Source organism: Aegilops tauschii, chromosome 3 (assembly GCF_002575655.3).
Source record: "Aegilops tauschii subsp. strangulata cultivar AL8/78 chromosome 3, Aet v6.0, whole genome shotgun sequence".
Taxonomy (NCBI): Eukaryota; Viridiplantae; Streptophyta; class Magnoliopsida; order Poales; family Poaceae; genus Aegilops; species Aegilops tauschii.
The window spans coordinates 490626653-490698741 of NC_053037.3; the positions used below are offsets into that span (position 1 = coordinate 490626653).

At 45.3% G+C, this 72089-nt stretch overlaps 2 protein-coding genes across 2 annotated transcripts; both read right to left on the bottom strand.

Moving 5' to 3' along the window:
* Positions 1 to 18645: 18645 nt before the first annotated feature.
* Positions 18646 to 20683, bottom strand: LOC109743891 (berberine bridge enzyme-like D-2). The gene has a single exon (XM_020302975.4). It carries the CDS (start codon positions 20645 to 20647, stop codon positions 19040 to 19042), a length of 1608 nt encoding a protein of 535 aa, XP_020158564.1. The 5' UTR covers positions 20648 to 20683; the 3' UTR covers positions 18646 to 19039.
* A 1075-nt stretch (positions 20684 to 21758) lies between these two features.
* Positions 21759 to 24910, bottom strand: LOC109743893 (uncharacterized). Its single transcript, XM_040404464.3, has 3 exons — positions 23728 to 24910; positions 23481 to 23659; positions 21759 to 22884 (listed from the first exon to the last, which is right to left on the bottom strand). The coding sequence occupies exons 1-3, from the start codon at positions 24451 to 24453 to the stop codon at positions 22404 to 22406; spliced, it is 1386 nt and encodes a 461-aa protein (XP_040260398.1). The 5' UTR covers positions 24454 to 24910; the 3' UTR covers positions 21759 to 22403.
* Between the last annotated feature and the right edge of the window lie 47179 nt (positions 24911 to 72089).

A 72089-nucleotide genomic window follows, 5' to 3' on the forward strand; every position in this document is an offset into this window, starting at 1 on the left:
GTAATCTATGCATAGGGGTTGATGCACGTTTTTCTCCGACGGAAACTTTCGGGTATCTTTATAGTTCTTTGTGTGGATTGAGTATTATGAATATGAACTTGCTTTGGTGTTATTCTAGTACGAACTCTAGGATAGATCGAACGGAAACAATAGCTTTGTATTATTTTAGTACGAACTCTTGAATAGATCGATCGGAAAGAATAGCTTTGAGGTGGCTTCATACCCTAAAAACAATTCCTATCTTTTGTTCTCTGCTAATAGGAACTCGGGAGTGATTCTTTTAGTACTTTGAGGGATAATCATATGATCCAACTATGTTAGCACTGTTGAGAGATTGCACTAGTGAAAGTACGGATCCTAGGCCTTGTTTTTAAGCATTGCAATACCCTTTTTGTGCCCGTTTACTATTTGCTACCTTGCTGTTTTTATTTATTCAGATTATAAAAATATATTTGTGCCATCAATATTATACTTTTATCACCATCTCTCCGCCGAACTAGTGCACCTATACAATTCGCCATTGTATTGGGTGTGTTGGGGACACAAGAGATTTCTTTTATTAGGTTGTAGGGTCGTTTGAGAGAGACCATCTTCATCCGACACCTCTCACGGATTGATAAACATTAGGTCATCCACTTGAGGGAAAATTGCTACTGTCCTACAAAACTCTGCGCTTGGAGGCCCAACACGTGTCTACAAGAATAAAGTCATGTAGTAGACATCAAGCTCTTTTCTGGCGCCGTTGCCTGGGAGGTGAGTGCTTGAAGGTATATCTTTAGATCTTGCAATTGAATCTTTTAGTTTCTTGTTTTATCACTAGTTTGGTTCATAAAAGAAAACTACATAAAAATGGAATTTAGGTTGCGTCATATTATTGATCATCTTTATAATATCTTTCTTGAAAATGATGGTTCGGAAAATTGTGCTCAATTGTTAGAAGAAGAAGTCAATAAAATGCTTGGCACAAAATATTTGAATGATGAGCATGATTGCAATGTTGTTAGTATGAATTCTTTGAATATCCGTGATGCTAGTGATATGCAAAGCCATGAGCTTGGGGATGCTATGTTTGATGAAGATGATATTTTTAGTCCCCCAAGTTTCGATGTGCAAATTTATTATGATGAAAGCATGCCTCCTATTTATGATGACTATATTGATGAAAGTGGATTTGGAGAGGTCATGACTTTATTTAATGATGATTCCACTATGTTGGAAGAAGTCACAATTGATTATCACAACAAAGTTCCTATCTATGATCATTATGGTCATGACCTGTATGCTATAAAGAATAATGATAACCATGAAACTTGTCATCATGATTTTAATTTTCAATCCCATGATAGTTATTTTGTTGAGTTTGCTCCCACTACTATTGATGAGAAGAAATTTGCTTATGTGGAGAGTAATAAAATTTCTATGCTTGTGAATCATGAAAAGAATGCATTATGTGATAGCTATATTGTTTAATTCATTCATGATGCTACTGAAAACTATTATGAGAGAGGAACATATGCTTGTAGGTATTGCAATAATATCAAGTTTCCTCTCTATGTGTTGCAAATCTTGAAGTTGTGCTTGTTTTGCCTTACTATGCTAGTTGATTCTTGTTCCCATAAGTTGTTTTCTCAAAAAATACCTATGCATAGGAAGTGGGTTAGACTTAAATGTGCTAGTCATATGCTTCATGATGCTCTCTTTATGTTTCAATTCTTATCTTTTATGCGAGCATCATTGAAGCTAAAAGGCATTAAAGAAAAGCGCTTGTTGGGAGACAACCCAACATTTACCCCTACTGTTTTTGTATCTTCACATGATTATGCTACTGTATTGATCATGTTTTATTGCTTTTGTTTCAATAAAGTGCCAAGTAAAGCCTTTGGGATCATGTTGAGTGATAGTTGCTTTGATTTTGCTGAAAAAACAAAAACTTTTGAGCTCATGAAAATAATTCTTATTTTTAACTGAAGAGTACTTTTGAGTTGATTCTTTTTGCAGAAGTTTAATATACAAATTTATCACGTGGTCCTAATTGTTTCATAATTTTTGGATTAGCAGAAGTATGGTTTGAGTACAGATTACTACATATTGTTCTGTTTTTGACAGATTCTGTTTTCAATGCATTGTTTGCTTGTTTTCTAGTTTCGATGGCTTATATTGCTCAATATAAATTGTAATAATGTTATGCTACAGTAGGAATTGTGTGAGTACAATTATGAATCTTGGTCTTTGACAGTACGAAAGTGAAATGGTTTGCTCTTTATCATACTAACCTATCTCACGAAGTTCCGTTAAGTTTTGTGTGATTGAAGTTTTCAAGTTTTGGGTGAGATGTCGATATGAGGAGAATAAGGAGCGACAAGACCCCAAGCTTGGGGATGCCCAAGGCACCCCAAGGTAATATCCAAGGAAGATCCAAGCAACTAAGCTTGGGGATGCCCCAGAAGGCATCCCCTCTTTCGTCTCCAACAATATCGGTAACCTTACTTAGAGCTATGTTTTCATTCGTCATATGATATGTGTTTTGCTTGGAGCATCAATTTATTTTGTTAGGATTTACTTGCTGTTATTTAGAATATTGTTTTTCATGTTTTATTTCAATAAAAGTGTCAAGCATAGCCTTTGCCATGCTTATTTTGCAAGTATACATGTTGCTGTTTGAAAACAGAAAGTTTACCACTGTTGCAAAAATTCCCTAGAAAAGTCAGAATGTGATAAAATGTTGAAACTTTTTTCATAATAAGCTCTGATAAATTTTCTACAGTGTGGTAAATTTTCATAATTTTTGGAGTTGAATAAGTATTGATACTCTTGCATTCTTTACAGACTGTACTGTTTTGGCAGATTGCTGTTATGTTTGCATTGTTTGCATATGTTTGCTTGTTTAATGATTCTATTTGAGGATAGGAGTATTAAATATGCAGAGGCATTTAGTATGCAATGTTGAATAATAATTTTAGTGATTTGCTACAGTAGAGAATGATAAGGTTTTTGCATTGGTTTATACTAACATATCTCATGAGTGCTTGTTGAGTTTTGTGTGGATGAAGCTTTTGACATTTAGGAAAACCGTGATATGAGAGGAATTAAGGAGACACAAAAGCTCAAGCTTGGGGATGCCCAAGGCACCCCAAGATAAAATTTCAAGAAGTCTCAAGCATCTAAGCTTGGGGATGGCCCGGTAGGCATCCCACCTTTCTTCTTCAACAATTATCTGTTAGTATCGGTTGAGCCTAAGTTTTTGCTTATTCACATGAGTTGTGATATCCTTGGAATGTCATTTTATTTTGTTTTCCTTGCTGTTTGAATAAAATACTTAGATTTAAAAGTTTTTTAAATAAAAGAGTCTCTTCACATAGCCACATGTTTACTTAACTACTCGCTTGATCTTCACTTATATCTATTTGGAGTAGCTTGTCATTTACTCTTGTGCTTCACTTATATCCTATGAGTAAATTGATGAATAAATTGAATGTCATGAAGTTGAAATCATTTCATGCTAGTGGTAGCTTCACATTGGGTTTAGAAAGTGAATCTTTTTGAGGCTTGACAATCACAATATTGGTCATACAAGCAATGCACAAATAATTAGTATAAGGAAGAAAACTTTCACATGCACATACACTATCTTGGAAATCTTTTGTGATTGTGAACCCCCATCAAAATATTATATGCCAAAATTGTTGACGTTGGACAAGGAAGACAACGTAATGTTTTATGTTTGTTCATATTCACATAGAAGTTATATTGTCATAGATCCTTCAACATGTGGTGCTTGCCCCCACCTTTGCTAGCCAAAAATTTCGCACCAAGTAGAGATACTACTTGTGCATCCAAAAACCCTTAAACCCAAAGCTTATTTTCAAGAGTCCACCATACCTACCTATATCCGGTATTACCCTGCCGTCCTAAGTAAATTTGCATGTGCCACCTCTAAAAACTTCTAAATAAATATCCTTTTTGTGTGCCTGGATCATTCGTGGAACGACAGGAGGTGGTCGGTATCTTCCATGATAAGCGGGTTATTCTCAGGGCGAGTGTTTATTCACTCGCCATCGCATGAGAAGGGCGGTAATAGGGATTCCTAGTCCCGAACTAAAAAATGCAAAAATAATTAAACAAAACCCCCGGGACTGTTGTTGGTTTGGACGGCACTCGTTGTTTCGGACAAGCCATGGAATGTGATTGTTAGTGGAGGGGGAGTAAACCTTTACTTTTATCGCTTGGGAACCGCCACTAACGTGCTTAGCATGGAAGATATTAATAACTGATGGTCGTGAAGTAAACGAGAAGGGTGCATGTCTCGAAATATCATTTACCTCTGTTTTAAAATTTTGAGCTCTGGCACCTCTACAAATCCCTACTTCCCTCTGCGAAGGGCCTATCTTTTACTTTTCAGTATTTACTTTTATGCAAAGAGTCAAAGTTTTTCTCTCTATTCCTTTTTATTTTTTCTCCTTTGGCAAGCATCATGTGGTGAGGAAAGATCTAGGCACATATGTCCAGTTGAATATGGGTAGCATGAGTTATTATTGTTGACATCACCCTTGAGGTGAATACATTGGGAGGCAAAACAATAAGCCCCTATCTTTCTATGTGTCCGGTTGAAATGTTTTGCTCGTGTGTATGCGGTGAGTGTTAGCAATCATAGAAGACTATAAGATGGTTGAGTATGTGGAGCTCTTACTTAAACTCCATTGAATAGGTTGAATTGGAATTGCTTGGTGACTAAGAACATAGGTTGTTGAGTTTCAGGAGAATTCATTGGTTGAACCTTAACATGTGAATTGGTTGCCACTATAACATGAGAAGTTTATAAGAAAGAATTGCTGTTATGATGCTAGAAAAAGTGACTGAAATTATCATTGATCAAACTTATGCACTTTGCTAGCATTCACACTTCATAAATTATTTCTTTTATCATTTACCTACACGAGAACGAGTAGGAATTAAGCTTGGGGATGCTGATACGTCTCCAACGTATCTATAATTTATGAAGTATTCATGCTATTATTTTATCATTCTTGGGTGTTTTACAATCATTTTATAGCAACTTTATATCATTTACCTACATGAGAATTTATGAAGTATTCATGCTATTATTTTATCATTCTTAGTCTGCCTAGTGCCAGTTGTTGTTTTTTTGCTTTTTTTACATCGCAGGAAATCAATATCAAATGGAATCCAAACGCAACGAAACTTTACCGAGATTTTTTTGGACCAGAAGGAACCCAATGGGCCAGAGCTGCACCTGGGGGGTGCCCCGAGGGGGGTGAGGGAGTCCTGGACTAAGGGGTCCTCGGGCGACCGGCCTGATAGCCATGGGCCGGACTGATGGGCCGTGAAGGTACGAAGACCGAAGACTGCACCCGTGTCCGAATGGGACTCTCCTTGGTGTGAAAGGCAAGCTTGGCGACCGAATATGTAGATTCCTTTCCTTTGTAACCAACCTTGTGTAACCCTAGATCTCCCCGGTGTCTATGTAAACCAGAGGACTTAGTCCGGAAAGGGGAGACTCATTACCATAGTCATACAGGCTAGACTTCTAGGGTTTAGCCATTACGATCTCGTGGTAGATCAACTCTTGTAATACTCATATTCATCAAGATCAATCAAGCAGGAAGTAGGGTATTACCTCCATAGAGAGGGCCCGAACCTGGGTAAACATCGTGTCCCCTGTCTCCTGCTACTATCGACCTTAGACGCACAGTTCGGGACCCCCGACCCGAGATCCGCCGGTTTTGACACCAACAAGGGGCACAACCCACCAGGGCGCACCAGGGCCCCCTGGCGCGCCTAGGTGGGTTGTGCCCACCTCGGTGGCCTCCCGCACCCCCTCTTTACACTATAAATTCCCAAATATTCCGAAACCCATCGAGGTTAACCTAGATCATAAGTTCCGCCACCGCAAGGCTCTGTAGCCACCGAAAACCAATCTAGACCCCGTTCCGGCACCCTGCCAGAGCGGGGAATCATCTCCGGTGGCCATCTTCATCATCCCGGCGGCCACCACGATGAGGAGGGAGTAGTCCACCCTCGGGGCTGAGGGTTTGTACCAGTAGCTATGTGTTTAATCTCTCTCTCTCTCTCTCGTGATCTATATCATGGGCTTTGTTAATATAGTCGGATCATATGATGTTTCTCCGCTCTATACTCTTGTTGTGATGAATTGAATCTTTACCCTTTGAAGTTTTGTCATGTCGGATTGAATATTCAGAGATGAGAACACATGATATATGTCTTGCGGTATGAATACTTGAGGTGACAATTGGGGTATCTTATTGATTCACTTGATATATGTTATGGCATTCAACTCGCGGATTCCTGCGGTGATATTGGGGTAATCTACGCATAGGGGTTGATGCACGTTTTTCTCCGACGGAAACTTTGGGGTCTCTTTATAGTTCTTTGTGTGGTGAGTATTATGAATATGAACTTGCTTTGGTGTTATTCTAGTACCAACTCTAGGATAGATCGAACGGAAACAATAGCTTTGTGTTATTTTAGTACGAACTCTTGAATAGATCGATTGGAAAGAACAGCTTTGATGTGGCTTCGTACCCTACAAATAATTCCTATCTTTTGTTCTCCGCTAATAGGAACTCGGGAGTGATTTTTTATTGTACTTTGAGGGATAATCATATGATCCAACTATGTTAGCACTGTTGAGAGATTGCACTAGTGAAAGTACGGACCCTAGGCCTTGTTTTTAAGCATTGCAATACCGTTTTTGTGCCTGTTTACTATTTGCTACCTTGCTGTTTTTATTTATTCAGATTATAAAAATATATTTCTACCATCAATATTATACTTTTATCACCATCTCTTCGCCGAACTAGTGCACCTATACAATTTGCCATTGTATTGGGTGTGTTGGGGACACAAGAGATTTCTTGTATTAGGTTTTAGGGTCGTTTGAGAGAGACCATCTTCATCCTACACCTCTCACGGATTGATAAACCTTAGGTCATGCACTTGAGGGAATATTGCTACTGTCCTACAAAACTCTGCGCTTGGAGGCCCAACACGTGTCTACAAGAATAAAGTTGCGTAGCAGACATCAGTGTCAAGCCGCAAAGTGATTAAGTGGAAGCCATTCGCCACATGTCAGCCATTTCCTACAGAAGAAACCCACAGACGACACCCGTCCTGCGACGTGTCAAGCGAGCAGGCGCGGAGCTGGCAAGATAGCCCGGCAAGCCTTGCCGGGCAACCAACAATGTGACATTGAGCAGTGCATTTAATGCGCCCTGTCAGCCCGCAGAGTTAGGTATGATAGCACTGTTTGCTATCTTATCAGTGCATAATGACTACTTTGCCACTATGGTAACCCCTTGATCTATAAAAGGAGGCCCATGGCAACCGTAGAAAGGGTTAGAAGGTTGGATAACTCACACCCTCGTACGTGCGTAGCCGCTGCTGCCTGAGGCAACCCCTGCCGGGCAAGTGTACTACGCTCCGACACCACCTTTCCACTATCAATCCACCAAAGCATGAGTAGGGTTTTACGCCTCACGGCGACCCAAACCTAGGTAAAGTCCTTGTGTGATCCGTGCCGTGCTGCCCCCACGCCGGTCTGCTCTTTGTGCAACGCGACGCCCCCTGCCGAATCAGCAAGGGACCTCCCTGGTCCCATAGGTGGCCGTGAATTCCCGTGACAGACAGCCCCGTGCCGCTCCCGCGAGCAGCCCGGGCGCAACCATAGCTCCCCACCGCTGCCACCCCCACCTCGTCTCTCCCCACTCTCACCGCCTCCAGGGGACGCCGCGGGGCAAAGCATGTGCGTGCAACATTGGCGATGGGACTCTTCCCTCCCCACGAGACGTCCGGGTGGTGCGGAACGACCGGCCCTGTGGAGACGCGCGGCTCGGCGGGGCGCACCGGGCGGGCGGCGACTTGGGGTGGCACCGGTGCTCTGCTGCACCGGGGGAGCGAGGTAGCGCGTGGCGCGGCTATGTGCGGGTCGGCATGCGGAGCTGGCACGGATCTAGCGTGGCTGCAGACTGGCGCGAGATGGCCGCGTCGGGCGATAGAGGGTGGGGCGCCGGGGCGGCGGCCCCGGTCCGGGCTCCAGGCATGGCCTGGGCGTGGACGACGTGTGTGTGCGCGGCAGCGCTCGGCTCCAGATGTGCGCGTGTGGCGCGGACTGACGGCTGGGCGCAGCGGCGACTGGCGTGCGTCGGGCGCGGGAACCAGCTGGGCATACCGGGTTTGCTGCTCTGGAGCACGAGGTGTGCTGCGGGCGATGGACCTGCTCGTCTGCTCTGCTGCTTTGCTCGCAACTCAGATCTGGATCTGGTGCGAGCTGTTTCCTCGATCTGGTTCTGCTCTTGGCGATGTGGTGTTGGTTGCTCCGGTGGTGGTGGCCGCGGTGGTGCTGCGGTGGTGGATGGCGACTTTCTGCTAGGGGGTGGTGCGTTTCTGGTCGCGGTGGATCATGGGATCCCGTGGCCAGAATGAGATCGGTCTTGGGAGGGGTGGTGCTTAGTTTGCGGCGGTCGGTGGTGACAGGTGGTCGGCACATCTTCGGGATAAATCCTTGCTCCGGCTTCACCGGAGCCGGCGACGGCGATGCGCGCGGGTGCCACGATCTTTCTTGGAAGCATCGTCGTGAAAGTGCTCCTCCTCCCCACGGCTTTGGCTCCGGAGGGAAACCTCAAATCCACTAGATGGGGCGATGGAGGCGTCTTCGCGTCTTTCTCCTCCTTGGGGGCTGTTGGGGAACGTAGTAATTTCAAAAAAAATCGTACGCACACGCAAGATCATGGTGATGCATAGCAACGAGAGGGGAGAGTGTTGTCCACGTACCCTCCTAGACCGAAAGCAGAAGCGTTAACACAACGCAGTTGATGTAGTCGTACGTCTTCACGATCCGACCGATCAAGTACCGAACGTACGGCACCTCCGAGTTCAGCACACGTTCAGCTCGATGACGGTTCTCGAACTCCGATCCAGCCGAGTGTTGAGGGAGAGTTTCGTCAGCACGATGGCGTGGTGACGATGATGATGTTCTACCGACGCAGGGCTTCGCCTAAGAACCGCTACAATATTATCGAGGTGTAATATGGTGGAGGGGGGCACCGCACACGGCTAAGAGATCAATAGATCAATTGTTGTGTCCATGGGGTGCCCCCTGCCCCCGTATATAAAGGAGCAAGGGGGAGGCGGCCGGCCTAGGAGGAGGGCGCGCCAAGGGGGGAGTCCTACTCCCACCGGGAGTAGGACCCCTCCTTTCCTTGTTGGAGTAGGAAAAGGGAAGGGAGAAGGAGAAAGAAGGAAGGGGGCGCCCCCCCTCCCTAGTCCAATTCGGACTAGTCCATGGGGAGGGGTGCGGCCACCCTTTGGGGCCTTTCTCTCCTTTCCCGTATGGCCCATTAAGGCCCAATAAGAATTCCCGTAACTCTCCGGTACTCCGAAAAATACCCGAATCACTCAGAACCTTTCCGATGTCCGAATATAGTCGTCCAATATATCGATCTTTACGTCTCGACCATTTCGAGACTCCTCGTCAAGTCCCTGATCTCCTCCGGGACTCCGAACTCCTTCGGTACATCAAAACACATAAACTCATAATATAACCGTCATCTAACTTTAAGCGTGCGGACCCTACGGGTTCGAGAACTATGTAGACATGACCGAGACACGTCTCCGGTCAATAACCAATAGCGGAACCTGGATGCTCATATTGGCTCCCACATATTCTACGAAGATCTTTATCGGTCAGACCGCATAACAACATACGTTGTTCCCTTTGTCATCGGTATGTTACTTGCCCGAGATTCAATCATCGGTATCTCAATACCTAGTTCAATCTCGTTACCGGCAAGTCTCTTTACTCGTTCCGTAATACATCATCCCGCAACTAGCTCATTAGTTGCAATGCTTGCAAGTCTTATAGTGATGTGCATTACCGAGTGGGCCCAGAGATACCTCTCCGACAATCGGAGTGACAAATCCTAATCTCGAAATACGCCAACCCAACAAGTACCTTTGGAAGCACCTGTAGAGCACCTTTATAATCACCCAGTTACGTTGTGACGTTTGGTAGCACACAAAGTGTTCCTCCGGTAAACGGGAGTTGCATAATCTCATAGTCATAGGAACATGTATAAGTCATGAAGAAAGCAATAGCAACATACTAAACGATCGAGTGCTAAGCTAACGGAATGGGTCAAGTCAATCACATCATTCTCCTAATGATGTGATCCCGTTAATCAAATGACAACTCATGTCTATGGCTAGGAAACATAACCATCTTTGATCGGCGAGCTAGTCAAGTAGAGGCATACTAGTGACACTCTGTTTGTCTATGCATTCACACATGTATCAAGTTTCCAGTTAATACAGTTCTAGCATGAATAATAAACATTTATCATGATATAAGGAAATAAATAATAACTTTATTATTGCCTCTAGGGCATATTTCCTTCAGTCTCCCACTTGCACTAGAGTCAATAATCTAGTTCACATCGCCATGTGATTTAACATCAATAGTTCACATCACCATATGATTAACACCCATAGTTCACATCGTCATGTGACCAACACCCAAAGGGTTTACTAGAGTCAGTAATCTAGTTCACATCGCTTATGTGATTAACACCCAAAGAGTACTAAGGTGTGATCATGTTTTGCTTGTGAGATAATTTTAGTCAACGGGTCTGTCACATTCAAATCCGTAAGTATTTTGCAAATTTCTATGTCTACAATGCTCTGCACGGAGCTACTCTAGCTAATTGCTCCCTCTTTCAATATGTATCTGGACCGAGACTTAGAGTCATCTAGATTAGTGTCAAAACTTGCATCAACGTAACCCTTTACGACGAACTTTTTGTCACTTCCATAATCGAGAAACATATCCTTATTCCATTAAGGATAATTTTGACCGCTGTCCAGTGATCTACTCCTAGATCACTATTGTACTCCCTTGCCAAAATCAGTGTAGGTATACAATAGATCTGGTACACAGCATGGCATACTTTATAGAACCTATGGCCGAGACATAGGGAATGACTTTCATTCTTTTTCTATCTTCTGCCGTGGTCGGGCTTTGAGTCTTACTCAATTTCACACCTTGTAACACAGGCAAGAAACTCTTTCTTTGACTGTTCCATTTTGAACTACTTCAAAATCTTGTTAAGGTATGTACTCATTGAAAAAACTTATCAAGCGTCTTGATCTATCTCTATAGATCTTGATGCTCAATATGTAAGCAGCTTCACCGAGGTCTTTCTTTGAAAAACTCCTTTCAAACACTCCTTTATGCTTTGCAGAATAATTCTACATTATTTCCGATCAACAATATGTCATTCACATATACTTATCAGAAATGTTGTAGTGCTCCCACTCACATTCTTGTAAATACAGGCTTCACCGCAAGTCTGTATAAAACTATATGCTTTGATCAACTTATCGAAGCGTATATTCCAACTCCGAGATGCTTTCACCAGTCCATAGATGGATCGCTGGAGTTTGCATATTTTGTTAGCACCTTTAGGATTGACAATACCTTCTGGTTGCATCATATACAACTCTTCTTTAATGAATCCATTAAGGAATGCAGTTTTGTTTATCCATTTGCCAGATTTCATAAAATGCGGAAATTGCTAACATGATTCGGACAGACTTAAGCATCGCTGCGAGTGAGAAAATCTCATCGTATTCAACACTTTGAACTTTGTCAAAAACCTTTTTCCGACAAGTCTAGCTTTGTAGATAGTAACACTACTATCAGCGTCCGTCTTCCTCTTGAAGATCCATTTATTTTTTTATGGCTCGCCGATCATTGGGCAAGTCAATCAAAGTCCATACTTTGTTCTCATACATGGATCCGATCTCATATTTCATGGCCTCAAGCCATTTTGCGGAATCTGGGCTCACCATCGCTTCTTCATAGTTCGTAGGTTCGTCATGGTCTAGTAACATAACCTCCAGAACAGGATTACCGTACCACTCTGGTGCGGATCTTACTCTGGTTGACCTACGAGGTTCAGTAACAACTTGATCTGAAGTTTCATGATCATCATCATTAACTTCCTCACTAATTGGTGTAGGTGTCACAGGAACCGGTTTCTGTGATGAACTACTTTCCAATAAGCGATGAGGTACAGTTACCTCATCAAGTTCTACTTTCCTCCCACTCACTTCTTTCGAGAGAAACTCCTTCTCTAGAAAGGATCCATTCTTAGCAACGAATGTCTTGCCTTCGGATCTGTGATAGAAGGTGTACCCAACTGTCTCCTTTGGGTATCCTATGAAGACACATTTCTCCGATTTGGGTTTGAGCTTATCAGGATGAAACCTTTTCACATAAGCATCGCAACCCCAAACTTTAAGAAACGACAACTTTGGTTTCTTGCCAAACCACAGTTCATAAGATGTCGTCTCAACGGATTTAGATGGTACCCTATTTAACGTGAATGCAGCTGTCTCTAATGCATAACCCCAAAACGATAGTGGTAGATCGGTAAGAGACATCATATATCGCACCATATCTAATAAAGTACGGTTACGATGTTCGGACACACCATTACACCGTGGTGTTCCAGGTGGCGTGAGTAGTGAAACTATTTCACATTGTTTTAACTGAAGGCCAAACTCGTAACTCAAATACACTTCTCCACGATCAGATTGTAGAAACTTTATTTTCTTGTTATGATGATTTTCCGCTTCACTCTGAAATTATATGAACTTTTCAAATGTTTCAGACTTCTGTTTCATTAAGTAGATATACCCATATCTGCTCAAATCATCTGTGAAGGTCAGAAAATAATGATACCTGCTACGAGCCTCAATATTCATCGGACCACATACATCTGTATGTATGATTTCCAACAAATCTGTTGCTCTCTCCATAGTTTCGGAGAACGTCGTTTTAGTCATCTTGCCCATGAGGCACGGTTTGCAAGCATCAAGTGATTCCAAAATCACATCAGTATGGAGTTTCTTCATGCGCTTTACACCAATATGACCTAAACGGCAGTGCCACAAATAAGTTGCACTATCATTATTAACTTTGCATCTTTTGGCTTCATTATTATGAATATGTGTATCACTACGATCGAGATCCAACAAACCATTTTATTGGGTGTATGACCATAGAAGGTTTTATTCATGTAAACAGAACAACAATTATTCTCTAATTTAAATGAATAACCGTATTGCAACAAACATGATCAAATCATATTCATGCTCAACGCAAACACCAAATAACACTTATTTAGTTTCAACACTAATCCCGAAAGTATAGGGAGTGTGCGATGATGATCATATCAATCTTGGAACTACTTCCAACACACATCGTCACCTCGCCTTTTACTAGTCTCTGTTTATTCTGCAACTCCCGTTTCGAGTCACTACTCTTAGCAACTGAACCAGTATCAAATACCGAGGGGTTTCTATAAACACTAGTAAAGTACACATCAATAACATGTATATCCAATATACCTTTGTTCACTTTGCCATCCTTCTTATCCACCAAATAGTTGGGGTAGTTCCGCTTCCAGTGACCAGTCCCTTTGCAGTAGAAGCACTTAGTCTCAGTCTTAGGACCAGACTTAGGCTTCTTCACTTGAGCAGCAACTTGCATGCCGTTCTTCTTGAAGTTCCCCTTCTTCCCTTTGCCCTTTTCTTGAAACTAGTGGTCTCGTCAACCATCAACACTTGATGTTTTTCTTGATTTCTACCTTCGTCGATTTCAGCATCACGAAGAGCTCGGGAATTACTTTCGTCATCCCTTGCATACTATAGTTCATCATGAAGTTCTACTAACTTGGTGATGGTGACTAGAGAATTCTGTCAATCACTATTTTATCTGGAAGATTAACTCCCACTTGATTCAAGCGATTGTAGTACCCAGACAATCTGAGCACATGCTCACTGCTTGAGCTATTCTCCTCCATCTTTTAGTTATAGAACTTGTTGGAGACTTCATATCTCTCAACTCGGGTATTTTCTTGAAATATTAACTTCAACTCCTGGAACATCTCATATGGTCCATGACGTTCAAAACGTCTTTGAAGTCCCGATTCTAAGCCGTTAAGCATGGTGCACTAAACTATCAAGTAGTCATCATATTGAGCTAGCCAAACGTTCATAACGTCTGCATCTGCTCCTGTAATAGGTCTGTCACCCAGCGGTGCTTCCAGTCCGTGTAATTGCTACCATCATCTTTCAACTTTGCTTTCTCAAGGAACGCATTAAAATTCAACGGAACCACAGCACGGGCCATCTATCTACAATTAACATAGACAAGCAAGATACTATCAGGTACTAAGTTCATGATAAATTCAAGTTCAATTAATCATATTACTTGAGAACTCCCACTTAGATAGACATCCCTCTAATCCTCTAAGTGATCACGTGATCCATATCAACTAAACCATGTCCGATCATCACGTGAGATGGAGTAGTTTCAATGGTGAACATCACTATGTTGATCATATCTACTATATGATTCACGCTCGACCTTTCGGTCTCCGTGTTCCGAGGCCATATCTGTTATATGCTAGGCTCGTCAAGTTTAACCTGAGTATTCCGCGTGTGCAACTATTTTGCACCCGTTGTATTTGAACGTAGAGCCTATCACACCCGATCATCACGTGGTGTCTCAGCACGAAGAACTTTCGCAACGGTGCATACTCAGGGAGAACACTTATACTTTGATAATTTAGTGAGGGATCATCTTATAATGCTACCGTCAGACAAAGCCAGATAAGATGCATAAAAGATAAACATCACATGCAATCAATATAAGTGATATGATATGGCCATCATCATCTTGTGCTTGTGATCTCCATCTCCGAAGCACCGTCATGATCACCATCGTCACCGGCGCGACACCTTGATCTCCATCGTAGCATTGTTGTCGTCTCGCCAATCTTATGCTTCTACGACTATCGCTACCGCTTAGTGATAAAGTAAAGCATTACAGGGCGATTGCATTGCATACAATAAAGCGACAACCATATGGCTCCTGCCAGTTGCCGATAACTCGGTTACAAAACATGATCATCTCATACAATAAATTTAGCATCATGCTTTGACCATATCACATCACAACATGCCCTGCAAAAACAAGTTAGACGTCCTCTACTTTGTTGTTGCAAGTTTTACGTGGCTGCTACGGGCTTAGCAAGAACCGTTCTTACCTACGCATCAAAACCACAACCATAGTTTGTCAAGTTGGTGTTGTTTTAACCTTCGCAAGGACCAGGCGTAGCCACACTCGATTCAACTAAAGTGAGAGAGACAGACACCCGCCAGTCACCTTTAAGCAACGAGTGCTCGCAACGGTGAAACCGGTCTCGCGTAAGCGTACGCGTAATGTTGGTCCGGGCCGCTTCATCTCACAATACCGCTGAACCAAAGTATGACATGCTGGTAAGCAGTATGACTTATATCGCCCACAACTCACTTGTGTTCTACTCGTGCATAACATCAACGCATAAAACCAGGCTCGGATGCCACTGTTGGGGAACGTAGTAATTTCAAAAAAATTCCTACGCACACGCAAGATCATGGTGATGCATAGCAACGAGAGGGGAGAGTGTTGTCCACGTACCCTCGTAGACCGAAAGCGGAAGCGTTAACACAACGCGGTTGATGTAGTCGTACGTCTTCACGATCCGACCGATCAAGTACCGAACGTACGGCACCTCCGAGTTCAGCACACGTTCAGCTCGATGACGTCCCTCGAACTCCGATCCAGCCGAGTGTTGAGGGAGAGTTTTGTCAGCACGACGGCGTGGTGACGATGATGATGTTCTACCGACGCAGGGCTTCGCCTAAGCACCGCTACGATATTATCGAGGTGTAATATGGTGGAGGGGGGCACCGCACACGGCTAAGAGATCAATAGATCAATAGTTGTGTCCATGGGGTGCCCCCGGCCCCAGTATATAAAGGAGCAAGGGGGAGGCGGCCGGCCTAGGAGGAGGGCGCGCCAAGGGGGGAGTCCTACTCCCACCTTTCCTTGTTGGAGTAGGAGAAGGGAAGGGAGAAGCAGAAAGAAGGAAGGGGGCGCCCCCCTCCCTAGTCCAATTCGGACTAGTCCATGGGGAGGGGTGCGGCCACCCTTTGGGGCCTTTCTCTCCTTTCCCGTATGGCCCATTAAGGCCCAACACGAATTCCCGTAACTCTCCGGTACTCCAAAAATACCCGAATCACTTGGAACCTTTCCGAAGTCCGAATATAGTCGTCCAATATATCGATCTTTACGTCTCGGCCATTTCGAGACTCCTCGTCATGTCCCCGATCTCATCCGGGACTCCGAACTCCTTCGGTACATCAAAACATGTAAACTCATAATATAACCGTCATCGTAACGTTAAGCGTGCGGACCCTACGGGTTCGAGAACTATGTAGACATGACCGAGACACCTCTCCGGTCAATAACCAATAGCGGAACCTGGATGCTCATATTGGCTCCCACATATTCTACGAAGATCTTTATCGGTCAGACCGCATAACAACATACGGTGTTCCCTTTGTCATCGGTATGTTACTTGCCCGAGATTCAATCGTCGGTATCTCAATACCTAGTTCAATCTCGTTACCGGCAAGTCTCTTTACTCGTTCCGTAATACATCATCCCGCAACTAGCTCATTAGTTGCAATGCTTGCAAGTCTTATAGTGATGTGCATTACCGAGTGGGCCCAGAGATACCTCTCCGACAATCGGAGTGACAAATCCTAATCTCGAAATACGCCAACCCAACAAGTACCTTTGGAAGCACCTGTAGAGCACCTTTATAATCACCCAGTTACGTTGTGACGTTTGGTAGCACACAAAGTGTTTCTCCGGTAAACGGGAGTTGCATAATCTCATAGTCATAGGAACATGTATAAGTCATGAAGAAAGCAATAGCAACATACTAAACGATCGAGTGCTAAGCTAACGGAATGGGTCAAGTCAATCACATCATTCTCCTAATGATGTGATCCTGTTAATCAAATGACAACTCATGTCTATGGCTAGGAAACATAACCATCTTTGATCAACGAGCTAGTCAAGTAGAGGCATACTAGTGACACTCTGTTTGTCTATGTATTCACACATGTATCAAGTTTCCAGTTAATACAATTCTAGCATGAATAATAAACATTTATCATGATATAAGGAAATAAATAATAACTTTTTATTGCCTCAAGGGCATAATTCCTTCAGGGGCATCGTCTCGGAGCCGGCTATGGCTGAGAGTCTGGTGGATACGACATCTTCGCCGTGGATGGAGGCATCTTCACCGCGTGGTTTGCTGAGGCGGGGCGCTGGTTTCTGTTTGGCAACGATGATGGCGTTGAGAGGAGCTTGGGTCGCGGCGTGGTCTTCGGTAGTCAGTTCTTCCCTGCGTGTCCGAGGTGCTCTTCCGTGGTTGTTGGTTGCTTTGAAGTCGGAGCTGCGTTGGAGCGAGACTAGGTGGTGACGATGACAGGCATTTGGTGGTCGTTTGCGGAGGGCACGGTTGGTGCAAGCCCTGCATATTTCCCTTGTGTTGCTCGTCGTCAAAGTCGGAGCTGTCAGTTGCTTGCGCGTGTGGCCATCCTTTGGCATGTGTCGTCGTGGTTTTTGTTCCCTGTTGGTGGCCAGGTTGGCCGGTGGTGCCCATGTCATGTGGGTTGTGTTGTACTGGTTTTAGCTCGATTTTTTGTCAATTAACTGGGCTATTCTCTTCTTCTTAATCAATGAAAATGACAAGTCTTTTGCCTCGTTAAAAAAAACTATTCAGGGCATCCTGCTGTGCTAGAAAGATATAGTGATTTGAACTAATCTCTGATGTTGATGTACTCTAGGCCACAAGTGGGTATGTATTTACTCATGGCGGTGGCGCAGTGTCATGGAGATCTCTCAAACATACCATATTGACGAGGTCAACTATGGAAGCAAAACTTACCGCAGCCACCGTTGAGACACAATGGTTACGTGAGCTCTTGATGTACTTACCTATGGTTGAAAAAACTAAACCGGTTATTCTTGTGACAAAGCAGTAACTCAATCTGGTCTTATTTTATTCGTTACTAGCAAAAAGACCCGTGCGTTGCAACCGGAGGGAAAAAACTTCATGCGGGCCTATAACCATATAAGCATGGTTCAAGTCCACCCCCCCCCCCACTCCCCCTTCCATGTTCTTTTGTTAACATGACATCTCACCCATGTCGTCACTTATCCTCCTTCCCGCCTCCGCAACATGACATCTCACCCATGTCATCACTTATCTTCCTTCCCGCCTTCGCCGACGATGGCCTCGGTGTTCACATAATATAATTTGTTATTGACAGTGTTCACCAAATCACAACGGGCCGAACATGGTCAATCGCAATGCGATGAACTCAACCAACGCACGTCATATTGAACCATGCCAGAGCAAGAGAACATTCAAAACTCAACCCGTGCACCTGTACGGGCTAGGATTTAAGTAGTAAACATTCATTTTTTGTAATTCATAGGATTTCTTTTATGAAAAAATATGCACCAAAATCATATCGTAGTATCATTATGTGATAGTTTTTTGTTGTTGATTTTTTTTTTCACAATGTGATTGTTCCACACGTATGTCACACCAACTTTATGTTGCCGTTGTTGCTTTTTTCATGATTAAATTAAAAAATATCTTATAGTAAAATATTACAAAATTATGTCGCCATCTCCATGTATTTGTGGCCAGCCATGTGCTTGTTCCCCATGCTTTCACTGAGCCCTCGTCGTCCTCTCCCTCTCCCTCCGCAGGGCCCTTCCTAGTTCTCTTCCAACATCATCTCTCTATATCAAGTTTTGAGGCTGCTTGTTGACTTGTTTAACTCGTCCGTATTTAAATTGGTGAGGATTAGTGCAAAGAAGCGAGGTGGGACTAATTATTTAGGAAGGAACCTTGCTTTTTAACACAAGCAGCACAAAGTTCAGTTGGTTGCATTCTTTTTTATGGAACGGGAGGTCCTGTGTTCGAATCACACATGAGACCTTTATTAGTAGGTATATATAGAGGTATAGATATAGACTAAGTACACATATCTCCTCACGGCCAGATTTGTCATTTGGCAAGCATCATGTATGCTCCTCGGCTCCAATATTCAAGGGAGGGATGCTCTGCGCGTTGTTGAACACGTTGCCAGGATCGGCCTCCGTCTTAGCACGAACCAGCCGGTCGAAGTTCTCTCCGAAGTAGGCCTTCCCCCACGACGTCCTCGCACGAGCCACCGCCTCCGCGGACGACCAACCGGCAGCGCGCGTCCAGTTGTTCACGCCCAGATCGAGGTCCTGGTAGTTCACATACGCAGCGCGGGGATCCTTGGACACGTAGGGGGCCATGAACTTGTAGAACGACCTGAGCCATCCGATGAACTCCTCCGCGCGGGCCACCTGCGACCGGTCCCATATCACGCCGTACTGGATGCTGTACAGGTTCCTGGCGCGGTGCGGGAACGGCGTCTCGGAGCTCCCGACCCGCGCCATGGCGCCGCCGTAGGGGTCCAGCTGGATGGACCCCGTCGGCCCGGTCGACAGGTACCGGACGATCTCGGCCATGTCGTGCCTCGAGATCGGTGCCTGCACGTAGTCGGACTTGCTCTTGGAGTACTGCTTTGGCTGGCGACGCCGGTTCGCCAGGTCCTCCACCGTGCTCAGACCGGCGAACTTGGCCGTCGACTCCACCCAGCTCATTTCTGAGAGGTCTTGCTCGGTCAAACCCAGCTCAGGAAAGCTCTGGCTGAGAACCGACAAGGCGCGCTCTTTTGACTCCAGCACTTGACCGGTGAAGGAGATGGAGACGTTGCCGTCCGTCGACCCGGTTGGAGCATACACGGAGAGATAAAACTCGTCCGGTAGATTGGGCCCGACATACTGCCACCTGTGAAGTAAGCCGGCAATGAGTTCGACCGGACCGGTCCGGCCGACGGTGAACGCGGTGACGTTGCGAGGAACCGGAACGAGCCGGAGCTTCCAAGCGTACACCACGCCCCAGCTCCCGCCTCCGCCGCCTCGGATCGCCCAGAACACGTCGTCGCCCATTGAGCTTCGGTCAAGGACTCTGCCGTCCGGAGTGATGAGCGTCGCGTCCAGCACGTTGTCCGCGGCGAGCGCAAACTTCCGGGACAGAAGCCCGAACCCGCCGCCGGAGACGTGGCCGCCTAGACCAGTGGTCGACTCCGACCCGGCCGTGAAAGCCAAGGACTGGCTCGATTGCCCCACGGCGTAGTACAATTCGCCCACCGTCGCTCCCGACTCAGCCCAGGCCGTGGCCGAGCCCGGCTCGACCCGGACGCGGTTCAGGTTCGCGAGGTCGACCACCACGAAGGGTACGTGGTTCTCCGTGGTGTAGGACAGCCCCTCGTAGCTATGCCCGCCGCTGCGCACGCGGATCGCCAGCGAGCTGGGGCGCGCGCACAGGATGGCTCGCCTCAGCTCATCCCTCGACTCCGGGAGGACAACGGCGGCGGGCCCGGCGACGCTCGGGAGCGTGAACCGGAGGTTGAAGATGGAGGAGTTGAGCAGCCCGGCGTAGCTCGGAGACGTGGGCAGGGAGAAGTTCTTGACGCCGTTGGAGACGAGGCAGGAGGAGAAGTTGCCCGGCGTGGCCACCGCACCGTAGCATGGGCTCTGATGAAGGGAGAAGAGGAGGCAAAGCAGCTGCAGGAGAGCTGCAACGGAATGCATTGTCGTTCGGTGAGATCGAGAGATGCTCGTTGATGTGCGAATATATGCGGCTGGTTTGTGTCTGGATTGAAAATGGTTGTAGTCTTGTAGATGGTTTCCATGGAAGTTTGGCAATTAATCCACCTTGTGCCGTACTTACGCACGTGAAACAGCTTCCTTGGTCTAATTGAGACGATCGATGAGAGATACGTATCCTGACTTCTAATAAAAGAGGCCTTTGAACTGTCGTCAAGCTATCTAGGCGTTGTCTACTCGAAATTTGTTACTTCTGCACAAAGACACATGGTTAGGAAACTAGATTGCCTAAGGCTGGCCGCAACTTAGCTAGTAACGCAACGCACCTTAATAAGATAATGGTGAAGTGACAAGTAGTTAATGAGAAAATAGATGTTTATAATAACATAATATGATATATTACCGTAACATAATAGACCCAACGAAAAATAAGTCTACATCCTAAATAAATGAAGACTTTCATAATATCATACATATGCTACTACTCAATATAAAGATAATAACATATTTAGAATAATAACATATGCATGTTATTAGTTTAAGTTACTTCTCACTATCATATGCCTAATCTCAATGAGTTTAACATGAGACTATTACTGCGTAGCGTGCTGCATATCTAAAAAGATAGTGTCCTGGAGTTATTTCTCGCCTTACTTTTCTATCCCCCGTCTCCTGGTTTTTTTTTGCGGGTATCCCTCGTCTCCTGTTTGCTGGCGCAATCATGGTGGCGTATGCATTGCATTGGGTTCGTTCGACCTTCGAAGTAGGGCAGTGCTGAGTTTTGGAGTACCAAACCAGTGCAGTAGAATAAGGCCCATGATCCATAGCGGGTGTCAATTTTTATTTTATTTTATTGGGAAACACAGACGCAGATACTCGCATGAAAATAATCCAACTTGTATATATAAAGTACTCCTTTCCGGTTTGTTGGTTCTATCTCATTTTTTCAGTTTTCCCATTTTGTTAGTCTCATTTCCACTCATCTTTATTATTACTGTTTTAGTTTTTGAGACACATTGAAAGAAAACTGACCAATGCATCTAGTCATTCTATCCTACTCATTTACTAGTAGTCATGCATGCATGCACCGCAGTTAAGAGCAAGTACAATATGATAATGTAGGCGGGCTATAAGAGATGCCACATCATATTTTTTGCTTAGTTGGAGAAGAGAGATGAAGAGAGACAGGGGAAGCGGGCTAAAAGCTTAGACTACCCACAATGGGAGTAACATAGGTGAACATCACACTTATCTAGGCAAAATAGATGATGTGGCATGTAATTAATGAAGAAAGAGAGGCATGTGGTAACATAGCTAGTTACTGTAACATCACACATACCAAGAAAAGATGAGTCTACAACCTAATAAATGAAGTGATGCATGACACAACACCTATGTTACTACCCACTGTGAAGGTAGTAACATAGACTGGTAACATATGCATGTTACTACTCTAAGTTACTCCCCACTGTGACTAGTCTTATAGCCGGCTCTAGCACGTGCTTCAACATCCTTTGTGAGAAAAAGAGATGGGTGACACATTAATAATATAGCATAGAGAGCAGCGATTCGGTGCCCAGGCTGCGGGTGCAGATGAGCCTGGGCTCAGAAATGGGTATTCAAGTAAAGTTATGTATTTTTATGTGGCTTGTGTAAATAATAATGCATGATTTTTTTGGTGATTTGGCAACGTAGGTGGGGGTCATCATTCCGTTCCTTCCTTCATGTAATGCAGGGAAGACTACGTGCAGTTTTCATTCTTGTCATCACTTGGGTTGCTCCCTTCGTGTAAAATCATCTTCACCTTGTCAAGCACCTCCTGTATCTGCTTCCTGGAATGCAGAGGAGAAGGGTGCATGCATGCCCAATCCAACTCGCCATCCTTGATAGAGTCGAACACGCCGATCGACGGGCCGATGTCGTGCATGGTGGCGCAGCAGATATAGTCCTTCACACCAGCCTTGCTCTGCATATCAGACACGTCCAAGGTTGCCAACTCCTCGAACACGGACACGAGCGCTGTCCGGAGTGCGGAGGCCGTAGTCAGCCGGGGGTTCTCGATGGCCCGGCACATGAGGAAGTTGAGGTCACGGATGTCGGTGAGGTGCTTCTTGTTCTTCTTCGCGTTGCTATAGGCATCATGGCACCTCCTGGCCAGCACCCATAGCCCTTCCTCTCCATTGATCTTGTGCGTGTTGGTGATAGCAGAGTAGAAGAACCCTGGAACGATTAATGGTGTCAAACTATTGCACATGAAAATTTCTCGTACTCCGACTTCATAGTACTTCTTTCGTTCCAAAATAGTGATGGTGTCAAAAAACGTCTTCCATTATTGGATGGAGGGAGTAACTGAAATTCTAGGATTTTTGTAAGTCAAACTTTTAAAAGCTTGATCAAGTCCATAGAAAATCAAAAAAAATCTACAATATCAAATGTATATATTATGAAAATATATTTCATGACGACTCTAATGAAGTAAATTTGATTTTGTAGTTTTTTGATATATTTTAGGACCCTCTTAGATGGCGAACGTTCGCTGGGAGGAAATGGTATTTCAAACCATTCCGCTGCCAGTTTTAGTTGTGAGGGGATGGCAAATTCTTCATCACGAAATGGCAGTTTCTTCGGAAGAAGATATTTTTCATTTAAAACTGCCACCGTACGATTCCGGCGAAGCAACTAAAACTGTCAGAAAAAAGTGTTTGCTTGTCCTGCCCCCTCCTAGCTGAGATAACACTACTACCATATTTTAATATAGACTTGGTCAAACTTAATGATGTTTGACTAAGAACAATGCTAGAATTTCAATTGTTTAGGAACAGAGTGAGTAGTAAGATCATTCAAAGGTGGCTCAAGAAACTCGCAGCAATTGATTAGGGTTGCAACGGAGTACGTTTCTTGCTGGCCGCTGTTGGACAGCTTCTTCGATTGCCGTGCAGCTAGCATCGTCGCCGCAGCCATGGCTGAGCAAAGGCCCACTCCGTTCTCCTTGCATGCCTAGGTGACCACGTGAAGAGAGCCAGTGATCTATAGTACTAGAAGCAAGCAAGGTGAAGCCAACTCACATGGAGCAGCCGCGTCGTGTCCTCGCGGCTGAACCGGAGGCGCACCATCTGCGTCGACCTGGCCGTGCCGGTCTCCTCGAACGGCAGCGTGGACGCGCGGAGCCCGTCGATGGAATAGCCCACCATGTCCACGCCGCGCGCCCACAACGGCTTCCGCGAGTCCTTCTTCCGCATCCTCTTCTCCAACCCCGCCTCCACCGCCGCCGTCTCCTCCTTCACCTCCGGGCCGCCCACACCCGCGCCGCCCAGCAGCGCGAGGAGCTCCCTCGGCAGCGCCTCGGACGCCGCGCGGTCGCACACGGCCGTGTGGATCAGGACGAACAGCGCCGCCCCGCCCGCGGGCGGCGGGAGCTCGTAGAGCGCCGCGAAGAGCACCGGGGCACCGTCGGGCCCGGGCGCGGCGGCCGCCCACGGGTTGCGGTTGATCTCGCGCTCGAGGAGGGAGTGGAAGTCGAGCGCGCATGGCTGGGGCGCGAGGCGGAGCTGCGGCGCGGAGGAGGGGAAGGCGAGCGTGGGGCTGGAGGCGGGGCCGCGGAGGTGGGCTCGGAGGACGGGGTGAGCGCTCTGGAGGGCGCGGACCGCGGCTTCGGCCGCCGCGCCGCCGCGCGAGAGTCGGAGCGCGATGAGCGTGGCGCCGGTTCCGCCCGGCGCGGCGCGGCACCAGCTGTACTCCGTGCCGCACACCGCGCGCGAGCGCCACGCTGCTTCGCCGGTTCCGGAGTCCATGCCGGTACCGGAATCCTTGCTGCTGCTGCTGCTACGGAGGGCTGGCGTGCGAGTTTGTCCGTCTGGATCGGCGACGCTGCGCCGGCTTGGTCGGTTGATGCTGCGTCGGGTTGCTGTGCCGGGATGGAACGTGCCGATGGATTGCGGAATGGCGCGACATTTGTAGCAGCTTCAGCTCCAAGGGCAAAAACCGCAACCCGGAGAGAGAGACGGGTCGGTGCTCGCAACGTAGGATAGCATGGGCACGAGAGGGCCGTACTGTGAGCTCGTCGGCACGGAGAAGGACGTCCCTCGTGCTACTTTCTGCCATGTGGCTGTCAACTTTAAGCGTGCTTTCTGCTACTAGTAATTAACTGCTAATACTCCATCGATGTACTCGAAACACGCAAGACAGGTACGCATATCTTCCACCCGACTGCTGCACCTGCTCAACTACACGGTTGCCACGGTTTGTCAGGGAGCGCCACACAATGCAATTTGCGATTAAATGCTGGAACGAGACACCGATTAGGCTCCGTAGAACGGTGGATAGAGTAAATTGCATGAAAACAGTGACCTAGGGTAATAGAAAACCACCATTGTTCGTTCAACTTAACCGTCACTTTCAGGGCAGGTGATGACATGTAGCACTAATTCGCAGTTTACCATGTGTTTAAGAGTGAATTCACCGATGACACGTCAGGTGGTGGCGTGGTGATGGCTGCTGTGTGGCGATGTGACGCTATCCGTTGCAGTGGTCGGCCTGCTTGAACAACTCCGGTTTGGGTTTTGTGATCTTGGGCCGGGTGAAATCCCAGCTTCACATGCTGAGGCTAGCAACGGTTCGTGGACGCCGTCCCTTCCTGAATGCGTTGCTTTGGCCCCGATCCGACTTCCTTCCTCGTGCTTAAGGAAAACTCTTGGTCCTGGCTATGGACCAGGCGGCGGCGGCGGCAACGTCATGCCGTTGTTTCTCCTTGGAGGTGTGGTCTTGTAGCTCAAGGAGTACGGGTTGCATGGTTCAAATCGGCGTCGACTACTACTATGGGCGTGGGCCTCCGGAGCACAATGTACACCATCGTGAGCGCCCTCTCGAAGATGTCGTCTTTAGGTCTGCCCAAACTCTGCCGTCCACTTGCCGACTTCTTCTTGGCGCATTGGGTGGGGTACGTTGGTCTGCTTGTCCTCGAGTCTTGGTCTTGTCTAGAGGTCCCTAGAGTCGGTTGTGGCATGGCCTGGATGCTATGTGGCTTGCTTCATTGCCTTTGCCATGAGGTTGGCCTAGGTATAGCATGTATCATAGTTAGCATGGTGGGTGCGTTGGGTGAATGTGGATGCTAATCTTTGTGATTGGCGTGGAAATGGCTGAAAGGCGTTGTATCCGGCTTTTTTGCCGCTTCTTATTTAATATATGATACACATGCTTATGCATATTCGAGAAAAAAGGCATTCCTATGTGAACAACATGTAGAGGTGGAGATGGGTGTCGGTGTCAAAACCGGCGGATCTCGGGTAGCGGGTCCCAAACTGTGCGTCTAAGGCGGATGGTAACATGAGGCGGGGGACACAATGTTTACCCAGGTTCGGGCCCTCTCGATGGAGGTAATACCCTACTTCCTGCTTGATTGATCTTGATGATATGCGTATTACAAGAGTGGATCTACCACGAGATCGTAGAGGCTAAACCCTAGAAGCTAGCCTATGGTTATGATTGTTGTTGTCCTACGGACTAAACCCTCCGGTTTATATAGACACCGGAGGGGGCTAGGGTTACATAGAGTCGGTTACAAGGGAGGAGATCTACATATCCGAATTGCCAAGCTTGCCTTCCACGCAAAGGAGAGTCCCATCCGGACACGGGACAAAGTCTTCAATCTTATATCTTCATAGTCCAACAGTCCGACCAAAGTATATAGTCCGGCAGTCTGAGGGCCCCCTAATCCAGGACTCCCTCAGTAGCCCCCGAACCAGGCTTCAATGACGATGTGTCCGGCGCGCAGATTGGCTTCGGCATTGCAAGGCGGGTTCTTCTCCAAATTCTGAGTACATGTTAAGTAGTGTCCGGCTTCCCATGAATGTTGCACTCCTTGGCTTCTGCGCCTAATAATGGCTATCCTCCACGTGTCGAGCGAATGCGAGAAGTCGGGGCATTTTTACACTTGCCACCCTAACCATGTAAGTAAATCGTCTATTTAAAGAGGCGGGGATCCTCACATCCAGATCACACCGTCCTCCCACAACGAGTATCCATCGGAGCGCGCCCGGAAAAGTCCATCCCATCATGGCCGGGCATCGCAGCTCCTCCTCTCGCTCCCGTAGCCCTAAGCCAGGCAATTGGAAGAAGTGTTCCGTCCCTCACAGCCAATTAGTAGAGCTACAGACCCAGGGATTCCTCCCTCCATCGTATATGGTCCCCGTTCGAGCCGGACTCGCCACCTACAACAGCGGGGAGCAAGCGGAGAGATTTCCCAACCCATCCATGGGGGAGCGGGTATGCCTTGTCAAGGGGGCTCGGATTTCCAATCCATCCGTTCCCCCGCGGGCTCCTGGAGTTCTACGGCCTCCAGCTGCATAATTTTACCCCCGCCTCCATATTACACATCGCTGGCTATGTCGCCCTTTGCGAGCTGTTTTTGGGCTGCGAAGCTCATTTCGAGCTATGGAAGAGGCTATTCTGCCTCGTACCCCGTACACAGGAGGGGTCAATATATCAAGTGGGCGGAGCCAAAATATGGCGCATTACCGAGACCGGATACCTGTCCGGTACTCCGAAGAAAACCTCCAAAGACTGGCCTTCGGAGTGGTTTTATATGGAGGACGTCCCCCTTCCGGAACCTATTCGGATGGGCCTTCCGGAGTTCGACAACGCTCCCTTGAAGAAACACCGCAGCTGGCGCCCTCGGAGCCCCCAGGAGGAAGATAACGGAGAAGTCCTTTACCTGATGGGCCGGATAAAGATGCTGGCCAAATCAGGATTGACAATAACCGAGGTTATGTCAATATGTATAATGCGGGGGGTGCAGCCACTTCAATATCGGGGACAACCCATGTGGCACTTCAATGGAGAAGACGATGCCACCCGCTGCGGTCGTAAGGGACCGGACTCAGTCGCTGCTCTAGCGAAAATTCTGTCTGATTTGTATAAAGGAGAGGAAGAGGAGTTCATCCGCATTAAGCCACGGGATGGATTCTCCATGTACAACCCCCCAAGCTGGGTGAGCTGCTACTTTTTACTCCAAACCTTCCCGCATTCCTCATCATAAGTATTTACCTTGCCATTTCATAGCAGGAACTGCGAAAAGCTGTGAGGGAGGTCCAAAGCCCGCCTCCACAACCAGAGGACCCTGACCGGGCCCTCGACCCCGGACTCAAAGAAGATCCGGACACATTTGTGGAGCTTATTGACAGGACGTTTTATCAATTAAGCTGCGACGGTGCCATGGTGGCCATCATAGCCGACTATCCTGGACTACTCCCTGCATCGCATGTAAGTGAAACCGGAGTCCCAACTTCCGAGAAGGATCCCTTTTTCTGCACTTCACCTACCGCACACATATGGTGTCTTACAGGGAAGGCCCTCGGGACGCCATGCCGAACCCGCAGTGACTCACCAACAAGGGGCACCGAAGCCGGGTAGGCTTAAAAGGAAGGCGGTCAGGACTGAGACGCCGTCGCAGATGTATGAAAAAGAACCCCGCTCCGTGGTTGTCGTCTTTTAAAATATAATAACGCCCATGTTTCCTAGTAGGAAAAACGCTCGCCGGACTATATCCGGAGAGGTTGCCGGCCACGCCTCCACCAGTCGGGCTCCAGAGCCGGACTTAGAGGCGGACGCTAACATGGGGCCAACACCGGATGTTCCTCCTACCGAGGATGCGGATAGGCTGTCCACTACGAATTCCGAAGTGGAGAGCGCCATGAATCACAGGCGCCGTCAGGCCGTACTCCGCAACGCTTGTTTCTCCCAAGAGGCGTTCGATGCCTTCAACTCAGGAGACGCGTACATCCGAGCTGCTCAAAATGGTCTTGCCAGGGCCACGAACCAGTATGTAAAGGATATACGGGTTAGAAAATCTAATAATTATGTATATCAGTAGCCCCTGAGACTTGAAACAGTTGACACAACTGACTTAAGGATCATTATTTGTGTAGGTTCTTACGGAGAAGAATACCTGTCTCAAGAGCTGGAGGAGTGCAAAGCCCAGCTTCAGGCCGCAGTTGCCGCAGTGAAGGAGTCCGAGAAGGCCCCATCTGGTAACACTTGTTTCTATTGCAAAGAATGACATGTACCAAGTAGTATGCGGCATGCATGCAAATCTAACAATAGATTCCGCAGATGACCCCGGAGTGAATCCGGAGGTTGTACGAGGCGATGAGCAACATGCTCAACGACAGCTAAAGGCTGGCGAGCGCGTGCTTAAGAAGGTTATGCAGGAGAAAAACGATCTCCAAGATGCCAATATCCGGCTGAGTGTTGAACTGAAAGATGTTCGGGCCCAGCTTGCTGACTCCGTAAAGGAGAATAAGAGGCTTCGACGCGGCATTTTTAGTAAGTGCTTGAACGAACTTTTATAGAGTTCAGCGAAGAAACCGACTAACAGAGTTATATCTGTAGGTATACTGACGGGTCGTCCCGCAGAAGAGATGCCCGGGTCTGCAGGTGATCTTCTGCCCGAGCTCTCACAACTGCACGAACGAGTTCGGCAGGTGATGCAGGGCATTGCCCAGGCCTTGTGGCCATCCGCCTCCCTGCCAAGTGGCATGGGGAGCTCGCAGATATGCTCAAGGGAGCGCGGCGGCGCTTACGATTATGGAAGATATCTGCCTGCCGACAAGGTGCGAGGCAAACCTAGGCCATGTTGAGGACTCGATATACCAAGGTTGACCCGAACCATATGGCCGAAGTCGGACCTGTGGGGTCTGATGGGAGAGAAATCCCCGTCAGTTTGGTGTATGACCAGGTGAAAGTAGCCGCAAAGTATTCCCAACAGGATTGTAGGCTAGACGGCCTGTTGGATGGTATAAAAGAAGAATTTAGTCAGTGTAAGTGACTGTGTACTTCGATTGACATATATTGTCCCTAGCCGGATTGTAAATCATTTGTCATGGCGGACCTTTTTGCTTCGACCTCCGGACCCGACCGTCCGGAGTGTATCCGAATACCTGCTCAGTTATGTAAAAAATCGGGGTACACGTGGAAACCAGGCGTAGGGGTCATAAGTGCTTGAACAGACAAGTACCCAACTAGCTATGTTATATTACGTGGATAGTAAGAAACATCTTCCAGGGAGAATAGTTCCGTTAAGGGTTCCTTTCCCTGGGTACGTATGCATTAATGTGCATGTCCGAACTGCGAAAGGAGACGCAGGATATAAACATCTGGGGGCATGTATTACAATAAATAAAAGTCATCTTTTGTTCACCGACCGAATATTCCCTTAAGAACGCTAGCTTTCGGCTTCACCCAGTCTGAGGTACACATCCGGCTGACCCGGCAGTAACAATCGCAGAGGTGCTCCCCTTATGCCCTAGCCGAATTAACGGGAACGTAGGGCATAAACACAAGAGCCAGGCAACCCAGCTTGGCCAAAACTTAAGTCATATCGATGCATACAATGGCGAAGAAAAGGTACATGTGGAAAAGTAACACATGTGCGGGGGGCATAAAGCCCGGAACATAATTATATTAAGCTTCTGTATAAGAAGCCCCCAGGTATAATGAGCACGCCTAGCGCGTCAAGATTGTGTAGTCAAGACACATTTTAACCTTGTAAGGCTGTGAAGAAAAAAGGGAATAAAGAAAGAAAGAAAAGACAGATAGCTGATATATAAAAAATTGACGGAGGTAAGGAGACGAACACATAGTCCGGAACTAGGCGTAGAACCTTCGGAGTCTGGCTGTGTTCCATGGGTTTGGCTCGAGTCGATTGTCCGATGCATCCCGCAAACGGTATGCTCCACCGGTCAGAACTTGGTCGATAACGAAGGGACCTTCCCATTTGGGCTCGAGTTTGTTCTTTTTCTTCTCTGGTAGGTGTAGAACTAGTTCGCCAACATTATAAGTTTTGGCCCGTACTTCTCTGCTTTGATACCGTCGAGCCTGTTGCTGATAGAATGCGGAGCGGGCTTTTGCCACGTCGCGCTCCTCCTCCAGGGCGTCCAAACTGTCCTGCCGATCAAGCTCGGCTTCTTTGTCTTCGTACATGCGCACTCGAGGTGAGTCATGAATGATGTCGCAGGGCAGTACCGCCTCTGTGCCGTACACCATGAAAAACGGTGTGTATCCGGTAGTGCGATTCGGCGTGGTCCGCCGCCCGCATAGTACGGAGTCGAGCTCCTCTACCCAGTGCGTATCTGATTCCTTTAAGGATCGCACTAATCCGGGTTTAATGCCGCTCATGATAAGACCATTTGCCCGTTCGACCTGACCGTTTGTTTGGGGGTGATAGACGGAGGCATAATCGAGCTTAATGCCCATGTTGCTGCACCAAGTCTTTACCTCGTCGGCTGTAAAGTTCGAGCCGTTATCGGTGATGATGCTGTGGGGGACGCCGTAACGGTGTACAACCCCGGATATGAAGTCTATCACTGGTCCGGATTCGGCCGTTTTAACTGGTTTGGCTTCTATCCATTTGGTGAATTTATCCACCATGACCAATTGGTATTTTTTCTTATGGCTTCCCCCTTTAAGGGGTCCGACCATATCAAGCCCCCAGACCGCAAAAGGCCAAGTAATGGGGATTGTTTGGAGAGCGGTAGGTGGCATATGGCTTTGGTTTGCAAAAAGCTGGCAACCGACGCAACATTGAACGAGGTCCTGTGCGTCTGCTTGGGCCGTCGGCCAGTAAAAACCTGTTCGGAAGGCCTTGCTTACAAGGGCCCGGGCTGCGGCGTGATGGCCGCCAAGTCCAGCATGAATTTCTGCCAATAGTTGTCGTCCTTCCTCTTCGGAGATGCACCTTTGAAGTACTCCGGTAGCGCTTTTCTTTATAAGCTCTCCCTCGTGGACCTTGTAGGCTTTAGACCGCCGCACAATGCAACGTGCCTCGTTTGGGTCCTCGGGTAGTTCTTGCCTAGTTAGGTAAGCCAAGAAGGGTTCTGTCCACGGGGCGTTGACGGCCATAATCACGTGGGCCGAAGGTGTTTTTCGGTGGTTGAGCCTCCGATTACGTCAGAGTGTTCGGGATCTGGCGTTGTGGCCCGGTCCGGACTATTATTGCCGGTCTCTCCTTCCCATACCACAGATGGCTTAAACAGCCTTTCCAAGAAGATATTAGGTGGGACAGGGTCGCGCTTAGCGCCGATGCGGGCGAGGATATCCGCCGCCTGATTGTTTTCCCGGACCACATGGTGGAATTCAAGCCCCTCGAACCGAGCTGACATCTTGAGGACGGCGTTGCGGTAAGCCGCCATTTTCGGATCCTTGGCGTCGAAGTCTCCATTTATTTGAGATATTGCGAGGTTCGAATCCCCACGCACCTCTAGGTGTTGAATGCCCATGGAGACTGCCATCCGGAGACCATGTAACAGGGCCTCATATTCTGTTGCGTTGTTGGAGTCTGTGTATAGTATTTGGAGTACGTATTGGACTGTATCTCCGGTGGGGGATGTCAGGACGACACCAGCCCCCAGACCAGCCAGCATTTTAGAGCCGTCAAAATGCATGATCCAATTGGAGTACGCGCCGTACTCTTTAGGGAGTTCGGCTTCTGTCCATTCGGCGATAAAATCAGCCAGTACTTGTGACTTAATGGCTCGCCGTGGTTTGTATATTATGTCGAACGGGAGGAGCTCAATAGCCCATTTGGCAATCCGGCTAGTGGCATCGCGGTTGTTTATTATGTCGTTGAGTGGTACTTCAGAGGCCACCGTAATTGAACACTCTTGAAAGTAGTGTCATAGTTTCCGGGATGCCATGAAGACCACGTATGCTATCTTTTGATAATGTGGGTACCGTGATTTGCATGGAGTGAGGGACAGTGGATACATAGTATACCAACTTTTGAAGTGGGAACTTATGTCCGTCCGTCTCTCGTTTGACGACGAGCACTGCGCTTACAACTTGGTGTGTTGCCGCTATATATAACATCATTGGTTCGCCGACATTTGGCACGGCCAGGATTGGGTTGGTGGCCAACATAGCTTTTATTTCTTCCAATCCGGCCGTGGCCGCATCCGTCCACTCAAAGTGTTCGGTGCGTCGAAGAAGGCGATAAAGAGGTAGTGCCTTTTCTCCTAATCGGGAGATAAAGCGGCTTAAGGCAGCCACACATCCAGTTAGTTTCTGGATTTGCTTGAGGTCTGTTGGGATAGTCAACTGTGACAGAGCTCTGATTTTAGCCGGATTTGCTTCAATTCCTCTATTGGAGATGATGAAGCCTAAGAGCTTTTCGGCGGGCACGCCGAAGACGCATTTTTTCGGATTGAGCTTGATGTCGTATGTTCGGAGATTGTCGAACGTGAGCCTCAAGTCGTCTATTAAGGACTCGACGTGTCTGGTTTTAATGACCATATCGTCTATGTATGCCTCCACTGTTTTGCCGATCTGTGTTTCCAAGCATGTCTGAATCATGTGTTGATAGGTTGCACCAGCGTTTTTGAGCCCGAAAGGCATGGTACTAAAACAGAAGGGGCCGTATGGGGTGATAAATGCCGTTGTGGCCTGATCGGATTCCGCCATCTTAATTTGATGGTACCCGGAGTATGCATCGAGGAAACACAATGAATCGTGTCCTGCAGTAGCGTCGATAATTTGGTCGATGCGGGGGAGGGGGAAGGGATCCTTGGGGCAAGCCTTGTTAAGGTCCTTGAAATCGACACATAGGCGCTAGGATTTGTCCTTCTTTGGTACCATCACCAGGTTTGCTAGCCAGTCCGGATGTTTTATTTCTCTGATGAATCCGGCCTCAAGTAACTTGGCTAGCTCTTCTCCCATGGCTTGTCGCTTAGGTTCGGAGAAACGCCGGAGAGTCTGCTTGACCGACTTGAACCCCTTTAGAATGTTAAGGCTGTTCTCGGCCAGCCTGCGTGGGATTCCTAGCATGTCTAAAGGATGCCAGGCGAATATGTCCCAATTTTTGCGCAAGAACTCCCGTAATGCGGCGTCGGTTGTGGGGTCCAGCTGTGCCCCGATGGATGCTGTTTTTGTGGGGTCCGTTGGGTGGACCTGGAATTTGACTACTTCGTCTGCTGGTTTAAAAGAGGTGGACTTGGGTCTTTTGTCGAGTATCACGTCGTCCCTGTCCACTGTGGGGCACAGCGCAGTTAGTTCTTCGGCCGCGAGGGCTTCGGATAACGCTTCGAGGGCTAGTGCGGCGGTTTTATTTTCGGCGCGGAGTGCTATGTCCGGATCACTAGCTAGAGTGATGATTCCGTTGGGCCCGGGCATTTTGAGCTTCATGTACCCGTAATGGGGTATATCTTGGAAGATCGTGAATGCCTCCCGCCCTAAAAGGGCGTGGTATCCGCTACTGAACGGGGCCACTTGGAATGTGATTTCTTCGGACCTATAATTCTCCGTCGTGCCGAATACCACATCTAGTGTGATTTTTCCTGCACATCGTGCCTCCCGACTAGGGATGATCCCTCTGAAGGTCGTGCTGCTTTGCTCAATGCGGCTCCTGTCTATTTCCATTTTTCGAAGAGTCTCCTCATAGATGAGGTTTAATCCGCTGCCATCGTCCATGAGCACTTTAGTAAGTCGGAAGCCGTCCACAATTGGACTAAGGACCAAGGCGGCTGGTGCTTGGGCTGTTCGGAATTTAGGTTCGTCACTGGCATTGAAGGTTATAGCCGTATTGCTCCATGGATTTATTGCTGCCATGTGGCAGACTTCGGCAAGGCTGCGGAGTGCTCGCTTATGCCTATTATTTGAGGCGAAGGTCTCGAAGACTATCAATACTGTATTGTTATTGTCCATGGGATGGTGTTCTGCGGTATTGTTGATGAGGAGATCCTCACCGCTCTTGGCCACCTGCCGGAGTATCCAACATGCTCTAAGGCTATGAGTTGGCGTGGTATCCGGTGTACTGTGAATTTTGCATGGCCCGTTGAGCCATCCCTCCAATATAGTTCCACGCCCTGCCGTGGGCTTTTGTTTCTTTGTAATTAGATCGGGCGACTTACGAGAGTACACCCTTTTAGTTCGGATGGGGGGTTTAGTGAGAGCCGGAGGATCCCAGAATTTTGTTTGGGTTTTCCAGGCGCTTTCCATCGCACAGTACTTCTGTACTATGGCCGCCAAGTCAGCGAAGTGTGCTATGTCACGGCGACTTATGGCGTTGAGGATTCCCTTGTCCATGCAGTTTTTGCAAAAGAACAAAATTGCGTCTTCCTCGCGACAGTCCTTGACCTTGTTCATTACAAGGAGGAATCTGGCCCAATAGTGATGTACTGTCTCTTGGGGCTCTTGTCTAATGTGGGAAAGATCACTTATATCTGGGTGGGTGGGTAGATTTAAGTCCGAACCCTGACCCGAGCTGAGACCCAGGGGCGGGGGAGTTTCCGATCATAGAAGTTCGGGCTCCTGGATGTTGCCCAATAGGTCTGGCCCGCTGTCTGATTCTAGGTTCAAAGCTTGGGCCATGTCCTCCCGTAGACGGGTATCCGGCTCAGAGAGCTCGGGAATCCGGACATAGTTTGTCCTCAAAATAGAGGAAGAATCGCTACATTGCTCCTCCACCACCGCTATCTCATGGGTGACCGGCGGAGAGTTAATCTCCCTTTGGTCGGGTTTAAGCCCGATCCAATCATAGTCCATAGCGACTCCCAAGGCGGCGATGCGATCCAAGAGTTTGTTCAAGGAAGAGAGCTCAATTGGATCCATCTGCTCGGCGAATTCTGAGCCGACGCGGAGGCTGTTTTCGATGACCCGAGAAGTCATCGTCGGCGCAACGGTCGAGCGGGCGGTCATGACGAAGCCGCCTAGTCAGAGAGTTTGGCCTACAACCAGGGCTCTCCCAGAGGTGATGTTGTCCTTGACAACGAGACGAGCCATCAAGCCTTATGATGACGGCACAGTGGAACTCTCAATGAAAGCACCAATGTCGGTGTCAAAACCGGCGGATCTCGGGTAGGGGGTCCCTAACTGTGCGTCTAAGGCGGATGCTAACAGGAGGCGGGGGACACAATGTTTACCCAGGTTCGGGCCCTCTCGATGGAGGTAATACCCTACTTCCTGCTTGATTGATCTTGATGATATGAGTATTACAAGAGTGGATCTACCATGAGATCGTAGAGGCTAAACCCTAGAAGCTAGCCTATGGTTATGATTGTTGTTGTCCTACGGACTAAACCCTCCGGTTTATATAGACACCGGAGGGGGCTAGGGTTACACAGAGTCGGTTACAAGGGAGGAGATCTACATATCCGAATTGCCAAGCTTGCCTTCCACGCAAAGGAGAGTCCCATCCGGACACGGGACGAAGTCTTCAATCTTATATCTTCATAGTCCTACAGTCCGGCCAAAGTATATAGTCCGGCAGTCCGAGGACCCCCTAATCCAGGACTCCCTCAATGGGTCCTGCATGCTAGTGCTATTGTCTTTCTTTTTTCGGTGTACCATGAGCCTCACGCATTAGCTTGCACATGTTTTTTCTTGTTTATAACCCAGAAAGCACGTGAATAGGTGTTTTCCGAATTTACAAACCAAAAAAAATGAAAGGCCACCAGTTTAGCCTAACCAAACAACCTCTTAAGCTTCCCATGAGAAACCTCAAGCTCCTTTCAAGCTTTAAACCCCTTTAGCAACTTCACCATTCTCTTTTTCTCTTTTTCTTTAGCAAGTTCAAGTTCAAGAAGCTTACAATTTTTTGGTCTCTAGGTCAACATCACTCTTGCAGACTAACTATCATTCTTCTATTAAAAGATTTTTTAATGGTTTCCTTAGCCTTGTCAAAGTGATCAAGAACATGTACAAAAAAGTAATCAAGAAGATCTGGGAATTTTCCAAAGAGTTTTCCAACATCATCCCATAATCTTCTTCAACCTCTTCATTTAATTCAGCGTCATCTTTATTGTCACTTAGAGTAAGTTCACACTGAATAGTGAGTGATGATAGGGGATGAGAGACGAGAGGGATCGATTACCTTGAATTCACTTGCCATTACACAAATGGGATGAGCATCCCCATCATCAATGTGTCGTAGTCGTGGAGTGTGGTGGGCTCATCAAATGTGGGAATTGCCTGCCTAGAAATCCCTACTGCTTCACTTTCTCCATCTTCATCACTAAAGTTGTACCCTTCACCAATGCGAGCTTTTCCTTGCTTGTCCTTCTTCTAAGCCTTGTCTTCATGTAGTAGGGTTTCTTTGACTTGGAATTCTTCTCTTCCTTCTCTATATAGCTGGACTCTCTTGGCTTCGAACAATCGGCAATGAAATTCTTTGGGTCCCCACAATTGTACTAAAAGTGCTTTTCGGATGAGGGCCACTTTTTGAACTTGCCCTTCCTTCCTCCACAGTTTTGAAACCCTTTAGCCATGAGGGAAAATTCTACAATCCCTGTTGGATTTTCATGAAGTACTCGTTGTCTTAGCCCTTAGTTTCACTTGATTCTTGAGCTTGCACAAAATTGGATTTGAGTATAGGATGAGTCTTCTACTTGTGAGCTGCGTTGGGATTTCCTCGAAGAGGAGAGGATGATGCAGTACAGTAGAGATAAGTATTTCCCTCAGTTAAGATCCAAGGTTATTAATCCAGTAGGAGAACCACACAGAACCTCGTTAGCAACACCTGCACACACAAAAAATACTTGCACCCAAAACAAGTCAATTCCCTCGGCGGTTATTTGTAAGGATCAAATCTCGTAGTGGTAGATAGACAAAGTAAATTGCAAAATAAAATAAAGAAAATAAAATTGCAGCAAGGTATTTTTGGATTTTATATATGATAAAAGTAGACCGGGTCCATAGTTTTCACTAGAGGCTTCTCTCTCGAACACAAGCATACGGTGGGTAAACAAATTACTGGTGGGCAATTGATAGAAAATCACATAGTTATGATGATATTCAAGGCAATGATTATGTATATAGGCATCACGCCCGAGACAAGTAGACCGACTCCTGCCTGCATCTACTACTATTACTCCACCCATCGACCGCTATCCAGCATGCATCTAGGGTATTAAGCTATAAAAATAGAGTAACGCCTTAAGCAAGATGACATGATGTAGACAAAGTAAACTGATACGTCTCCAACGTATCTATTATTTTTTATTGTTTCATGCTCTTATAGTATCAATCTTGGATGTTTATAATGCAATTATATATATATATATATTTGGGACGACTATTAACCTAGTGCCTAGTGCAAGTTGCAGTTTTTTGCTTGTTTTTGGCTTTTCAGGAAATCAATATCAAACGGAGAACAAACGAAGAAAAAAATTTGGATTAATTTTTTCTAAACCAAAAGGACCCTAGAAGCTTCGGGAGAATACCTGAAGTGCCACGGGGGAGTGACAAGCTCGGGAGGCGCACCCAGGGGGTAGACGCACCCCCCAGGCTTGTGGGCCCCTTGTGGCACCCTTGACCTAATGCGAGCGCTATAAATTCAGAAATATTCCCCATACATCACAGAGCCACCCGAAATACTTTTTTCGCCGCCGCAAGTTCCTATTCTTACGAGAACCCATCTGGAGGCCTTTTCCGGCACTCTGCCGGAGGGGGATTCGACCATGGAGGGCCTCTACATCAACCTTTCCGCCCCTCTGATGATGTGTGAGTAGTTTACCACAGACCGACGGGTCCATAGCTAGTAGCTAGATGGCTTCTTCTCTCTCTTTGATCTTCAATACAATGTTCTCATCGATGTTCTTGGAGATCCATTTGATGTAATCCTTTTTTGCGGGGTGTTTGTTGAGATCTGATGAATTGTGGGTTTATGATCAGTTTATCTATGAATATTACTTGAGTCTTCTCTGTACTCTTTTATGCATGATTATTATACCTTTCTCTCTTATCTATCTGTTTCGTTTGGCCAACTACATTGATTTATCTTGCAATGGAAGAGGTGCTTTGTGATGGGTTCAATCTTGCGGTGCTCCATATCCCAGTGACAGAAAGGGACAAAACTCATATTTGTATTCTTGCCATTAAGGATAAAAAGATGGGGTTTATTCATATTGCTTGAGTTTACTTTGTCTACATCATGTCATCTTGCTTGAGGCGTTACTTCGTTGATTATGAACTTAATACTCTAGATGCATGTTGGATAGTGGTCGATGTGTGGAGTAATAGTAGTAGATGCAGGCAGGAGTCGGTTTACTTGTCTCAGACATGATGCCTATATACATGATCATTGCCTTGGATATCATCATAATTATTCGCTTTTCTATCAATTGCCCAACTGTAATTTGTTCACCCATCGTACGCTATGTTCAAGATAGAAGTCTTTAGTGAAAACTATTGGCCCTCGGATCTATCTTTATCATATATTAAAATCCAAAAATACTTTGCTGCAATTTATTTACTGTTATTTATATTTTGTGTTTTTATTTATCTATCTATCACTACGATATTTGATCCTTGCAATTAACTTGACAACCCCTTGTTTGCGTTCGTTGCAAGTATTTGTTATTTTGTGTGTAGGTGCTGTTCACGAGGAGTTGTGTGGTTCTCCTACTGGATTGATAACTTTGGTTCTTAACTAAGGGAAATACTTATCTCTACTGTACTGCATCATCCTCTCCTCTTGGAGGAAATCCGAACGCAACTCACAAGTAACATAAACCCAAACAATTTGAATAAACCCCATCTTTTTATAATTAATGGCAACAATACAAATACGTGTCATGTTTCTTTCTATCACTGCGATTGAGCATTGATGACCCACAAGTATAGGGGTCTATCGTAGTCCTTTCGATAAGTAAGAGTGTCGAGCCCAACGAGGAGCAGAAGTAAATGACAAGTGGTTTTCAGCAAGGTATTCTCTGCAAGCACTGAAATTATCGCTAACGGATAGTTTTTTGATAAGATAAATCGTAACGGGTAACAAGTAATAAAAGTAAACAAGGTGCAGCAAGGTGGCCCAATCCTTTTTGTAGCAAAGGACAAGCCAGGACGAACTCTTATATAATGCAAAGCGCTCCCGAGGACACATGGGAATTGTTGTCAAGTTAGTTTTCATCATGCACATATGATTCGCGTTCGTTACTTCGATAATTTGATATGTGGGTGGACCGGTGCTTGGGTGTTGCCCTTCCTTGGACAAGCCTCCCACTTATGATTAACCTCTCTCGCAAGCATCCGCAACTACGAAAGAAGAATTAAGGTAAACCTAACCATAGCATGAAACATATGGATCGAAATCGGCCCCTTACGAAGCAACGCATAAACTAGGGTTTAAGCTTCTGTCACTCTAGCAACCCATCATCTACTTATTACTTCCCAATGCCTTCCGCTAGGCCCAAATAATCGTGAAGTGTCATGTAGTCGACGTTCACATAACACCACTAGAGGAAACACAACATACATCTCATCAAAATACCGAACGAATACCAAATTCACATGATTACTTATAACAAGACTTCTCCCATGTCCTCAGGAACAAACGTAACTACTCACAAAGCATATTCATGGTCATACTCAGAGGAGTATTAATTATCATTAAGGATCTGAACATATGATCTTCCACCGAATAAACCAACTAGCATCAACTACAAGGAGTAATCAACACTACTAGCAACCCAGAGGTACCAATCTGAGGTTTTGGGACCAAGATCGAATACAAGAGATGAACTAGGGTTTGAGAGGAGATGGTGCTGGTGAAGATGTTGATGGAGATTGACCCCATCTGGATGAGAGGATCGATGGTGATGATCCCTCCCGGAGGGATGTTTCCCTGGCAGAACAGCTCCCCTAGAGCCCTAGATTGGTTCTGCCCAGGTTCCGCCTCAAGACGGCGGCGCTTCATCCCGAAAGCTTTCTTCTGATTTTTTCCAGGTCAAAACACACCATATAGCCAAAGATGGGCACCGGAGGCCTGCCAGGGGGCCCACAAGGTCGGGGGGCACGCTCAGGGGGGTAGGGCGCGCCCTCCACCCTTGTGGCTGGCTGGTGGCACCCCTCTGGTACTTTCTTCGCCCAATATTTTTTATATATTCCAAAAACATTCTCCGTGAAGTTTCAGGACTTTTGGAGTTGTGAAGAATAGGTCTCTAATATTTGCTCCTTTTCCAGTCCAGAATTCCAGCTGCCGGCATTCTCCCTCTTCATGTAAACCTTGTAAAATAAGAGAGAAAAGGCATAAGTATTGTGATATAATGTGTAATAACAGCCCATAATGCAATAAATATCAATATAAAAGCATGATGCAAAATGGGCGTATCAACTCCCCCAAGCTTAGACCTCACTTGTCCTCAAGCGAAAGCCGATATCGATAAATATGTCCACATGTTTAGAGATGGAGGTGTCGATAAAATAAACTACGGACATGAGGGCATCATGATCATCTTTAGAACAACAACATATAATGCCATATAATTTCTTATGCTAAAGTAACAATTCATTAACAAGGTAAAGTATAAATCGGAAACTTCATTGAAAGCTAACAAACTATGATCTCAGTCATTGAAGCAATTGCAATTTATCATAACATCAGAAAGAGTCAAATAAGAGCTTTTCAGCAAGTCCACATACTCAACTATCATTTAATCTTTCACAGTTGCTAACACTCACGCGATACTTATGGGTACAAAGTTTCGATCATACACAGAGAAAGATAGGGCTTATAGTTTTGCCTCCCAACTTTTTAACTCAAGGGTAATGTCAACAATAATACTTTATGAAAACCTACATCCGAGTGGATATATATATATATATATAAAACAAATTTTATCTACCACCATTTGAGATTTGTATGTTGTATGTAGTATCTACCAAATCGGAGAGTATGTACGCGTAGTATGTAGTATATAAAAATGTTTAGATAGTATATATAATACTTTTTAGGTAGTATGCATCGTATTTTCAGTATGCTCCATTTTACGTATAAATATATACGTATTTCACAAATATAATAAAAACCATGGGTCAACTTGCAATTTTTTCATGTTACCCATTTTGGAATATCTTATATATAGTATATGAACATATTTAGAATGATAAAGTAGTATATATAGTACCATAAGGTAGTATATGAGACATATGGGGTAACTACCACCGGGTGATAGGATGTATTTTCCCTATATATATATGTGTGTGTGTGTGTGTGTGTGTGTATATATATATATAAATATCCGGATCTCTCCAACATATAGTGCTTGCCAAAGGAAAAAGTGTAAAAAGGAAAGGTGAATATCACCATGACTCTTGTATGAGGGTAGAAGGTAAAAATAAAAGATAGGCCATTTGCAGAGGGAAGCAGACGTTGTCATGCGCTTTTATGGTTGGATGCACCAAATCTTAATGCAAAAGCACGTCACTTTATATTGTCGCTTGTGATAAAGACCTTTATTATGCAGTCCGTCGCTTTTATTTCTTCCATATCACAAGTTCGTATAAAGCTTATTTTCTTCACACTAATAGATCATGCATATTTAGAGACCAATTTTTATTGCTTGCACCGATGACAACGTACTTGAAGGATCTTACTCAATCCATAGGTAGGTATGGTGGACTCTCGTGGCAAAACTGGGTTTAGGGATGTTTGGAAGTACAAGTAGTATTTCTACTTGGTGCAAAGAATTTGGCTAGCATGAGAGGGAAAAGCAAGCTCAACATGTTGGATGATCCATGACAATATAACTTCTATTCAGATATAAGAAAACATAACCTATTACATTGTCTTCCTTGTCCAACGTCAACTTTTTAGCATGTCATATTTTAATGAGTGCTCACAATTACAAAAGATGTCCAAGGTAGTATATTTATATGTGAAGCCTCTCTTTATTTATTACTTCCTATTAATTGCAACATTGACCAAAACTATGTTTGTCAACTCTCAACAACTTCTTATTCATCATAGTCTTTATATGTGAAGTCATTACTCTCCATAAGATCAATATATGAAGTTTTTATTTCTTTCTTTTATTTGATTCCCTCAGGATCATAGCAAGAAAGCAAAGCCCTCAACTCAAAACTACTCTTTATTATATATCTCACAGACTCGATTACATAGATAGAGATCGAAGCAAAACTCAAAGCTAGATCATACCAAAACTTTATTCTACTAGATCAAGATATAACCAAAAGGATCAAACTAAGAAAAAGGGTAAAGATAAAGGTGGGGTGATGATATGATACCGGGACACCTCCCCCAAGCTTGGCAGTTGCCAAGGGGAGTGCCCATACCCATGTATTTATGTCTCTTTCTTCGGAGGTGATGATGAAGGAGTTGTTGATGAAGTAGGCTTCTTCCTCAGCTCGCGCCCGAGGATAGGATTCTCCTCCCTTAAACCATTGATCTCCTGTTCAAGCCTTAATACCTTTTTACATTGTTCCTGTTTGTTTTCCTGCAAGAGACAAAAAGGGATAAACTCGATCTTTGGTTTCTTTGCTTTGTTCGAGAGACTTGACTTTTTGAACTCCACGTGCATGTCCCCAAGTTGGGGTAGTGGGACTTCCTCTTCAACGGAACTTGTCTCTTCTTTCCCCTTTGGCTCATAGTCCTCTTCTTCCTCCGTGGTCCAGCCAAAATGCTCCAAATCCCCATAGACCATGGGATCTGCAATGTAATCAGCTACATAGCTCTCTCCCTTCGAATCTTGAGATGACATATTGCTCTAAATCTGCTGCAGAAACAGCTCAAAACAAAAACATGGGATTTTGCCGTGGTACAGTGGTCAAAACCTTTGGAAGATTATATAATGAATTTTTGCTGACGAAAATAAGTAATGAGCAAGAAAACGGAGTCCGTCGGGCACACGAGGTGGCCACATGGACGGGGGGCGCGCCCAGGGGGGTAGGGCACGCCCTCCACCCTTTTGTGGCCTCGTGTCTCCTTCGGACTACTTCTAATTTTCCTAATTTTTTAAATATTCCAAAACAGAGAAAATTTATGATTGGAAACGTTTTGGAGTCGGTTTACTTACTGTACCACATACCTATTCCTTTTCGGAGTCTGAAACATTCTGGAAAGTGTCCCTTATGTACTCCTCCGGGGTTTACGTATCAATTATATTGGTCTCAACATTTATGGGAGTACCTGAGATGTAATGTTTGATTCTTTGACCGTTTACCACCTTCGGATTTCTGCCTTCGACGTTGTTGATTTTTATGGCACCGGAACGATAGACCTCCTCGATAATGTATGGGCCTTCCCATTTAGAGAGAAGCTTTCCTGCCAAAAATCTTAAACGAGAGTTGTATAGCAAAACATGATCACCTACATTAAACTCGCGCTTTTGTATCCTTTTATCATGCCATCTTTAACTTTTTCTTTAAACAACTTGGCATTCTCATAGGCTTGGGTTCTCCATTCATCAAGTGAGCTAATATTAAATAACCTCTTCTCACCGGCAAGTTTGAAATCATAGTTGAGCTCTTTAATAGCCCATGCTTTTCCCATAAACCATTTTATATGGAGACATACCCATAGGATTGTTATAAGTAGTTCATAAGCCCATAAAGCATCGTCAAGTTTCTTAGACCAATTCTTTCTAGATCTATTAACAGTCTTTTGCAAAATTATTTTAATCTCTCTATTGCTCAATTCTACTTGACCACTAGACCGAGGATGATATGGAGAAGCAATTCTATGGTTGACATCATATTTAGCAAGCATTTTATGGAAAGCACCATGAATAAAATGTGAACCACCATTAGTCATTAAATATCTAGGGACTCCAAACCTCCAAAAAATAACTTCTTTAAGCATCTTAATAGAAGTGTTATGATCAGCACTACTAGTTGGAATAGCTTCTCCCCACTTAGTAACGTAATCAACAACAACTAGAATATGTGTATACCCATTAGAGGAAGGAAAAGGTCCCATATAATCAAAGCCCCAAACATAAAATGGTTCAATAACAAGTGAATAATTCATAGGAATTTCCTGACGTCTACTAATATTGCCAATTCTTTGGCATTCATCACAAGCTAAGACAAACTTATGGGCATCCTTAAAGAGAGTGGGCCAGTAGACACTGGTACAGCGACGTGCTATACAAACAGTTTTTAACCCCTTTCCACGATGGCGTTTGGAACCGTCGCCAAGTGAGTGTGGGCAATAGGGGGGTCCTTCCCACACAACCCAGAAATCGTCGAGGATAGGCCCTCTCGGGACACCAAATGAGCTTGTGTGCGATTGGGCGAGGCATCGAAACCCAATCATTTCCGTAGGTATGTACATCCCACACGGTGAATCCCAGAAAATCATTTCCGTTCGTATGTATATCACACACAATTCTTTGTGTGGAAACGTTTGCGCAAGGTGGCCTAACGCAAACAGTTCACTGCCGGAAGCCGTGTGTGATTGTTGTTGATCGAACACGCCTACTTTCTAGAAATAGTGTGGGTTGTTTGAGTTCATCGCCCACGGTGTTGTCTGAGTAACCGTGTGCAATAGAAAACCCCAATAAGCAGGGTAATTAGCCTATTATTGATAATCCATGTACTAATCAAATTGATATTTCTTATAAAAACACGCCAGATATTTCATATACGTATAAAAGCAACTAGGATTTCATAACCGAATTACATCAGATAGCTTCGGCACTCAGCTACGCCATTACACAACAGCACCAAGTTTCACATGCAACATCAAAAACCTTTGGAAAGTAGCATCATACACGGTAAATAGACAAATGAATCTCATTTGGGAAACTACAGAAGTGGAAGGCAAATATTGAGCCTTAAGTGATGTTGAATGTCCTTGCAACTTTAGGCCAGTGGCTATGGATAATTGACCGCCCAACCTTCGTCCTCTTCAGCAAGACTTCAATATTGTACCGTGGGTGTTGAATGAATACCTTCCTCACCTCTTGACCATGCAGGTGGTTTGAGAGGTAATCATCGGTGAACTGCTTTGTAAAGTACTGAAAACAAAGATATGCATAAATTGCTGTTATAAATTTTGAAATGGCGCAAGGGGTAAAAACAAGGTAAAAGAGTTAGTACCATCCTATAGTTGACTGATGTCTTCTTCATTATGCAAACAAAGATCTTGCTGTTATTCGTCGCAAGTTTCTTCATCCTAACAATCTTTCTGAGTTTCTTGACTTGACTGGTATTCATGGACATCTCATTTCCCCATATGCAAAATGGGTCGAACAGTGGGTCTAAGCCTCTGACAGCAGGACCTACATGTGCAAGACCAAATTGTAAGAAACCTAAATATTAGAATGATTCCTGCAACTGCACAATAATGTGCTATTAGCCAAAGTACCATGCTTGAACAAACCTCGATGGTAAACCACAGTGTCTCCCATTGTTTCCCTGCAACACACATAAGGAAGATCTTGATCAGGTTAACTGAGAGTTGCCATACTATCAGTAGAATATGTATTGAGTACAGCCAAATTCGATTGGTGTCACATGCATAACAATACAAAATTGAACCCACAGCAAATGAAAATCAAATTACAGAACTGAACCAAACAGTTAAATGGACAACTGACCAAATGAACCAATATAGTTAACTGAGCACGGCATTGCAGAATAGAAACATGTACTAGAAGATAAGACAGTTAACAAAACAAAGAATGCTTGAGAACAGGACTACGAAATGTAGCAATTGTTGGACCAAAGTGTTAACTGAACATTACATTTCGGAGGACCAAACTGTTAACTGAACATCAGATTGCATATTAACATTACAGAGGACAAATCGCTAGAAGGCATTGGCGGTGGCCTCGAGAAAATAGCACGAACTGTATTTTAAAGTAGACAACCGCGGGGCGGTGTCGACGGTGGCCTCGAAGACGAGGTGCTCCTCCAAGATCTGGCGGTCGGCACGCATGGGAGCCATAGCGACCTCGTGCACGCGTGCGGCCGCATGCTACTGAGCTCTGATACGTCTCCAACGTATCTATAATTTATGAAGTATTCATGCCAATATATTATCATTCTTAGATGTTTTACAATCATTTTATAGCAACCTTATATCATTTTTTGGGACTAACCTATTGACCCAGTGCGAGTTGCTGTTTTTTGCTTGTTTTTTACATCGCAGAAAATGAATATTAAACAGAGTCCAAACACCGCGAAACTTTGTGTGGATTTTTTGTGGGCCAGAGGACTCCTGATGGGCCAGAGCAGCACCTGGGGGGTGCCCCGAGGGGGCCACAACCCACCAGGGCGTGCCTGGGCTCCCTGGCGCGCCCAGGTGGGTTGTGCCCACCTCGGTGGCCTCCCACACCCCCTCTTTGCACTATAAATTCCCAAATATTCCGAAACCCTTCGGGGTTAACCTAGATCAGAAGTTCCGCCGCCGCAGGGCTCCGTAGCCATTGAAAACCAATCTAGAACCGTTCTGGCACCCTGCCGGAAAGGGAATCATCTCCGGTGGCCATCTTCATCATCCCGGCGGCCACCACGATGAGGAGAGAGTAGTCCACCCTCGGGGCTGAGGGTTTGTACCGGTAGCTATGTGTTTAATCTCTCTCTCTCTCTCTCGTGATCTATATCATGGGCTTTGTTAATATAGTCGGATCATATGATGTTTCTCCCCTCTATACTCTTGTTGTGATGAATTGACTCTTTACCCTTTGAAGTTTTGTCATGTCGGATTGAATATTCAGAGATGAGAACACATGATATATGTCTTGCGGTATGAATACTTGAGGTGACAATTGGGGTATCTTATTGATTCACTTGATATAAGTTGTGGCATTCAACTCGCGGATTCTCGCGGTGATATTGGGGTAATCTATGCATAGGGGTTGATGCACGTTTTTATTATCTTTTCTCCGACGGAAACTTTGGGGTCTCTTTATAACTCTTTGTGTGGATTGAGTATTATGAATATGAACTTGCTTTGGTGTTATCTTAGTACGGACTCTAGGTTAGATCAAACGGAAAAAAAGCTTTGTGTTATTTTAGTACGGACTCTTGAATAGATCGAACGGAAAGAATAGCTTTGAGGTATTTTCGTACCCTACAAACAATTCCTATCTTTTGTTCTCCGCTAATAGGAACTCGGGAGTGATTCTTTATTGTACTTTGAGGGATAATCATATGATCCAACTATGTTAGCACTGTTGGGAGATTGCACTAGTGAAAGTACGAACCCTAGGCCTCATTTTTAAGCATTGCAACACCGTTTTTGTGCCCGTTTACTATTTGCTACCTTGCTATTTTTATTTATTCAGATTATAAAAACATATTTCTACCATCAATATTACACTTTTATCACCATCTCTTCGTCGAACTAGTGCACCTATACAATTTGCCATTGTATTGGGTGTGTTGGGGACACAAGAGATTTCTTGTATTTGGTTGCAGGGTCATTTGAGAGAGACCATATTCATCCTACAGCTCTCACGGATTGATAAACCTTAGGTCATCCACTTGAGGGAAAATTGCTACTGTCCTACAAAACTCTGCGCTTGGAGGCCCAACACGTGTCTACAAGAATAAAGTTGCGTAGTAGACACCAAGCTCTTTTCTGACGCCGTTGCCAGGGAGGTGAGTGCTTGAAGGTATATCTTTAGATCTTGCAATTGAATCTTTTAGTTCCTTGTTTTATCACTAGTTTGGCTTATAAAAGTAAAATTAAAAAAATGGAATTTAGGTTGCATCCTATTATTGACCATCTTTATAATATTTTTCTTGAAAATGATGGTTCGTAAAATTGTGCTCAATTGTTAGAAGAAGAAGTCAATAAAATGCTTGGCACAAAATATTTGAATGATGAGCATGATTGCAATGTTGTTAGTGTGAATTCTTTGAATATCCAAAATGCTAATGATGATTGCACAAGTCATGACAAAAATGTTTCTTATAAGCATGTCACTTTTTGCGGAGTGAATTGGGAGTGCCTTTGCACACCAAAAAGTGAAGATAGATTTTGTAAGAAGCATAAATATTTAGAAACAAAAAGGTTGCAAGAGAGGCTAGATGATTGTGCTGAAAGATGTAATTTTTTCTGCCATCCTTGTGAACTTTGCAATGAACATGGTCATTTAAAACTCCAATGTAAATTCTTTCATGATCAAATCGTGTAAAAAATTGTGATAACTTGATTACCCTTGAGCATCATGAAGAGCTTAGCCTTCTTTTGGGGTATGAAGAAATGAAACGCGTAACTAAGGGTATTCCAAAATTTAATCTCGAGAGATTTCTTGATTTTGATCTAGAGGAAATTTATATGTTTTGTGCGGTAAATTGCATTTAGAATCCTTATATTGCCAACTACCTAAAGACAAGAAAACAAATTAAGTATGAAGAGAGTACTAATGAAAGGGAAAATGTTTCCCAAAACCCTCCTAGTGTTTATCATGACGAATCAGGTAACGAGGAGGAGATTCCTATCCAATCAATCTCTTCAACAAGAAGCTCGGAAAAATTAATTAAACCCACACATGATGTGGTGAAGAAGAAGAAAAGAAGAAAGAAAAGAGGTAAAAAGGTATCTCTCCCAAATAATGTTGATCCCATCACCATCATGCCTCATGAAAGTGAGTCAAATATGTTGATGGAGGATGATGATATTGATGATGATTTTGTTATGCCTATTGCTTGTTGTGATGATTATGATTGGGAAGACAATGATATCCATTACGATATTGAAAATCTTTTTAGCACTTGCTTGGAAGAATATGATAATAATGTTTGCTATACTATTGGTGCCATTCATGCTATTGATAAGAATGATTGTGATGATATGCAAAACCACAAGCTTGTGGATGTTATGTTCAATGAGTATGATATGCTTGAAGATTTATTGGCTGGAAATAATGCTTGTCCTAAGCTTGGGGATGCTTTGCTTAATGAATATGATCCTTTGATTCCTTCTACTTTCGATAAGAAAATTTATTACGATGATAGCATGCCTCCTATTTATGATGATTATATTGATGAAAGTGGGTTTGGAAGAGTGTCAACTTTAGGTAGTAGTGATCCCACTATTTTGGAGGGTGTTGAATCGTATTACAATATTGATGAAAGTGGATTTGGAGAGGTCATGACTTTATTTAGTGATGCATCCACTATTTTGGAAGAGGTTTCAATTGATTATGACAATGAAGTTGCTATCTATGATGATTATTATGATGACATGTCTGCCATAAAGAGTGATAAATCTTCTATGCTTGTGCATCATAAAAAGTGTGCTGTATGTGATTGTTATATTGTTGAATCCATTCATGATGCCTCTGAAAATTATTATGAGAAAGGAACTTATGCCCTTACATATCTCAATAATATCAAGTTTCTTCTCTATGTGTTGATTGTTTTGAAGTTACACTTGTTTTGCCTTCCTATGCTAGTTGATTCTTGTTCCCATAAGTTGATTGCTCACAAAATCCCTATGCATAGGAAGTGGGTTAGACCTAAATTTGCTAGTCATATACTTTATGATGCTCTCTTTATGTTTCAATTCTTATCTTTTATGCAAGCATCATTGAAATCAGCATGCCTAGCTTAAAAGGCATAAAAGAAAAGTGCTTATTGGGAGACAACCCAACACTTTTACCTACTATTTTTGTGTGTTCACATGATTATGATACTGTAGTAATCATGTTTTATAGCTTTTGTTTCAATAAAGTGCCAAGTAAAGCCTTTGGGATCATGTTCGGTGATAGTTGATTTGATCTTGCTGAAAAACAGAAACTTTTACACTCACGAAAATAATTCATATTTTTAACAGGAGAGTGCTTTTTAGTTGATTCTTTTTGCAGAAGATTAATATACAAATTGCTCACGTGGTCCTAAAGTTTCAGAATTTTTGGAGTAGCAGAAGTATGGTTTGAGTACATATTACTACAGACTGTTCTGTTTTTGACAGATTCTGTTTTCAATGCATAGTTTGCTTGCCTTCTAGTTTCTATGGCTTATATTTCTCAATATAAATTGTGGAAATGATTTACTACATTAGGTATTGTGTGGAAACAATTATGAATCTTGTCTTTGACAGTACCAAAGTGAAATGGTTTGCTCTTTATCATACTAACCTATCTCACAAAGTTCCGTTAAGTTTTGTGTGATTGAAGTTTTCAAGTTTTGGGTGAGATATTGATATGAGGAGAATAAGGAGTGACAAGACCCTAAGCTTGGGGATGCCCAAGGGACCCCAAGGAAATACTCAAGGAATATCCAAGCAACTAAGCTTGGGGATGCTCCGGAAGGCATCCCCTCTTTCGTCTCCAACATTATCGGTAACCTCAATTGGAGCTATGTTTTCATTCGTCACATGATATGTGTTTTGCTTGGAGCGTCAATTTATTTTGTTAGGACTTGCTTGCTGTTATTTAGAATAATGTTTTGCATCTTTTATTTCAATAAAAATGTCAAGGATAGCCTTTACTATGCTTATTTTACAAGTCTACATGTTGCTGTTTGAAAACAGAAAGTTTACCGTTGTTGCAAAAATTCCCTAGAAAAGTCAGAGTGTGATAAAATGTTGAAACTTTTTGCATAATAAGCTCTAATAAATTAACCCGTGTGGTAAATTTTCATAATGTTTGGAGTTGAATAAGTATTGATAATCTTGCATTCTTTACAGGCTGTACTGTTTTGGTAGATTGTGTTATGATTGCATTGTTTGCATATGCTTGTTTGTTTAATGGATCTATTTGAGGATAGGAGTATTAAATATGCAGAGGCATTTAGTATGCAATGTTGAATAATAATTTTAGTGATTTGCTACAGTAGAGAATGATAAGGTTTTTGCATTGGTTTATACTAACTTATCTCACGAGTTCTTGTTGACTTTTGAGTGGATGAAGCTTTTGAGATTTAGGAAAACTATGATATGAGAAGAATTAAGGAGACACAAAAGCTCAAGCTTGGGGATGCCTGTAGCGACCCGACCCGAATGGATCAAGTCTCTGTGCTTAAGTGTCATCCCTGGATCGGTATGCTGACACACACAGTACTCGAGGATTTATAACAGAGGTAAATCACATGTATAAAGTAACGTAAATACTATTACCTCAATCCAAATAGCGGAAGTAACAAGGTTGTGGATTCCCATCAACTCCAACGGCAAAGTTGAGTCTAGAAATCATAACCCTAACGTATCACTTACTCGTCGTAAGAATCCTGCAACATGAAACGTTGCAGCCCGAAAACGGGTCAGCACATGGAATATGCTGGCAAATTCACACCATAGAGAAATGATGAACAAAGGCTATCACTACATGCATATATGGCTGGTGGAAAAGCTCTATGGTTATAATGTTTTTGCGAAAAGCCAATTTTTCCCTACTTCAAAGGAATAAATTTTATTTAACTATCATGGTGGTTGTGAAACATTGAGATGGTTGACAACATCTCAATCCTAATTAAGAACGTGATTAAACCCAATTCAAATTTAAATTAAGTAACATGATGAGATCAACGGGATAATCCAAGAACTAGATACTCAAGATGTCCATAACCGGGGACACGGCTAATCATGATTAGTTTGTACACTCTGCAGAGGTTTGCACACTTTTCCCCACAAGACTCGATCGCCTCCGCTTGATTCTCGCACTGCATGATGTTTGAGAAACGGATGACCGAGACACAGTCTTTCCGAAGAGGTCCCCTTAACCGATAGATAGGCCGGTACACCTACAATCCCCTACATCTGCTAGCCCATCATGGAAAGGTTTCCCACGACTTACTCAACTATGCTAGAGCCCATAATAGCTTGTGGCTGCACACGGAAGTTTCTAGCATGAATAATCTTATGATCCCTTTGAGCCTGGGTGGCGGTCCTTATACAAACAGACAACACTGGGTTCTCCAGGTGCCTCAATCCACCCAGATGTGAGTTTTAGTTGCCACCTTAAGTAAACCATTATTAACAATCTCACATCTGTCATGAATATCTCTCAAACCCAATCCACGTCTACGAGCATAGCATGGCAATATATTAGCAACGTAGAAGTAACTCCCAAGGGTTTGATTGTAAATAGGGCAATAGGTACTACCTCATCAACTACTTCCCAATACCCACATGTTAATCAGATCCTAATCATGCAATTGTTTGAGGGTTGAATCTAATGCATAAAAAAAACTGGGTATGAAAGGGATATGATCAAAGTGTGAACTTGCCTGCAATGTTGATGGAGATGATTCGCACTCAAAACTCTTGATAGATCTACTCGTCACACTCCGGTCAATCTATCGTAAGCAAGCAATGGTAACCACACATAAGCAATCACTCAAAAGATCAGAAAGAACGAGGAAAACAATTCAGAAAACTTCAAAACCAAGCAATTAACTCTTGCAACATAAAACAATTTCTAACAGTACCAAAATTATGTGAATTTGGCCTTATCAGAAAGTTTAGGTCAAGAGCTTCGATTTGCAAAAAGAATCAACTCAAACGGAGTTACGGAACTTAAGTTATGAACAAAAGAAGTTTGAATACAAATCTGTTTGAATTCAAATTTTAAAACTTTCAAAAACATGTTTAACTTGTTTTACTGGATAGAGGAGATCATAACGAAGAAGTGGGCGTTGGTTTCGTTGGATTTGGACAAACGAGTAAAAAGTTGTAGACGTTTGAAGAACAAGGACTAGACTATAAATAAAATCATCACAGATAGGTCCCTGGCGAAAATAACAGAAAAAGAAAAAGCTATATAGTGAACGTTCGTTTATAGGATCTAAACAGTGGACGTTCGTTGTTTAATAAAACCTAAAAAAACAGATCTAGGCTAGGGTTTTCTTAATAAAACCAAAACGAATAAAAAAATAAACCGGGCAGGCCGGTTTTAAGGGTTTTACCGGCTCGGGCAAATAAACCGGCGGCGGCGGCGGTTCCCGGCGAAGTGCGGGTGAGGCGGAGCGACGCGGCGGCGGCGGCTCGGGTCCGGTGGCTCCGGCGAGAGGAAGCGCGGGCGGTGGTGCGGGGCAGCGGCGCGGGCGGCGCAGGGCAGCGGTGCGGGCGGAGCAGCGGCGGCGGGTGCGGCGGTTGCGGTGAGATGCGGCGGTGGCGAGGAGAGAGAGGAGAAAGGGGGCCGGGGCGGCGCCTTTTAAGAGGGGGGGCGAGGAGGTGGCGTGGAGGAGGGGTAGGAGGAGGCCGGGGCGGCCACGGCGAGCGGCGGCGGCGGCTCGGACTCGGGGAGGAGTCCCGCACGGGGACGACGGCGGTGCGCGGAGCTGGGCCGGCCCAGTTCGGCGGAGGGATTTTAAAAAAATAAAATAAACAGAGAACAAAAATAATAATAAACAAAATAAAATATTATATAGGCATATAATATATCAAAATTTTCAGAAAAAGATTTCCAACAACATGGACATTTTTGTGAAGTCAAATAAAATCCTCACAAATTCAAATAAATCAAACAGTGCTACTGCCTTAATAAAATCCAATAAAAATCATTTTTAAAATACCCAAAATGATTTCAAATTTATTTCTCTCCAATTTTCTGTTGTAGGGAATCATGTTACCCTATTTTCTGTATATTTTATTTTGGAGAAAAATAATTTGAATAAAACTCAAATAACTCCAATATTGAAAAATAATTGCAATGGGACTTTGAATAAATCCTTTGAAACTCCCAACTCATATTTCATTTGTTTTGAAGAAGTCATTTTATCTTCTCTCGTGAAAATCATTGAGTTGCATAAAGTTTCAGAAATGGGAAATATTTTCCAATGAAATTCAAATATTTTCAACACCCCTTGTCATTTAAATAAATGGAAGAAGTCATGTCATCTTCTCTCCAGGGTTTTGTGGTGAAAAGAATTTGAATTCATGGAGATCATAAAAGCAAAATGAAAGTTTGGGAAAGTCCTTTTATTCCCTCTCATTTAACTTTCAAAAGATTTCGAATTCCACTCACTTTCAGTCAATCAATCAAACAATCAATCCAATCTATCTGTTATTATAACATTCGAAAATTTAGAATTTTGGGATGTTACAATGCCCAAGGCATCCCAAGATAATATTCAAGAAGTCTCAAGCATCTAAGCTTGGGGACGCCCCGGTAGGCATCCCACCTTTCTTCTTCAACAATTATCGGTTGAGCCTAAGTTTTTGCTTCTTCACATGAATTGTGCTATCCTTGGAATGTCATTTTATTTTGTTGCTGTTTGAGTAAAATACTTAGATCTGAAAGTTTTTAAATAAAAGAGAGTCTTCACTTAGCCACCTATTTACTTAACTACTCGCTTGATCTTCACTTATATCTTTTTGGAGTAGCTTGTCATTTACTCTTGTGCTTCACTTATATCTTGTGAGTAATAAATTGAATATCATAAAGTTGAAATCAGACCATGCCTAGTGGTAGCTTCACATTGGGTTTAGAAAGTGAAATCTTTTTAGGCTTGACAATCACAATATTGGTCATACAAGCAATTCACGAATAATTAGTATAAGGAAGAGAACTTTCACATGCAAACATACTATCCTAGAAATCTTTTGTGATTGTGAGTCCCCATCAAAATATTATATGCCAAAATTGTTGACGTTGGACAAGGAAGACAACGTAATGATTTATGTTTGCTCATATTCACATAGAAGTCATATTGTGATAGATCCTTCAACATGTGGTGCTTGCCCCCCATCTTTGCTAGCCAAAAATTCCGCACCAAGTAGAGATACTACTTGTGCATCCAAAAACCCTTAAACCCAAATCTTATTTTCAAGAGTCCACCATATCTACCTAAGGATTGAGCAAGATCCTTCAAGTAAGTTGTCATCGGTGCAATAAGGCAATAAAATTTGCTTCTAAAAGTGTTAGATCATTTAGTGTAAGAGAAAATTGAGTGTTGTACGGACTTGTGATGGCAAAGCAATAAAACCGACGGACTGCATAATAAAGGTTGCTATCATAAGGGGCAATATAACGTGACATTCTCTTGCACTAAGGGGTTGAGCATACAAACAAATAAGCGCATGGCAACCTCTGGTTCCCTCTGCGAAGGGCCTATCTTTTACTATTCAGCATTTACTTTTATGCAAAGAGTCAATTTTTTCTCTCTATTCCTTTTTATTTTTCTCTTTTGGCAAGCATCATGTGGCGAGGAAAGATCTAGGCACATATGTCTAGTTGAATATGTGTAGCATGAGTTATTATTGTTGACATCACCCTTGTGGTGAATACGTTGGGAGGCAAAACAATAAGCCCCTATCTTTCTATGTGTCGGGTTGAAACGTTTTTCTCATGTGTACAAGGTGAGTGTTAGCAATCATAGAAGACTATATGATGGTTGAGTATGTGGAGCTCTTACTTATACTCGGTTGAATAAGTTGAATTGCAATTGCTTGGTGACTGACAACATAGGTTGTTGGGTTTCTAGAGAATTCATTGTTTGAACCTTAACATGTGAATTGGTTGCTACTATAATATGAGAAGTTTTATGAGAAAGAAATGTTGTTATGATGCTAGGAAAAGTGATTGAAATTATCATTGATCAAACTTGTGCACTTTGCTAGCATTCACACTTCATAAATTATTTCTTTTATCATTTACCTACTCGAGGACGAGTAGGAATTAAGCTTGGGGATGTTGATACGTCTCCAACGTATCTATAATTTATGAACTATTCATGTCAATATATTATCATTCTTGAATGTTTTACAATCATTTTATAGCAACTTTATATCATTTTTTGGGACTAACCAATTGACCCAGTGCCCAGTGCCAGTTGTTGTTTTTTGCTTGTTTTTTACACCGCTGAAAATCAATATTAAACGGAGTCCAAACACCGCGAAACTTTTCGTGGTTTTTTTGTGGGCCAAAGGACTCCCGATGGGCCAGAGCAGCACCTGGGGGTGCCTCGAGAGGGGCACAACCCACCAAGGCATGCCAGGGCCCCCTGGCGCGCCCAGGTGGGTTGTGCCCACCTCGATGGCCTCCTGCACCCCCACTTTGCACTATAAATTCCCAAATATTCTGAAACCCTTCGGGGTTAACCTAGATCAGAAGTTCCGCCACCGTAGGGCTCCGTAGCCACCGAAAACCAATCTAGACCCGTTCCGGCACCTTGCCGGAGGGGGGAATCATCTCCGGTGGCCATCTTCATCCTCCCGAGGCCACCACGATGAGGAGGTAGTAGTCCACCCTCGGGGCTGAGGGTTTGTACCAGTAGCTATGTGTTTAATCTCTCTCTCTCTCTCGTGATCTATATCATGGGATTTGTTTATATAGTCGGATCATATGATGTTTCTCCCCTCTATACTCTTGTTGTGATGAATTGAATCTTTACCCTTTGAAGTTTTGTCATGTCGGATTGAATATTCAGAGATGAGAACACATGATATATGTCTTGCGGTATGAATACTTGAGGTGACAATTGGGGTATCTTATTGATTCACTTGATATATGTTATGGCATTCAACTCGCGGATTCCCGTGGTGATATTGGGGTAATCTATGCATAGGGGTTGATGCATGTTTTTATTATCTTTTCTCCGACGGAAACTTTGGGGTCTCTTTATAGTTATTTGTGTGGATTGAGTATTATGAATATGAACTTGCTTTGGTGTTATCTTAGTACGGGCTCTAGGATAGATCGAACGAAAAATAGCTTTGTGTTATTTTAGTACGGACTCTTGAATAGATCAAACGGAAGGAATAGCTTTGAGGTGTTTTCGTACCCTACAAACAATTTCTATCTTTTGTTCTCCGGTAATAGGAACTCGGGAGTGATTCTTTATTGTACTTTGAGGGATAATCATATGATCCAACTATGTTAGCACTGTTGGGAGATTGCACTAGTGAAAGTACGAACCCTAGGCCTCATTTTTAAGCATTGCAACACCGTTTTTTTGCCCGTTTACTATTTGCTACCTTGCTGTTTTTATTTATTCAGATTATAAAAACATATTTCTACCATCAATGTTGCACTTTTATCACCTTCTCTTTGCCGAACTAGTGCACCTATACAATTTTCCATTGTATTGGGAGTGTTGGGGACACAAGAGATTTCTTGTATTTGGTTGCAGGGTCGTTTGAGAGAGACCATCTTCATCCTACACCTCTCACGGATTGATAAACCTTAGGTCATCCACTTGAGGGAAAATGGCTACTGTCCTACAAAACTCTACGCTTGGAGGCCCAACACGTGTCTACAAGAATAAATTTGCGTAGTAGACATCAAGCTCCATGTTATACTGCGTGCAAAATGGTTGTTGGAGGCGCTTAATTGGAGGAGGGGGACAGTGATTTCGGCGGAAGGTGTAGCGCCGTCGGTCTAGGCATGTGGGACGGGAAAGGAGGAGGATGGTGTGGGTGGGGTGTGGATTACCTGACCATATCGACGAGGCCGCGCAGCAAGAAGAACGGTCGGCGGCAAGAAGGCCGCACAGCAAGAAGAAGGGTAACCGACGAGGAGGCGACGCTGCAAGAAGAAGGGTCGCCGGCGAGGAGGCGGCGCTGCAAGAAGAAGGGTAGCCGGTGAGGAGGCGGCACTGCAAGAAGAAGGGTCGTCGACGAGGAGGCTGAGCTGCCAGTAAGGAGCAGTGAAGGTTTGAACTTGGAAAGCAAGGAGGAACAGTGGAAATGTGGCTTTTGGTGGGAGGGAGGGGCGGGGAGATAGATATTTCCGCGGTGGCCAAAAAATTTCGCTCGGTGCCGCGAGAAAATGGCGCGCAAGTGTGGTTCAACCGGGTGCGGTGGACTGTAGACGACGAAGCTTCCTGCGTAAGCCAGACAACACGGTGCGCCAAGATATTTAATATCGCATCCCACACGATTCTTTCTAGTAACTGTTTGTGGTATACCTGATTTTTTCATTATGTTTTGAAAGACAAAATGGTGTTATGGAGGGAAAGGATGGTGTTTGAATTGCTAGAACATCTACGTACAGTGAACATGCAACTAGTACATGAGTGTCGTGTTTAAATTTGGAATTATTCCGGGTTCGTTTGGCATTTTTATGCATCAATTGAGTTTCTGGGCATTTAATGTGCATAATTCAAATTTGAACTCCAAGCACATGCTCCAGTGCACCAAAGTTGGTTGAAAAATCACATGTGTGTCCTTGGGTGAATTTATAGGTCCCATGCAAGAAATGGGAATGAAATTCAAACATCTGGCCGTCGTGGCTCGACCGTAAAGATTGAGAAACTTGGTTTTTTAATTCCTGTAAATCCAAAACACGCGTGAAAATCATGAAACTTGGTATGGTGTCATGACATGGCACCAACATGCTGCGGTAATTTTTTTGGCCGAATTGGGACAAGCTTTGGTGTAAGCTTCTTGCAAACCGGAGCTTCCCTCAAGAAGGCTCGTAGTTCCGAGAGGGAACGTGTCACCTCCGTGTGCGAAACGACATACGTACACTGCCTTCTTCCGCCTTAATTTTTTTACACAGGCAGATTAGACCAAATAGAAGTATCGTGCTAAACTTTGGAATTATTCTGGTTTTGTTTGACATTTTTTATACATTAATTGAGTTTCTGGGCATTTAATGTGCATAATTCAAATTTGAACTACAAGCACATGCTCCAGTGCACCAAAGTTGGTTGAAAAATCACATGTGTGTCCTTGGGTGAAGTTATAGGTCCCATGCAAGAAATGGGAATGAAATTCAAACATTTGGGCATCGTGGCTCGGCCATAAAGATTGAGAAACTTGGTTTTTTAATTAGTGTAAATCTAGAACACGCCTGAAAATCATGAAACTTGGCATGGTGTCATGACATGGCACCAACATGCTGCGGTAAATTTTTTGGCCGAATTGGGACAAGCTTTGGTGTAAGCTTGTTGCAAATCGAAGCTTCCCTCAAGAAGGCTCAGGTTCCGAGAGGGAACGTGTCACCTCCGTGTGCGATATGACATACGTACACTGCCCTCTCCCACCTTAATGTTTTTACACAGGCATATTAGATCAATTAGAAGTATCGTGCTAAATTTTGGAATTATTCCGGATTCGTTTGGCATTTTTATACATTAATTGAGTTTCTGGGCATTTAATGTGCATAATTCAAATTTGAACTACAAGCACATGCTCTAGTGCACCAAAGTTGGTTGAAAAATCACATGTGTGTCCTTGGGTGAATTTCTAGGTCCCAGGCAAGAAATGGGAATGAAATTCAAACATCTGGGTGTCGTGGCTCGGCAGTACAGATTGAGAAACTTGGTTTTTTAATTCCTATAAATCCAAAACACGCCTGAAAATCATGAAACTTCGCATGGTGTCATGACATGGCAACAACATGCTGCGGTAATTTTTTCTGGCCGAATTGGGAAAATCTTTGGTGCAAGCTTCTAGCAAACCAGAGCTTCCCTCAAGAAGGCTCGTGGTTCCGAGAGGGAACGTGTCACCTCCGTCTGCGAAACACATACGTACACTGCCTTCTCCCACCTTAATTTTTACATAGGCAGATTAGACTAAATAGAAGTATCGTGCTAAATTTTGGAATTATTCCGGGTTCGTTTGGCATTTTTATACATTAATTGAGTTTGTGGCGTTTAATGTGCATAATTCAAATTTGAAGTACAAGCATATGCTCCAGTGCACCAAAGTTGGTTGAAAAATCACATGTGTGTCCTTGGGTGAATTTATAGGTCCCATGCAAGAAATGGGAATGAAATTTAAACATCTGGGCGTCGTGGCTCGGCCGTAAAGATTGAGAAACTTGGTTTTTAATTCATGTAAATCCAAAACACACCTGAAAATCATGAAACTTGGCATGGTGTCATGACATGGCACCAGCATGCTGCGGTAATTTTTTTGGCCGAATTGGGACAAGCTTTGGTGTAAGCTTCCTGCAAACTGGAGCTTCCCTCAAGAAGGCTCAGGGTTCTGAGAGGGAACGTGTCACCTCCGTGTGCGAAATGACATACGTACACTGCCTTCTCCTGCCTTAATTTTTTTAAACAGGCAGATTAGACCAAATAGAAGTATCGTGCTAAATTTTGGAATTATTCCGGGTTCGTTTGGCCTTTTTATACACTAATTGAGTTTCTGGGCATTTAATGTGCATAATTCAAATTTGAACTACAAGCGCATGCTCCAATGCACCAAAGTTGGTTGAAAAATCACATGTGTGTACTTGGCTGAATTTCTAGGTCCCATGCAAGAAATGGGAATGAAATTCAAACATCTGGGCATCGTGGCTCGGCCGTGAAGATTGAGAAACTTGGTTTTTAATTCCTGTAAATCCAAAACACGCCTGAAAATCATGAAACTTGGCATGGTGCCATGACATGGCACCAAGATGTTGTGGTAATTTTTCTATCCGATTTGCGAAGTCGCACAGATTAACAATCAACAAAGTCATTTTGGAACAAGTGCTGTCACGTTAGAAATCGGAAACACAAGTATTATTAAAATCGTGGGCGTTCTACTTACCAATTACGTGCCGCCATGTGTCCCCTTTTTTATTGGCTAGGAGGTGTCATGCGGGGTAGCTATTTGAGTACAGGAGGTGTGCGATCAGACCCCTGCGCGTGCTCATCAGGAGGAGAGCCCTTTGACCTCTACCCGCCGCGCACCTTCCTCCCAACGTCTCCATTAATGGCGCCCGAGCCCCTGATCTACGGCGTGGCTATATGTCTCACTGGACTGAGATTTAAGAGAGAAAAATGAAAATCTAAAAAGAAAGTTTTGCATGGATTTTGATGTAAGATCCGACGGACCTATATAGCATCGACTGCAACTTATAGCAAGCATGATGAACATTAAGGTCGGTGACAGTGGATAATAATTGTCTTAGATATTTAGGAACATAATTAAAAAAGCCACATGCAGCATTGCCCGAAATACACAAGGGCAAAAGAAGAAGGAAGACAACGATCTGGCTTGCTGATCTCTACTTTCTTGATGCGTTGCTGCAGGCCGCCGAAACTAGTCTCCGCGGCGAGCGGCGATGAGCACTTTCTTGTCCTCAAGATGCTGCTTGAGAGCATACACGGATTCCTCCACCAGCCTGGCATTCTCGTCCATAAGTTTCTCATCGATGACGTCGGTCCTCTTCAACAAGGCAGTAGTCTCCTCCTGCTGCTCCACACTTTCGACGATCTTCGCCCTCAGCAGGTCGCGCTCGGCCAGGAACTTCACATTGGTCTCATTTGGTTGTCGGATGAAGTCGATAGCCTGTTCAAAAGAGGCTTTCATGTCGTCCTGCAACCTTGCCCAGCCGGAGATCTGATACATCTGGCTAAGGACGATCGCATGGATGCGCCTGTAAGAGTCCTCGCGTGCCCGCAAGACATTTTCCCAGGCCGCCGGAGCGTGGGAGGACATCTCTGCTACATTTGCGGCATGGCGGGACATCTCTTCTGCTTCCGCGGCGCGGCCGGACCAGTCTGCTGCATCGACGGCACGGCGAGACCTCCGTGCTGATTCGACGGCGCGGCCGGACCTCTGTGCTGCTACGGCCGCGCGGTGGGACATGTCGGCTGCGTTCGCGGCGAGGCGGGACATCTCTCGTGCTTTCGCTTCCATGCTCGCATCTCCCTGGTGGCAATCTCTCGACCAAGAACTCACGCTGGCCATGGCAGACGCAAGGGAACGATGATGAATGACTTGTTTGTTTTTGTAGATGAGGAGTTGAGGAGGAAGGTGCAGTCATCTTGGAGTACTAGTATTTATAACCGAGTACTAATACGCTCCTAAGTGGGAAACCATTTAGGTTTTGATCAGTGTGAACAGGTTTGCAATTTGGAATGTGACGGGACGCGGGCTCAAAATTTATTGACAGTTATAAGTGTGGCACTATTCCCAAAGGCGTAACGTGGGCACGCCTTCTCGGCCGCGTACGTGGCGTTTCCACCGTAGGGTGCACCGCAATAGGCAATGTCAACACACGCTGCTTTTAATTAGAATGTGTGTGCCTGTCTAGCGCGCACACGTTGATCTATCTAACTGTTTCTGTTTGTTGTGGCTAATCGCAAACGTTCGTCCATGTGAAGTGTATGCCATCAATCGCAGACACTTTTATCTGGCTGGCCCGTTTCCGTTCTATTGCCTAATCGCAAACAGTTAATCCTTCTGAAGCATATGCCCTCAATCGCACACACCTTTATCTGGCTGCCCGTTTCTATTGTTCCTCCTCAACACAAACAGTTCATCCGAGTGAACCGTATGCCGTATAGCGCACACGCCTTCATCCAGCTGTCTGTTTCTTTTGTTCTGCCTCATCGCAAACTGTTGGGGATATTACTACTAGGTGTAAACCGGCCAAGGAAGTCGGGTTATCCCCATAATGGATTGTTATACTTAAAAGCCCATGAAGACAAGGAATAAAGCGGTTTACTACAGAGACTCGAAGGCCCAAGGCCCAAAGGTAGATTAGGGCCTGTAGCTATAAACCGCCATGTAGTACATGACTTGTATTGTAAGATATGACAAAGTAGAGACCGAGCCGGTATGTGTATAAACCGGCATCGGGACTCTGTAAGCCGGCGGGCGTCGACCTGTGTATATAAAGGCACGACCCGGCGGCGGTTCAAGGACAACAGACAACAACTTGAGACTCAGCCAAAGCATATTCGCTCCCTGGTCATCGAAACCCCCAGCAATTCCATCACAACTAGACGTAGGCTTTTACCTTCATCGTAAGGGGCCGAACTAGTATAAAACTCTCGTGTCCCTTGTCCAGTTTTACCCCTTTAAGCTAACCCGTTGCGATGGCTCCACGACTAAGTCCTTTCGCTAGGACAACTGCCGTGACAATTCCACGACAGTTGGCGCCCACCGTGGGGCTATCGCGCGATGGTTTCGAGTTCTTAAAGTGCAATTTTGAAGGGCTCAAGGGATACGCCGTGGGCCGGATGACCAAGAGTCGTCGCGGCAAGCTCTACATCAACGACGCAGGCTGGGGCCCCGAGGCCGGCTCAATTGAGTACGGGTACCGGGTCCCCTTTGGAGGAATTCACATCTTCATCGGCAAGATCGGCGAACCGGGCCCTGAGCTGGACATCTGCACCGACCTCGTCGAGATGGCTTAGCATGCAAGCCCTGCCCGGGTTCAGCCCGCCGTGAAGCGTGCGTTCGTAGGATTCACCAATGGTGCGGAACTTGAACCGGCGTCCGATGGCGAGACCATCGTCCACTCAGATGACGAGTCGTCCACCGGGGAGACCGACTCACTGTACCAACTGCAAGATGGCCAGTTTGGGGGCTATTCCGATGGCGACAGTATTCCGGACCCCTTTGAACCGGCGAACCGGGTTGCGATCTTCATGGCTGGAACTCAGCCCACGTTGCAATCTTCAACCGCGGCAGCAATAATTTCCGGATCGGCAGCTGGGGCGGGAGGCCCCGCGCGCCGGCCGGCCCAAATCTTGTCCAATTTATTGGACGCCTGGACGACCTTACTGACCACACAAGTTACCGCCGACACACAAGATCAGCAGAATGCGGAGGTGGCTAAGCTGCAGGATCAGATAACTCAAGCTAAGGAGGACTTAGCGGCTGAAGAAACGAGGATGGCCGAGGAGCGGGCCGCTTTAGATGCACAAGCACAGCGGCTTCAGGCGGAAAATTATCGACTCCTGTTGGATCAGAACGCTTCAAACGACGTGTTAAGGAGAAGGCATCGGTCACGACTACCACCGGTTTATGAGGCAATGAATCTCTTTGGCACGCCAGGAGCAGGAACCAGTAATCCGGCAGCGGTGAACCGGATTGAAGCGCCGAGGACCGGAGCACCGGATCAGCCACGGGTGACGGATCCCCCTCGACGAACCCATAACCCGCTGCAGTATGTACCGGCGCCGCCGGGTCACTTCTCCGCCCCTTTGGATAATATGATCGCTGCCGCATCATGATTAGACGCTATTCCAATGGAGGGGGAATCCCCAGCGGCGGTTGAGATGTGGCGTGCTAGGGATCTTCTTCAGACGGCTATGGTGCAGCAGCAGGCTTATTCATACAGCCGAGATAGAATTCATTCAACCCCATGCCCGAGCCGGAGTTATAGCAGGCACATCGATGAACCGGCTGTGTCAAGCAGTGTGTGGAACCGAGACGCTCCACGAGGGCCTAATCCGGCGCATGGTGGGGCAAATGCTCAGGATGTGGTGAACAACGCAGCACGTCATGAAGCCGAGTTAGCTGCGCAGGACCGTCAGCTCACTCCGGTTCGTCCGGTGGCTTCCGTAGAGCAAGGCCTTACTTTCATCTCTTGGGGGTGCCCTGCCTCGTCCCGACTTTGCGCAATGTACGGCTGCCCAAGGATTTCAAGGGCCCCCGTAAGGTGCCTAATTACACCGCTGATTTGCCTCCCGAGTCATGGATTGAGAGTTATGAGATGGCTATGGAGATGTCAGATGTGGATGAAGCGGCCTGCGCGAAATATTTCGCTATGATGTTGGATGGAACAGCTCGCACGTGGTTGAAAGGCTTACCAGTTAATTCCATTGAGACATGGGCTGAGTTAAAAGCCCAGTTTATAGCAAACTTCAAAGACACATGCAAGCAACCTATGTCAATTGTGGACTTAGCCGCCTGCGTCTAGGGTGAAGGCGAGTCAACAACCCATTGGGTGCGCCGGGTTTCAGAGATCTTACTTCTTCGGATCGCATCAAAGCCGACTCGACAATTATAACATTGGAGGGGAATTGTCGGTTTCAGCCTTTAAAGTTAAAGTTGGGACGACCCAAGCGTCACTGCAATGACATGGGAACACTTATGGCTGCTCTGGTTAAGTATGCTGATTCTGATAGTACCAAGGACCCCGAGTCTGACGATGACAAACCGGGGAAGGGAAAGAAGAGTGGCAACGCCAAGGGGCAGCAGCATAACCCGACGGGCCACAATAATAATGGTAAGCGGAAAGCAGATCATAATTCAGATTTTGTGGCTAACACCAATACACAGGGTAATGGTCAGCGTCGTAAAGGAAAGCCGCCCCCAAGAAGGGCAGAGCCCAGTCCTAATCCGGAGCGCCTGAATTACCTGTTGAACCAGCCCTGCCCGAAGCATCCTGGAATGCAGGACAAACCGGCCACGCACCTTTCGAAAGATTGTTATATCATGCGAGAATTCAAAAATTCAGACTTCTTCTGGAATGATCATGGACCATCCGGCGGTTCAGGACCTGGGTCCTATGGGTCGGGTTATGGAGGAGGCAATTCCGGTTCAGGATTCCAAGGCAATCAGGGTGGACATGGCAATCAAGGCAATCAGAGCAACCAGGGTGGTTATAACCAACAAGGACCACAGCAGCAACAGTACCACGTTTTCACCACCAGCTTATGCAAACGCGATCAGAAGCTTCATAAACGAGCGGTGAACTCGGTTGAACCGACAGTGCCTCGTTATTTGCGATGGTCTGAGCAGCCTATTGTCTGGAGCCGAGAGGATCACCCGCCCCGGGTTGACAATCCGGGTCATTTGGCGTTGGTGGTGGCGCCTCAGGTTGGAGGTTATAAGTTCACTAAGGTGCTCATGGACGGATGCAGCAGTATCAACATCTTATATTATGACACCTTCCGTCGTATGGGGTTGACAGATAAGAATCTTAAACCGTCGAACACTGTTTTCCATGGTGTGGTGCATGGCAAATCAGCCTATCCGGTTGGTAAAATAGCTCTGGAAGTCGCTTTTGGAGATGAGTATGACTCAAGATCAGAGACATTGACTTTTGAAGTGGTGAAAATCCAAAGCCCGTATCATGCCCTGTTTGGACGGCCGGCTTATGCTAAGTTCATGGCACGACCCTGTTATGTTTATCTGCAACTCAAGATGCTGGGTCATAAAGGGACTGTCATAATACATGGAAGCCACAAGATCGCTTTGGAGTGTGAGGAAGGTGATGCGGCCTATGCTGAGTCAGTTTGTGCAGCAGAGGAGTTGAAGTTTTATAAGGACAACGTTGATCCGGCGGACATGACTTCTTTGAAGAAATCGACCACGGAGCATGATCCGGCCTTGAAGTTTAAATCGGCTGATGAGACTAAGATGGTTGATTTTGTGCCCGGCGATTCATCCAAACAGTTCCTCATCAGTGAAAATCTGGATCCGAAATAGGAAAGCGCGCTCATCAAGTTCATCCGTGAGAATCGGGATATCTTTGCATGGAAGCCTTCTGACATGCCAGGTGTACCGAGGGAACTCGCTGAGCACACCCTTAATATTGATCCCAAGTTTAAACCGGTCCGACAATTCCTTCGCCGGTTCAATGAAGAGAGGCGCAAGGCTATTGGTGAGGTGGTAGCCCGGCTCTTGGCGGCAGGGTTCATTGTTGAAGTTTTTCATCTGGAGTGGTTGGCTAATCCGGTGCTGGTGCTTAAGAAGAATGGCACCTGGCGTATGTGTGTGGATTACACGGATTTGAACAAAGCGTGTTCGACGGATCCTTTTGCCCTCCCCCGTATCGATCAAATCATTGATGCTACGGCAGGTTGTGAGCGTTTGATTTTTCTGGATGCTTATTCTGGTTATCATCAGATTAAGATGGCAGTTAAGGACCAGGAGAAGACAACTTTTATAACTCCCTTTGGAGCCTTCTGCTATGTGTCTATGCCCTTTGGGCTCAAGAGTGCCCAGGCAACTTATCAGCGTTGTGTTCAGAATTGTCTTCATAACCAGATTGGGCGCAACGTTCATGCTTATGTGGATGACATTGTGGTGAAGTCCAGGAAGGAGGAAACATTAATAGATGATTTAAAGGCGACCTTTGATAACCTCCGGGTTTATAAGATGATGCTCAACCCGGCCAAATGTGTTTTTGGTGTGCCAGCAGGCAAGATTTTGGGTTTTCTGGTGTCTAACAGGGGCATTGAAGCTAATCCAGAGAAGATCAAGGCTATTACTTCACTGACTAAACCGAAGTGCATCAATGATGTTCAGCGACTGGCAGGCCCGATTGCAGCATTGAGCCGGTTTATAAGTCGTCTCGGGGAGAAGGCCATCCCTTTATATCAAATGCTGAAGAAAACGGACAACTTTGTCTGGAGTGATGCGGCTAATGAAGCGTTTGAGGCTCTGAAGCGGCAGCTTGCCGAACCACCTGTTCTTGCTGCTCCCATGGACAAGGAACCATTGCTGTTATATGTGGCTGCTAATGCTCGAGCTGTCAGCGTGGCTATTGTGGTGGAGCGCTAGGAGGCAGGAAAGGAGTATCCGGTTCAACGGCCGGTTTATTATATCAGTGAGGTGCTCATTGAGTCAAAACAGAGATATCCACATTGGCAGAAGCTTGTATATGGGGGTTTTTATGGCGAGCCGGAAGCTGAAGCAATACTTTCAGGGCCATCCCATTACTGTGGTCAGTTCTGCTCCTTTGGGAGATATCATCCAGAACAGAGAAGCGACTGGCCGGGTTGCTAAGTGGGCTATTGAGCTTGGGCCTCACGGATTAAAATATATGCCTCGCACGACCGTCAAGTCTCAAGCACTCATGGATTTCATCAATGACTGGACAGAGTTGCAGGTGTCGGAGGATAGACCGGATAACACATACTGGACGATTCATTTCGACGGATCCAGGCAATTGGAGGGCTCGGGGGCTGGAGTGGTTCTTACTTCCCCTCGAGGTGACAAATTTTCTTATGTTCTCCGCTTGATGTTTCCTTGTACTAATAATGCAGCTGAGTACGAGGCCCTGCTCCATGGTCTTCGGATGGCTAAGGAGATGAATCTGAGCCGGGTTAAATGTTTTGGTGACTCGGACCTAGAGGCTCAACAAGTTTCTGGTACTTGGGATTCCAAGGACCCCCTCATGGCAGCGTATCGTCGAGAGGTGGATATTGTTGCAGGTCATTTCAAGGGTTATCAGGTTGATCATGTAGATCGGCGAAAGAATGAAGCGACGGACGCTTTAAGCCGGTTGGGCTCCCAGCGTAAACCGGTGCCGCCCAATGTTTTTCTTGATGTTTTGCATAACCCGTCGGTCAAGCTACCCACGGAGGAACACTTAGCTATTCCCAATCCGGAGGCTCAGTTGGTGGCGGCGCTTCATGTCACCCTGGATTGGACGATCCCATATTTGGCGTATATGAACCGGGGTGAGTTACCAGAGGATGAAGTTCTGGCCAAGTAGATAATCCGGCGTTCCAAGTCCATGACTATTGTCAACGGCGAGCTACATCATTGCAGTGTCTCAGGGGCTTTTCAACGTTGTGTTTCTCCTGAAGAAGGTCGTGAAATTTTACGCGAGATTCACGAAGGTGATTGTGGTCATCATGCCGGTTCAAAGTCCTTGGTGGCTAAGGCTTTTCGTCATGGTTTCTATTGGCTGACGGCTCATGCTGATGCTGAGGACTTGGTCAAAAGGTGTGATGGCTGTCAGAAGTTTGCACGCCGGGCTCATGTTCCGGCTCAGGAGCTGAGGATGATTCCAATTACCTGGCCATTTGCAACCTGGGGGCTTGATATGGTTGGACCCTTTAAGAGGTCTAAGGATAAGAAGACCCACCTCTTGGTGGCGGTTGATAAATTTACCAAGTGGGTGGAGGCAGAGCCAGTTAGCAAATGTGATGCAGCCATGGCGGTTCAATTTATGAAGAAGGTGATATTCCGTTTTGGTTTTCCACACAACATTATAACAGACAATGGCACGAATCTTTCCAAGGGTGCTATGGAGGAGTTCTGTCAAAGAGAACACATCCGTCTTGATGTGTCTTCAGTGGCCCACCCCCAGACTAATGGTCAAGCGGAGAGAGCTAATCAGGAAATCTTGAAGGGGATCAAGCCCCGGCTTATGGTTCCTTTGCAGAGGACACCGGGTTGTTGGGTTGAAGAACTGCCTTCCATTTTATGGAGCAGTAACACCACCCCCAATAGATCTATGGGTTATACACCCTTCTTCATGGTCTATGGAGCGGAAGCTGTCCTTCCAATTGATATTCGTCATGACTTACCACGAGTGGCAGCTTATGTTGAAGCGGATAATGAAAGAGCACGCCAGGATGCGTTGGACCTGTTGGATGAGAAACGGGACGTAGCGGCAGCTCGCTCGGTGATTTATCGGCAAGACCTGCGGCGTTATCACAGTCGCCAGATTAAAACCAGAACTTTTCAAGAAGGCGATCTAGTGCTCCGGCTTATCCAAGATAAGACCGATATGCACAAGTTATCCCCGCCTTGGGAAGGGCCCTTTGTGGTCAGCAAGAATCTAAACAACGGATCATATTACCTCATTGATGTTCGAGAGCATAAAGACTCACGCAAGTCAGAGGAGGAGACGATCCGGCCGTGGAACATAGCTCATCTACGGCCGTACTACACCTGAGCCATAGGCTCCTATGATGTACATATTTTGACGATGTATATATTATGATCAATACAATAAACCGGAGCCCCAGCTAAAGCGGGGTATCTGTTGTTTTTCTCATATCATGAGTGGTTACACAGAGGATTCTGTTTGTGAAGCGACATCCGGTTTACCCTTTGATTCAGCTTTACAGCTGTCTATTCAATATAAGTCACTTGGGGGCTTGGTCGTATTCGAACCATAGCTACACCTCTTGGCTGGTTCAAAAGCCACGACAGTAAGTCACTTGGGGGCTTGGTCGTATTCGAACCATTGCTACACCTCTTGGCTGGCTCAAAAGCCATGACAGTAAGTCACTTGGGGGCTTGGTTGTGTTCAACCATAGCTACACCTTTTGGTTGTCTTCAAAGTCGCGGCTTGTATACAGGCGGTTTAAAAAACTAGAATGAAGGTCTTCAGCACTGAGGTTGGTATAATTGGATAACTCGGATTTCCATTTCCCTTTCTCCATAGCAGAAATGTCTTCTTTGGCGCTATGCTTTGATAACGCGACAGGACGACCAGGGGAGCTGAAACCAAGGCCAGTTATGACAACATCGTCGTCCGTAGTTTTGGCAAGGCTTGGCGGTTTATCGGATGCTTTAGCCGGACTCGACGGATCAACAATTGGACTTAATGGATCAGCTGACTGGCTTGTTGGATTATTTTCTACCGGTTCAACAAGCGTGTCGGTTGCTTGAGGTTCCGGATTATCCATAACAGTGTCAGCCTCCGGGTCAATAGCCTCTGGGGTTTTCTCCGGCTCGGTAGCCGGTTCATGGTCGGTTGGCCTATTCAATCTAGCCTTCTTGCTTGGTCTGGCTTTAGCACTGAAAAAGAGCAGACACGAAGATCGATATGACAATATGATACAAGACCAAAAGGTTAAAAGTATGTTATGCTTACCCAGGGACGGTTTTCAGAGGAGGAAGTTGTGTTGCTGACGACTCACCGGACGATGAATGGGAAGTTCCCTGATAATTTGAGTCAAGCGGATTAAGAGGATATCGGATGTAACCCGCCTTAGGGTAGAGGGTGTCAGGAGTATAAGCAACCTCTTGGCGGCGTTTGCAAACCGGCGAATTTGGTAAACCGGAGGAGGTCACCACTTGGCCACTATGTCGAGTTGTGCGGCGAGCTTCATGCTGCTGCGTCTTTAAAAGAAAGTGCAGGTCCAAATAAGAAAGAGGGCATGAAAATTTTACTTTCCGAATGGCTCGACGGATTCTTGGTACTGGCACAGGATCAGAACCAGAAGAAAGAATAGTTACCTCATCGGCATGGCTGGCTTCCGCTTCATCCTGATAATGATCATTGTCAATAAGGTGTATAAAAAATGAACCGAGAGAGTCAAGTTCTACCTCTGAATCCGGAATTTCCAGATCATCATCAATAATGGGCTCGGATGGTTCAACGTTCCTTCTTTTCATAGGCTTTTTTGAAGCCTTGGTCTTAAGCCGAGGATTCTTTATCGGTTTATCTTGTGATTTTTTCTTCTAGAATGGATCATCGGCCTGCATAGACAAATAGTAAGTCATCAAAGGAGAAATTTAACAAAGGATGGATAAGGGCAGAAATACGGTAGATTATACCTTTGGCGGTTTATTGGCAGCATAGAAAGGACTGAGCCCGGTTTTGCTGCATACATCTATTGGCTCATTAAGCATCTTTTTAACAGCTTCGGTGACTTCATCATCAGTCAGCTGGATGTCAATATGGTGTTGCGGGTCTTTCAGATCCCCTGTGTATTCACACATTAAACCGGGCCGCCGGCTTAAAGGTAAAATGCTCCATGAAACCCAGCATCGGACAAAATCCACGCCTGTCAGCCCATTTGCAATAAAGGCTCTGAGCTTTGCCAGTTGAGGGGCATATTTTGCTCGCTCCTGGGCTGTCAACTGTTGAGGAAAGGGATGAGCTTGGGTAAGCCGATGTGGAAGGTAACCCGGCAAAGGATTTTCATTGGCTGGGGCTGTGTTGCGGCAGTAGAACCAAGTCTGATTCCAGTCCTTAGGATGACTATGAAGCTTGGCATGAGGGAAATCAACATCTCTCCTCTTCTGAATTGAAACCCCGCCTAGTTCAGTATTGGGGCCATCTGTAAACTCAGTACGGCGATTTAGATAAAAGAAATCCCGGAATAGATCAACAGTAGGCTCCTCTTGCAAGTACACTTCACAGAATACTTGCCAGTCGCAAATATTGGATATGGAGTTTGGACCGATATCTTCGGGATGGATTTGAAAGTCAGCGAGCACGTCACGGAAAAATTTTGATCCGGGAGGAGTGAAGCCTCGGCTCAGGTGATCAACAAATACAATGACTTCTCCGTCTTCGGGTTTAGGAGGAAATTCTGGACCGGGGACTCGCCAGTGGATAGTGTCCTTATTTGCTAAAGCGCCCGTTGCAACACAACCGGCCAGCTGCGCTTTCATAACCCAGGAAGGAACCCAATTACAGGAACAGAATTGTTT

Coding starts and splice junctions, on each gene's coding strand:
- LOC109743893 (XM_040404464.3), bottom strand. CDS start 24,453: ATGGACTCCGGAACCGGCGAAGCAGCGTGGCGCTCGCGCGCGGTGTGC. Junction 23,660..23,727: donor ACACGACGCGGCTGCTCCAT/GTGAGTTGGCTT, acceptor GTGGTCACCTAG/GCATGCAAGGAGAACGGAGT. Junction 22,885..23,480: donor GATCTTACTACTCACTCTGT/TCCTAAACAATT, acceptor ATTAATCGTTCC/AGGGTTCTTCTACTCTGCTA.
- LOC109743891 (XM_020302975.4), bottom strand. CDS start 20,647: ATGCATTCCGTTGCAGCTCTCCTGCAGCTGCTTTGCCTCCTCTTCTCC.